The sequence below is a fragment of the Lolium perenne genome, chromosome 6 (genome assembly GCF_019359855.2).
Source record: "Lolium perenne isolate Kyuss_39 chromosome 6, Kyuss_2.0, whole genome shotgun sequence".
NCBI classification, from domain to species: Eukaryota; Viridiplantae; Streptophyta; class Magnoliopsida; order Poales; family Poaceae; genus Lolium; species Lolium perenne.
The window spans coordinates 213,905,566-213,976,391 of NC_067249.2; the positions used below are offsets into that span (position 1 = coordinate 213,905,566).

A 70,826-nucleotide genomic window follows, 5' to 3' on the forward strand; every position below is an offset into this window, starting at 1 on the left:
AGTCTACAGACTACAGTGGTAGTAGCAGCAGCAGGCCAACCGCCACAACCGCCCCAACGAACCCACTGACGGCCGGCCGGGAGTCCGCGGCGGCGCTGCTGTCCGTCTCCCTGCTGCTCGTCGACGGCGACGTCGGCGCGACGCCCTTGAAGTCGGGGTTGGTCCCGTAGAGGCTCTGGATCCCCTGCACGTCGTCCGTCTCCAGCTCCACCTTCCTGGTTCCCGTCCGGATGGTCGGGTACATGATGGAGCCCTGCACCGACGAGTGGCCGAGCCCCAGCAGGTGGCCGATCTCGTGCACCGCCACCGACTCCAGGTCCACCGCGCCCGAGGAGGACGACGCGCTGTCCCCCACCGTCCACGCCTCGGCGGCGTCCAGGTGGAAGCGCCCGTCCGTGGGCGAGAAGGCGTGCGCCAGCGTGCCGAGCGGCCCGTCGAAGCCCTCGCCGTCGCCGTGGTCGCCCGCGTAGAACCCGATGGTGATGTCCGCGTCGGCCCCCGGCGCTGCCTCCGCGAACCGCAGCGTGGTGGCGTCCGACCACCGCGCGAAGGCGCGCGCGAAGACGGCGCTGAGCGTGGCCCGGTCGATGGACGTGGCCGAGGTCGCGGTCAGCGCGTACGTGAGGTCGCGCCGGAACGGCGGCCACATCGGCCCGCCGGGGAAGTAGGTATACAGGTGCCGCCCGTGCGCGGACGAGGAGGAGTTCCTGTCCATGGTGGAGGTGCCGTTGATGACGTCGGCGACCCCGCAGCGCGGGGCGACCATCTGGGTGACCGTGGACGGGTCGAGGGCCCCCGTGGCTTCGAGGCCGAAGTTGCGCTGGTACGTGGCGATGGCCGCCTCCAGGTCGGCGTCGAAGGCGTCGGTGAAGGGCGAGGAGGACGGCGCCGACGGGAGGTACCCGAAGTGGCTGAGGTAGCCCTTGAGCCTCGCCAGCCCGTCCCGCTCGTCGCCCATGTGGCAGCCCGAGAGGTTCTGGAACGCCGACCACGGGTTCGGGAACGGCGGCTCCGGCAATCCGGCCGGGAAGTGTGCTGCTGCCGGCGTGGCAACGATCACCAGCGCCGCCGCCACCATGGCGGCAGCAATAAACAAGGAGAGGGGAGGAGAGGCGTACGCGGCCATTGGTGATGAAGCCCTCGGATCAGAGGAGACGAGGAGGTGAAGCAAGAAAACCAAGCTGCTGTCACGTAAGCTTTAAGACACCTGCTCTGCTTGCTACGTATACTACGAACTCTGACATGAGCACTTCGGTCAGCCGGCGGAACGCGGTGATCACCACGGAGCGGGAAACATCCGCCGCTTGGGCTCCGAAATGTCCAACTTCGTGTCTGCTTTTCCAAAAGTTTCGTCTGGTCAAGTATGTGGTATGTGGTCTTGCGTTTGCAGAATGTTGCTGTCAAGCCGTCAGCCCGTCACACTGTCGACTCGAAAGTCGACATGATATGGCGGCATGGCATTAGAGTTGGAACGCCTTTTGGTCTCGATAAAGCCTCGATGACTAGAACGGAAGAAGCTTCTGTCCGACTTGTTGGCTTCCGGTGAGCTACACGCAAGATCGACATCGATAGAGGATCGGAGGCTGAGGTCATGGCGGCATTGAATAGGAGGATATCGTTTGTTTCTCCTTTCTTCCAACCGCACCGGCCACGACGCAAGGAAGGAGACGACGATCGAGAAGCAAACGGAACAGACGTTGATGTTTTGAATCAGCAACTTTGTCAATCAGAAATCCGTAGCAATACCGGACCTTCTAGTTCTGGTAATCTGCAGGCGGCCTACTGACCTAACATTCCTCCTGCTCAGGTGAGAACCCAAAGCAAACGACGAGGTAGACGAATGGGAACGCAGGCCATTCCTAGGCCAGATGCTCTGCCTGAGTGCTGTCGCGTGACATGAGCAGCTCTCGCACTTTCAAAAGACCCAATTAGAGTTTCTAAAATAATTGACTGGTTCAGGTTCAGCTAAGCCCTGTATAATGTCAAGTGGGAAAAGGAATAATTCCGCCACGCCATATGAAAATGTCACCCAGGATTTTTCGACGCAAACCACCGCTCACTTCATCGCTTTGAAAAACCGTTGCAACGTCCATGAAGCGGATCAGCTTGAAAACATTACGCTGAAAGTGCCTAGATAATGACGGGCCTAGTAGACATTCCTAAACTTCAAAGGCATTGCGGCCAATCATATAGGGGATCGTGTGACCACTTCCTTTGAACGATTGCACCCGTAACTTGCTTCTTTCTTCCTTTCTTTTCTTGTGCAGTTCCATTCACTTTTTTACTTTTTAGACCTTGGCAGGTGGAGGTGATTAATTCAAAAATTGTATGGCATTTATTAAATATACAAGGCAAGACTACCAATGGACACTCATACACTCTAGAAATATCTAAACAATGATACATATACGTATCCACTATAATGAATCAAGGGCAAATGAATGGGTAGACCAATCACCAATGTGAAAATATATGTTTATTTAGACTTATGTTGAAACCCTCCGCGAAATAACTTTTTTCTTAAACACCCAAAATTAATAATGCAAATAATTTAGATTCATGGCGAAGTCCGTTGTAGGAATATTTCTTTTGTTAAATGCTCCAAACTAACTAATGAAAACAATTTTGATTTACGGCAAAACCCTTCGGAAGAACATTATTTTTCTTAAACTCTCCAATATAAATAATGGAAGAAACATTCTCAATGAGACACAATGTTAGCATAGCACTAGAAATGTTAGAGTAGGGTAAATATGAAAATTTTATGATTCAATTGCATCCGAGTATAAACTTTTTCAGAATAACATTTAAGAAAGATATTGGTGGCTTGAAGTTACTTATTGGTCGATGTAGTCAAGTACTCTAAGACCGCATGTTTTAGTGTTGATGGGGGTTTAACACAAGCACTAGCGGATCAACTAAAAGAGGAGAAGCAGTTGAGAGAACTACATGTAAATATAATCTTTGTTCGAAAAGGTGTCCACATATCTTTCTTTTGTGGGGTCTAGTTCATGGTTTTCTTCATCCGAATCATACAAGGTGAAATATAGATATCCTCTATTCTAGGTTTAGGTGTTGAATATTGAAAAAATTGATGACATTTATGCACGTAAATTAGTGTTAATCAAACATATATGTTTATTATATTGGTATGTTGTGAACCTAAAATATTATTACAACCCTTATTGTAGTCCATGCTTTATTGAAATTTTCATGTTAGACCAAAACATTAATTGCTCAAATAAATTTGTATGCACACCCTGAGAGCAAATATATGTGTGTGCACTTTTTGAAGAATATAAAGTAATTTTTTAATTACAAAACAATATTATCATATGAGTAATATCATATTAAATCGTAATTAGGAGTCGAAGTAAACACACCGAAAAGAATTTAAGTGTAGACTGTTCACAACCATCGAATAAGTAATTATGAAACTAGATGGCCGAGTTAAGGTGTTTGAGATCCAGAGTGTCCCAGCTAACTTCTTCTTGTTATATTGGTTTAGATATGAATATAGATGTACATAGGAAACGGAATGAACTACCTATAGTTTATCAACTTTACGAGAAAAAAAAGGTATACTATATGGGTTGGTGAACATAAACACAACCATTTGCATAGAAGATCTAGGCGTGGTGCAGATTCACATTCTATCCATTCCAATAGACGATGATGTAATTTCTATTGCAGCTGTTGGATCCTCAAAGTTTCAGCAATTTACTTACTAGATCTATGCGTAGTGCAGAGCTCACATCCTACCCATTCCAATGAACGATGATAGAATTTTTATTGCAGCTGTTGGTTCCTCAAAGATTCAATAATTTATTCAGTAATAAGAACCTTGTGAGTCAAAGTAATGATATCGACGATGAAAACTAGAGCATCCCAACATAAAAGACGATAATGAAAGTAGAAAAGAATATACTAAGAAGCCTTCCAGTTCAGTCGTGCTTGTTGCCTTTCTCTGCTCTCTGCTGTAGCCCGCTCCAGCCCATGTCCATTCACAAGCTATACATACAAGGATACGTCATAGACAGACGTATCGGTTTCATAGAAGAAGAGGCTAAGGGGCCAAAGTATAGGACGCCACGGGTGCAACACCACACTAACTCGAGAGGGTAGCACACATGGCTAAAGCAACTACTCGCGACATCTTCACTTTTCTACAGGTCCAAGGATGCCTCTAAACAGTCTAGCCGTTCACCATAGCTCCGCATCCTCAGAGATCTTCTAGATCACCACGTTCTTGAAAGGAGCCGCACCTTTGAAGACCACATCATTTCGATGGCGCCAGAGACTCCAGCATATGAGCACCATCACCGTTCATAGGTCCCGATCGCCTCCTGGATCTCCCTCTTCTCCTGCATCCAACTAACGAGAGTAGTATCCGGCTGTGGCATTCAGTGGAGCTTGCTCCACGCATCGGCGGACCTACTATCCCTGTTGCCTGGCGACTGCCCGGGCTTCTCGTTCGATCGGCTCTGCTTTTTTTTTTTTGAGAAAAAATCCATCACCAGACATAGCTATGCCCGGCTTGAACGAGTTAATTCTTGGACAATGCCCCACGTCAACAGTTCTTGGGCCTCAAACTGGGCCAGGAATCCTATATTCCTCCTACTGGGCCATCATTAGGCGTTAGCTCTAACCAACCGATACTGTAGCAGAATAAAAAGAATCAATCCCCAACGCTCCTCCTGTGATTGGAAAGCTTGTCCAGCGACGATTGCATCCTTCTAGCACTGCAACTTGATTTACTATTTCCGCTTTGCAGAATTGTTGTTCGGTGCATGAACTTCTAATTTTAGCACTGCATTTGCTTAATTTAGATGAATTTGGTCTCTACAAATCTACAACTGAAATGAATTAGAAGTGCTTTTACTGAACATAATTTTCTTTGCATTACAGAAACAAGGAGTTTTTTTTTGGTTGACACAAGAAGCTTACCACAATCGCAACCATAACAGCAATAGTGTCTAGTAAGACGAAGGGCGGGCCTATGTGTATTCATGGGTATGCAAGTGAATACCCAAAATATTTGTCAAAAATTTCAAATCATATGATACAGCTATCAGTTATCATTACATTGTATGGAATCCGGTCCACGTTTTGATAGTAATAGATTGTTGTTCTGCAGGCTAGATGTAGATGGCTTGTATAAGCACGTCCTGTGCTCGAATCCTGGTTCCCACACCATTTTTTCCAATTTTGTTTGTACTTTTTTTATTTATTTTGAATATTTGAGCTTTTCTACTACATCGTTGTGTACCGATGAATATTTGCATGTGCTATTATGTTGTTTATGTATCGTGTCCATATTTACATGTGAAAACTTCGATACGATGATCTTTATACTTGCCGATGTATATTCACAAAATTTTGGTCATAGTTTGGCTTGCCCAGGCTTCGAAAAATTTCTAGGTCCGACATGAATGCCTCGTTCCATTTGGGGAACTGAGAGTCATTGGAGTCACCATTAGCGGGGAAGGCCTCCTGCTCAGGCTAGGGCTGCAGCGGCGCTGGCTTGGCTTGCAGCGTCGGAGGCCTGCGACCTTTGCGCCCCAACACTAGGTAGGTGGTGATGAGCCAACGCGGCATTGTGGCGAGTGTGGAGGCGAGTGTGAAGTTAGACACGAGAGGGTGATAAATAGGTGGAGGCAAGCGCGTGCATCTGCGGCGGCGGTATCTGAAGTGTCTCGGCGTGGGGGAATCGACGCTTCCATTAAAAACGGTGACGTACCTCTGAGGGTATTGGAGGTGTCTCAGCGCACTCGCACCAGTCATTGAAGAGGAAACCACCATTTGTGCCGCTTCCATGCCGATGTGGCGCGAGGCAACGGCGCGCCTGTCTAACACCATGTGCGTATGGCCAACACTAGGATGCCGACGGCTTTATTGGGCTCCGAATCCCGCCGGCACATTATTGAACGCGCATGCGTGAACTCAAAATATGACTGACACCTAATTTCTCCCATTGAAGCTATTGCGCTGCCGATGTAGATGCTCTAAATTAAAGTTTGAGGTCAGGTGCAAATCGCCATCAGCTCAAGAAAAATACCATCTCCTGCAGGCAACTAGGCTGGAAGGGTGACACACATTCTTGCTGGCCGTGGACCACTTTGACGTCAATCATTCACGCTCTCTATTGCCCAGTCCATCCGTTTGGCCATAATCAGACAATTTTCACAGGTAAGCAGCGGGGCCCTTCTTGCTGATCCTGGATCGAGACACCCTGCTACAGTTGGCCTCTTGATCGCTGTGTCGCTGCACTGCATCGACATGCTTTTTTTTTTTTTTAGAATTTCTCTGCATTCATATCACGGAAAGATACAAATTTGTTGACCCTTACAAGCACAGAGAAACACAAACACAAAGGACCAAGAACACCTAGAAACACCCTAAGACCACCATAACCCATGAAGATCTCCGGAGCCCTGTGTCATCATCCCATAAACTTGAGAGAAGACCCCTGCAGCAGAAAGAACTACAACCAAGCTCCAGCAGGTCACCATCTTCGACCACGGTGTAATTGCCACCACGCTGCTTCCTCCTTCCTTGACACCAGCGTCGAGAAGGCATGGACACCAATCCAACACGCCTGCAGCAGCCGTCGCCATCTTTGGCTTTGAGTACCGCGAAAAGTGTCCCTTCCGGAAGGAAGGGAACTCGAGTCAACCGATCGGTCCAGCACCGCGGCCGGGCCATCCGCCCGGGCAAACCAGGAACTCCCTCCAGCATCAGTGCCGAGGAAGAAGAAGAACAGCAGCAGCAAATCATACCGACAAGGAGGAAGAAGGGTCTTTCTCCCAACCATCCGCCGATTTTGGCGTCGCCACGTCGAACCGCCTCCTCCCTCGCCACCAAGGCCGGCCGGAAGAAGCTGCAGAACATGACAGCCGCAAGCCACGAGGAGAACACAAACCCTAAAAAGGAAGGCACTGGCGCCATCTCCTTCCTCTCCCTCGCCACCACGGCCGGCCGAGGAGAAGGCAACAGCATCAGCACTCCTCCGACTCCAGAACAGACTCCGCAAACTCCACGGCAGGATCGAAATTCGACCGTGCCCGGAGAATCTACCCTCCCCCGATCCGCAGATCTGAGAGGAAACCAGGTCAGCAGCTCGTCGACGCCGCCACAAGTGGCCTTGCCGAGATGGGGATCGAGCTCCAGCATCCTTATTCCGACGCGACGTCGCCTCCACCATCTCGACGCCGTCCCAGAACACCATGCGAAGACTAGGCCGGGCGCTTCCCGGCGCAGCAGAGGAAGACCCCCCGCCGCCGCCATGCCACCGGGGCTTTGCCCGGCGGCGCCACCGGCGGCGGCGGGAGGAGGGGTGCGGTGGGGGCTAGGGCTGGGTCGTGCGGGTGGTTTCCTGTTTTCACAGGCCAACCTAAGGACGAGGAGATCAATCCAACACCCACTGCATCGACATGCTGTTTGCCAACCTTGTTTGTGTGTGTTGTATTTGGTGTTGGAACATCTGCGAGAGGAAAGCTCAGCTTTTGCTGTCCTTCTTCTGGGGGTAATCGCCCTTTAGAGGACATGGCCGAATATGCCCGTTGCGTGGAGTGTTGAGCATGGTATCAAGCAAGAACGAGCGAGCTTCAGTGTGCGGTTTCTTCCTTTTCCAGCTCGTTAATTTGCGACTCGAAATTCAAGCTGATTTGGAGTGTGACATTATGATATTTACTTGGTAGGAGTACTAAGATTCAGTCAAAGCCAAACGATTTTCTTTTCTTTGTGAGAGAATAAGAGCATCTCCAACCGTGTCCCAAATCCCCCTAAAGGTTTTGGAGCGACCAGACATTATTTTGTCCTAGTCGCGCGTCCCAAAGCCGCCTTCCGCCCGACGCGGCCCAATACGCTGGCCGGCGGCCCGAGGCCGTCCCCACTCCACAGAGCGAGAAACCAGGTGGGGAGTGACGGGCCCGACGCGTCATTGACACACGAACGACGCCCAACCATCGTCTACCTCGCGACGGAATTATTATTGGCGCGCAGCTACGGTGCAGTTGCCTGAAAGGGGGACCGCCGGAGTGGCAACAGCGTCAATCGACGTGTGAACCGCGGATGGAGCACGAACTCCACGGAAGAGCAACCACAACCCTCTTCGCCTAAGGGTCAAAGCAAGCCCTTTAATTCAATTCTTTATTCTTACATTAAAGAATGAATCAAATCTCCCCAAGTAGGATTCAAACCTACGACCAGTCGGTTAACAGCCGACCGCTCTACCACTGAGCTACTGAGGAACAAGGGGGGATTCGACCTCTTAGAGTTCAACTCCCGTTCTCAACCCATGAACAATATGAGTCCGAAGCTTCTTTCGTAACTCCCAGAATTTCTTCGTAGTAGCTCCGTTCCATGCCTCATTTCATAGGGAAGCCAAAAGTGGCTCTATTTCATTCTATTTCACTTCCTAGCACCAATAAGACCTCCTACGTCTGCGCATTCAGATCTCCAACCGGCCGACACCCTTCATCTCTACGACTAAGCAACCTCTTCTTTCTGACCATGAACAACCTCTCTTTGTCATCGGATTCCGATAGCGAGGGGAAGCCGCCAGGACGCCATTGGTGGGAAATAATTGCCATGCCTAGCAGCTCTAGTTCTCCACCGACGGACGACCAGGAGGAGGAGGGGGAGGCCGTTGCCGACGACGGCTAGGAGGAGGAGGAGGGGGAGGCCGTTGCCAAGACGGTCAAGAGGGGGGGGGGGGAAGAGGAAGAGGATGGAGATGGCAGGTGGAGACGGCTGGAGGCGGAGGATGCGGCTGAGGAGGCGGCGCCACAAAGAAGGAGGCAAGGACCCGGGTGAAGGTGAAGGCGGAGGCGCAGCCGACGTGCACCGATGACAACGAAGACACCAAGGACTACTCGTTTGAGGGGGACACAACCTCATTGGACACGTCGAACGTCACTACCTCTTTGGTAGAGGTGACGATCAGGAAGCGCCTCCGTGAGGGTGACGAGAGGAGCCATCAAAGAAGAAGTAGTTTAAAAATTAGTTTGAATATTATTTTTTCACAGTTTTTATGTTTAATTTGTTTCAATATGTTGCGGTACTTTCAAAATCTCGATTGTACCTACAAATTACTTCTCTCTATTGAAATGAAAATGCAAAAAGTAAACAAAAAAAAAAGAGTTATTTTAATGTTTGGGGGCACGTCCGGGGTCCGCGGTTGGATAGGGACGCGCCTAAACACGATACAAAACGAAGACATCCCAAATACCCAATCCGGCGTCCGCGTTTGGGTGCCGATTTAGGGGATTCGATGTTTCCGAAATGTTACAATCGCGGCGGACTGACCATCGAATTCCACAGCAAAATCTTATTGACCGTCTACCTTTCCCAACACCAACCTCTGTCAATTACAGTTGTGCCCCGCCAATCTGGGCCCAACCTGCCATTCGAATCCATCTGCCAAATTGGCGCTCGTGGGCCGTTGGCAACAGTCGAACCTCGAGGGCGGGCGGCCAAGACAGCGACACACTGCGCTCCAAGTCCAACGGGGCAAGGTTTCATTTCAAAAAATATAAAAGGCGAGCTGGCCCACCGCCGGCCGGCCCCACCTGTCGGCCCCTAAATAATTCGTCCTCCTTTGTCCCTCCCTCCCTATCGGCTATCGCCCTCGTTTCGTCGCCATTCCCTTCCCCCCACCGTCGCCACCGCGCCCAAATCAGCTGCGCCCGGAGGTCCCTCGCCAGCCTCCGCCGCGCCGGAGAAGTCCTCGCAGCTGCCCCTCCGGAGCCGTGTCCCGCCGCCGCCGACGGCCGCGGCGGGTGCTCGGCCTGACCGGCGCGCTCCTCCTCGCCGCCGCCATAAGATCTGAGCGAGCTCCTCCTCCTGCTGTTGCTGTATAGGCCCGAGGTTTAGGGTTCCGGCTTGGCGGGTGCTGAGGCGGCGTCCATGGCGGGCCCCAAGTTCGGGTCGTTCAAGTCGGAGAGCAAGGGGGACTCCGCGGCGGCGGCCGGCGCGGCGGCGCAGAGGAGGGACCCGTACGAGGTGCTCGGGGTGGGCCGCAATGCCACCGAGCAGGAGATTAAGAGCGCCTTCCGCCGCATGGCCCTCAAGTAAGTCCAGCTCCCGGATTTTGGGCAGTTCTCTCGCGCTCTTGCTCTGCTTCCTCGGTAGTCAGCTGGTCTGGAGGAGCAATTGCTGTAATTTCTGCGGATATTAGCTCATTTCGCATCAGTTTAGCTCCTAGTACGAGAGTCTGTTAGCTAATTTTGAATGAAACTGTCGCTTCTAGCTACGGCCGGCACACCATTTTCTGGGACCTTTTTGAATTGCGTGTTAGACTCAAACACCAGTCCAGGATGACTTTGTAATTCAGTACTATCTCTCCGGCTCTCCGCTAGCTTGTTTTGCAATAGTTTGATGAAGGGACACAGGCAGCTGTTTGAGTAATTCGCTCGTCCTGCAGGTACCATCCAGACAAGAACGCAGACGACCCTGTGGCCTCAGACAAGTTCCAGGAAGCCACATTCTCCTACAACATCCTGTCAGATCCAGATAAAAGGCGGCAGTATGATTCCTCCGGATTCGAGGTGACCTACACCATGACTTGACTAGTCTGAGTCGCTTGTTTCTCGTGTGAGTGTGTGACTAATGCTTCTGTTGCCACTCAGGCCATCGAAGCAGATAGTCATGAATTGGAGCTGGACCTATCGAGCCTCAACACTGTAAATACAATGTTTGCAGCTCTTTTTAGGTAAATTCTTCAGGATATTTCTGTTTTATTCTACAGTATTTAATCTGTTTATGACGCCATGTAATGATAGTCACGTTTGTGTAGCAAGCTAGGGGTACCAATTAAGACCACAGTTTCGGCAACAGTTTTAGAGGAGGCGTTGAATGGGTCGGTGGAGATTTCTCAGCTTCATCTGGGCAAATCCGTGTGCAAGAAGGTTGGCAACTGCTCCCATTGTCTCTTCTCGTTGCATTTCTTTGGTCGAGCAAGTAATATTTTAGATTTAAATGTTGACAGGTGGAGAAACAGACAGCTCATTTTTATTCAGTCGACATAACAGAGGAAGAAGCCAAACTGGGGTTGGTGTGCAGAGTTCGTTCAACTTCTAAAAGTAAATTCAAGGTCAGTTGTGAACTTGTCATCTGCACCTACCTGTCTTGTTCTTCTCACAACTTAACTACTCCATTATATTTCTTTGGCTGAGAAACTACATCTTCTCTTCATTGTGATGTTGCACTTGGATAAATGAACTATGTATCTGTTCCTTTCTAGTTATCTTTTCACATTCTGAATATCAAGAAATTTGTGATGATACATGCACCATTTCAAGTTTTAACCAAACCGATAACTAGTTGTTTCCCTCGAGATTATCATGGCATTGGATATTTGAAATTGGGAAAAATCAACGGCACCGTATTTTGTGGGTTGCACAAGGTTCAGGAAAGCATAATAAAGCGTCGCTTATGCGCGCTGAAGCGCATTGCGGAGGCCTTCCGCATCGATTGCATAAGCGCTTAAGCAGAGAAAAACGGAAAAAAGAGAAAAAAAAACGCCGCTTATGCACGCTGAAGCGCTAAGCGGAAGGCCACCGCACCAATTACGCTTAACGCTTTCTTGAACCTTGGGGTTGCAATTTAAGTTTAGCAAAATTTCGGGTTTCACATGCATAGGTTCTTATTTCTAACGCATATCCTTTTCCTTTCAGTTGCTCTATTTTGAACCTGAAGAAAACGGTGGGTTAAGCCTTGCTTTACAGGTATGTTTACCCGGCTTGTCATTTTTATAGTCTGAACAGAAATAAATTCCAACAACTCCTCTATTTGCAACTAGTTTGTCACCTGCCAAGCATGAATTCTCAATGCATGATTTGTTTATTACCATCAGCTGTTGATCTTTCCTAATATCTTCTTTCTGAAAAGTGTGTGTCACATAGTCCACAGGACGTTCTAGATCATATGGTGCATTATTCCATGTTTCTCTGTAACATGTATTTTGTTTCGTACGAACCTGTGTTATTAGAATCATCCTTGTGTTAATTGTTCGGTGACTCAACGGTTCCTTTTTTCTTTTAACCTTAAGATTACTCCTAAAAAAACCTTGAGATTGCATTGTAATAGTTGTAGCACATGAAGCCTAGAAGCTTTGCTTTCTTTATACAGTTGGAACTTCCCTCTTCCCTCACGTAGGTAAATTAGAATTGCATTTCGTAAATTCATGTCAATGCCAGATATGTCGCCAGCATCATCTGGGGTTTAGATATGGCCCGTATGTCTCCAGGCCTCCAGGGACCAGGGACATCTGCTATAAACTGCTTTCTGCATAATCTTACCAGGGAGCTGCTTTCTGTAAATGGCCTAAACCTTAACAAAGTATAATTGTGATTCTATCCCCTATCCAGAAGCTTTCTTTAAATTCTGGCACTTCATGCACGTGTTGCATTCTGTGGCCTAACCAGGTCTTCTAGTGTGATGGGATTAGTCACATTTTCATGTCGTGAAATTTGTGTTGCATATACTGTAATGTCTTGAAACTAAACTTCTGTTCATGATTTTTGGTGCGCTAGGTTTTGAGGCTTTTTTGAGCATTATATCGGCTAACATCTATCAGTCTGTTGCAGGAAGATAGTGCAAAGACCGGGAAAGTTACTTCTGCTGGGATGTTCTTTCTTGGCTTTCCTGTGTACCGTTTTGAACATACTAATTCAGTGAGTATACAAGTAGTTCTTGTTGTCTCCTTGTGTTTCTTTGTGTGTTACCTCTTTACAAGTTCCAATTATTTCCAGGCTGCTGCTGCAAAAGATCCTGATAGTGCATTCTTTAAGAGATTGGATGGCTTTCAACCATGTGAAGTTAATGAACTGAAAGAAGGGACCCATTATTTTGCTGTTTATGGTATGCCACTTTATGTTACCTCCAGTAAAATTATTCATGGCAAAGAAGCATTGGCTTAAATAAAGTAATTACTCTATTAGGCGATAATTTCTTCAAAAGTGCAACCTACACCGTAGAGGTTGTATGTGCTGAACCCTTTACCGCTGAGAAGGAGAAGCTACGAAGCGTAGAGGCAAAGATACTTGCAAAACGGTCTGAGCTGTCTAAATTTGAGTCAGAGTATAGGGAGGTATGCCCTCACCTTCTGAATATTCTCTACTAGAATGGCCTGTTAAGTGAAAACACATCATTATTAAGAGCTGAATTTGGCAGGTTTTGGCAAAGTTCACTGAGATGACAAGCAGATATGCTCAAGAAATGCAAACGGTATGTGTAATTGACTAATTTTAGACAATTTATCTGTGCTTCTCACCTTGTTCTGACATCATGTTTTGTTCATAGATCGATGAACTTCTCAACGAAAGGAACGCGATCCATGCATCCTACACCAACAGCCCAACTCTAAAGCGGAGTTCCAGTGGCAGCAAAGAGAGACCATCCTCTAAAGTGTCCAAAAGTGATGATGAACACAGTGCGAAAAAAGAGAAGAAATCGAAGAGTCCGGCGATGGGGGCACCAGTGAGTGATGAAGAGGGCCCTAAAAAGGAAAAGACACCTAAAGAGCGCGTTCGCAGGAAGAAATGGTTCAGCATCCATCACTTGAAAGTTGACAAGAGAAGACCCTGCTGAAAGACGTAATATATTGCCCTACTGTATTATTTTGTTTTGATGACACCACTTGCAGTTATTCACCTGTCTTCCCTGCTGCTGTTGTAGGTACTACAACCTGGTACTCAGAGGATATGGCAACGATCTCGTTTTGACCTCCTGAAGGACACACACTTGCTCTTATCTTTTCTCCTTGTACCGTACGGATCTGTTTCCTGAAAATTCAGGAATCTGGGAAGATTTGGAAATGTTGTAAAGAAAGGTATGCGTAGCATTTTGTTAGGTGATTGCTGGTGCTGCATCCATCCTCTCTGAATTTAGAGGGTTACTGTTGTGTGTATACAGCCTTAAGAACATGTAATGTTAAAGACTACGGCAGAATCCTGTGTTACATTCATTCTTTTTTTTTTTTTTTTTTTGGATGTCAATGCTGATCTGTTGCTTGATGTAATATTCGCCTGGATCTCCCATTTAGGAGAGTTGCATCATTTCTAGCACAGTCTGGGTTTTTGTGATAAAGTTAACAAAGAGATGCATACTCCAGTATTGACTAGTGAATAAATTTTTAGATAGTGAACTTCTGTATGACCATACTCAAGTCCTGAGCTCTGAATTATTATCACATAAGGTTACTGAAGAACAATAATCGCCAACATAAGCCATTTAGTACTTGTGCAATCTGAGGACCAGGAGTTGGGCAATTTTCCATGAATGTATGCTAACAGAATGCAGCAATCGTATGTAACAACGCAGCTAGCAGTTAGCTAGGGCTAAAGGTGGTAAAGACCAGAGCAATGGACACGTTATTTCAGACATGGTGCATGTTTGCTCTGCCTCTCCGGCCTCTTGTTCCTCCTAGGAGCACTCCCGGCCACTCCGTTCCCGCCATTCGCTCCCCTCCACCAGCTCCGAGAAACATCCTCTCCAAGTCCCCCGCCGTCCCCTCTCCCTCGCATTTCTTGGACCGCCGCGCACCTCGCCGGCCCTGACGTCGCCTGCTAAGCTAGAAGGGATAAAATTAACCCAAAGAGCCACACGCGCGCAGGATCCACGCACCAAGCAGCAGCTAGCAGCCATGCGGCGCATGTCCCTCCTCCTCCTGGCCGCGGCCGCCGTCCTCGCCGCCGCGGTGGTGGCAGTTCACGCCGGCCCTCCGCCTCCTGTGAAGCTGTCGCCGGACTTCTACAGCCAGACGTGCCCGCGGGCGGAGCGGATCATCGCGGAGGTGGTCCAGTCGAAGCAGATGGCGAACCCGACCACCGCCGCGGGCGTGCTCCGCGTCTTCTTCCACGACTGCTTCGTCAGCGGCTGCGACGCCTCCGTGCTCATCGCGCCCACGCACTACGCCAAGTCCGAGAAGGACGCGGACATCAACCACTCCCTCCCCGGCGACGCCTTCGACGCCGTGGTGCGTTCCAAGCTGGCGCTGGAGCTGGAGTGCCCCGGCGTGGTCTCCTGCGCCGACATTCTCGCCCTGGCCTCCCGCGTCCTGATCACCATGACCGGCGGCCCCAGGTACCCGGTCCCGCTGGGCCGCAAGGACTCGCTCTCCTCCAACCCCGCCGCCCCGGACGTGGAGCTCCCGCACTCCAACTTCACCGTCGGCCGCATCATCGAGCTCTTCCTCGCCAAGGGGTTCACGGTGCAGGAGATGGTGGCGCTCTCCGGCGCGCACACGCTCGGCTTCTCCCACTGCCAGGAGTTCGCGTCCAGGATCTACAACTACCGCGACAAGGGCGGCAAGCCGGCGCCATTCGACCCCAGCATGAACCCGACCTACGCCAAGGGCCTCCAGGCGGCGTGCCAGAACTACCAGAAGGACCCAACCATCGCCGCCTTCAACGACATCATGACCCCCGGCAAGTTCGACAACATGTACTACGTCAACATCCAGCGCGGCCTCGGCCTGCTCAGCACCGACGAGGACATGTGGTCCGACATGCGCACCAAGCCCTTCGTGCAGCGCTACGCCGCCAACAACGCCGACTTCTTCGACGACTTCTCCAAAGCCATGGAGAAGCTCAGCATGTACGGCGTCAAGACCGGCGCCGACGGCGAGATCAGGCGGCGCTGCGACGCATTCAACAGCGGGCCCATCACCCAGTGATCGTGCTATGATATGAAATGTGTCGCGACGATCACTGCATGGTGGCACTGAGATTCAAGCAACAAAGTTATAGAGGCTGGGTGATATGTCGAGTTTAATTAATTCTTGTTCGATCCAGTAATCCCTCCCTTTAGTTTGTGTGTGCGGTGACAAGAAAAAACAATGACATCTACGCATTATTTATATTTATTTTCTTTCTTTTCATCTATCATATCCTCTAACTCAGGTATGTCCTAAGTATATCCGTTTCATGATCTCATTCCCTACTGTTTCTTTAGGATATGTGTAAACTGTAAAGTCACATTGTTTAATATACAAGAAACTCTAGTGTTTGTTTTTCATTACTACTTTCTCCTATTCATATTAGTTGATGCTAATATATATGTAGCTAGACATATTTTAGTTGTAGATACATCCATTTTAGTACCAATAATATAGATCGGAGAGATTAAGAAAAAGAAATTTAAGTTTTTTTTAAAACACCATATATTAAGTCAGCAGGCCGCCTCATTAAAAACATCTCAGTCCCCTTAAGTACTCTGGTGAGCGGCCTTAAAAGATTTAGTCTTGCCCCCAATGAACCGTTTTTTTTCTTCTCCCCGTGTCCCAAGATTATCACGGTTCACGGCCCAACCTTTATAATGAACTAACATAGGGTCATAGGTAGTAACATAGTACTACATGCAATGTCAACTAAGTATTTTGGTGACATACGAAGTTGTTAATTGAAGAAAAAGGAGGGTTGTGTTAAATAAGGTAAACTTTGAGGATAGCTTCAACCAATAGATATGCAGCAAAAAACAAACAACAACACCACAAGAGGTAAGATACAACAAAGGCAGCAGCTTCTGTCATCTTCGGTAATCAGCAAATTGCTCTTAAACCGCAGATCCAATTAATACCAAATTTGGTAGACAAGCATACACATATGAGTTCCATATTAATAAAAAATTAGCTCAATTGGGCATTGTTTCCTACCCAAATTGTTCATCTCCCAAAATTGCTTTGTGCAGAAACTGCGGCAGTCCGAACTGACTTAACCCCTCTCAAATATGATTCTCCATTGACCCAAATCTCAAACCAGCTAACCAGATCAAAGCACTCAAAGTAAGGAACAAGCTCACCGAGTTTGTAGCCGATCGATCCCAGAACGTTTGAGCCTCTAAACACCACCCTGAAGACAGACCGGTCTGATATCAGAAAACTGAACAAAAATCACCTCTCCTTGTTCCTATCTTCTCACTTGGCTGTGGTGTTCTAGTGTTTTCTCCTTATCTACCTTCCAAGAAGACAACACAACCGTTGGATGTAAACATCAATCAACAATTGGGACGTGTTGAACTTCTTAGGCTGATGTTAGGCTGCCAACGCACCCCCATGTGTAGGAACATGCCCCAACATAAAAGACAATTATCATCATGTTCGGCGATTTGCCATCAAAGAATCATGGAACTTATGCCATCATAGAATCATGATATCTTACTAAAAATCTGCTCATCGTTTCTTTAGGCTCATGAAATACATGAAAAGCATCCTCTTAGCTCCACCTCTCCGTGATTTCACCTCTTTTCTTATGTAAAATGAATCACGGGTTTTCACTTAATCATATTTACATGTACCTAAATAGTACTACCTCCATCCTAAAGCTTAAAACTTATAGTATTATTTTTAGAAAGTCAAACCATGTTAAGTTTGACTAATTTTTTTTACCAAAAATCATTAACATGCAAAATACAAAATCAATATCATTAGATAGATAATGAAATATATTTTCATATGATATCTACAAAATATCATATTTTTTGACAGTTTCTTCTAAAAGTTTGGTAACTTTATTTAGCTTGAATTTTTTAAAAAAATAAGCCTTAAACTTTAGGATTGAGGTAGTACTACAATAATCTGTAAAAAATTAATAAAACAGTACAAAATCAATAACCTAATTAGAACTTTGCCCAACAATAAGATGCAAGAATCAAAACGAAAGCCAAAATCAAAAGAGATTAGCTTGCTATATAGTCACTGTATCCAAATGTATTCCTTCGTGAGGCCTTGTTTGATAATAGTGTTATTCTAGAGATGTGTGGGTATTATATCCCACCAAACCTCATATCTTCACGTATTCCTAAATTATGTTTGCTTCTACTGCATTGGAATAGTTTAGTCCCTACTTTCTCCATCATATTAGTGCATTAATTTCAATATCCAATACACTATCAGATTATCTGTGCCTAGTGAACTGAGAATTAGAGTTTTATAAAAATTTGATAAGATTGAGTAGTACCAAACAAGATCTGAGTAGGAACATGCTGCTCTAAGGCCCTCCACAATGTGGTCGATGCCCATAGTCTGAAAAGGAAGCCACATCTTCAACGATGCTCCGAGAGAATTTTGTGGCACCGGTCTCGGGATCCGACTAGATACAAAATAATGGGACCTATATCATAAACAAGTACACAATGCTGATGTGTAGTGGGAAAGAGAGAGAAGACATTTGCTCTTGAAAGTTGATAGATAGTAATATTGTATTGTCTGAAAGAATTGAGCATCGATGCTTCTAGGTGATTCGATGCCTAGAAGTTTTGGTTTGGGCACCGAGCTCGCAACATGCGGGCACCGTAGATCGGAGCCTGACCGGGCACACATATTTTGCAACGCTACAGAGGGCCTAAGCATCCATGTAGTTGAAGAAAAAGGGATAGATGAATCTTATGGACCATGTAATAGTTTATACAATAATTTAATTTTCGCTCGGGGCGACAACCTAGCTTCGCACAAGCTTCAAAAAGAAAAAACTCAAATGCTTGACCATGTAAAAAAACTAGTGAAGCGGCATCTCCCGGCCGTCCTGCTCCTGGGCAGCTCCCACACGAACTAGGGAGAAACCCTAGCTCCCCCATCCCCCACCCCATCTGCCCTCCCTCCCCTACCACTGGGAAAATCTCGTGTGGTGCTAGTGGCAGCAGGCCTTCCTTTCCCCGACGCAAGAAGATCCGCCGGGATGGCATTCTCCTTGGCGGCGATGTAGATCGACGGAGGTCTGTGTGGCCTGGCCTGGTGGTGGTGGGGGATCTGCATCAGGGGCGGCTTCTCGTTGGTGGAGGCAGTAAGGGTGGTGTGCTCGGGCGGCGATAGTTTGATGCGACGGTGGCCCTTCTCTCAAAGCTGGTCGTGGTGCAGCTATGGACCAGAATGGGCTAGAACAGGACCAGGCTGAAGCTGGTCATGGATGATGGGCCCTGCCCTTGGCCTTGATCTAGGCCTGATGCGGGCTGGGTGGGCCCTGTTGTCCGCATGGTTTTAGGAGCTCCTGTGGGGAGCCCATCCCTCGGCGATGGTGTGGCTGAGGTGTTGGATCCAGGCAAGCGGGCCTAGATCCGGGTGACCGCCTGGTAGCGTCGGTCAGGAAATGCGGATTTGACTTGCTTGACGTGCCGCACTTTCCATGGATCGTTAGCTGGTCTGACCTTTCGTGCGAGATCCATGGGAGTTTTCGTGTTGGTGTCTTACTCGTTGCTCGTGCGAGATCTTGGATGTCAGGGCGGCAGCCCTGGAAGGTGGATTGCATTGGTGTTTCTTCAGCGAGCGACGTGGCGGTGGTGATGGCCTTCCTCTTCGGTCATGGGGATGGTGAGGAGCCGATGGTAGGGAGATCCTTGTGTTGACGGTGCTTCGGCAAAGGCAGCTCCCAGATCGTGTTATGGAGGCCCAACTCAGGGATAGTGGGCAACCCGTAATACCGGGCGTGGTTCGAGGTTTTTTTTTTGGGCGAAAGCTCTGCGCTCCAGCACCATCGGCGACGAGGCATGCGGGTCTCGTAACCTGCCGATGTGGGCACCTTTCCCAAGTGTGGGATCCGGGTGAAAACCTTTGACCATCTAGTCTCGCTGACGGTGACACTTTATGTCCTTACCCTGTTGAGGGCGTCAACGTGGAGCTTCGGTACCCTTTGGCTTGTTCTGGTGTCATCGGTGGCAAGTCTTGTTTCCTTTTGTACTTGTTTTGTTTTATCTTTGATCTACTTTGTAAAAGGATATTCTCATCATATTGTATCGGTTCGGTTGTGTGTGGCTTTATTTATAAAGTGTGGCGAAAATCTGTTTCGAGGAAGCTATGCTACTGTTTACTAGTCTTCATATGTGAGCATGGTCAGCCCTGTTGAGTTATTTTAAGTGAACATGATTCATTTTACCCATTTTATTTTCACAACCCTAGCTAACTACTACCTTATCCTAAAATAAGGCATATAATTTCAATCAAAAGTCAACACTCACTAAATTTGATCAAATATATATAAATGAATAAACACATTATGAATATATATTTTACGCCTTTGCTAATTCTCAGTCAAGCTTAACTCGTAGATTATAGGATTGCTTGGTGATTTTTGCTAGTTATGAGTAGGTTGCAACAAAGATTCGAGGTGATAAAACTCACGTGATCATTTGATTGTTTCGTGATTCACAACAAGAAAAAATAATTGTATAATGGATTAATATGTGGGTTGCAACTGAGATTTGATGATATCAATTAAATATTTCCTCCGATTCGTATTAATTGACTCTAATATGGATGTATCTAGAACTAAAATATGTCTAGATACATCCATATTAAAGTCAATTAATATGAACCGGAGGGAGTATTAAATTATTCACATATCAGACGGAGCCTCCCTATGATAGGTGTACTAATATTGATTTGATATTACACATGCTTAAATTTATCTACAGAATAAATCAAGCTTAGAGGATACTATTTTTCTATAAAATTTATACGTCACTTTTTAGTGGACGGGTACCATTCTTGCAAAAAAAAAAATGTCAGCGTGAATAGATCTGAAATGCTTCCCAGAAAAAGGAGTTTCAAAAGAAAACCCTGTCGATCAGACCCGATCCTCCCAACGAACAACATCGACCTCGGCTCCTTGTCCCACCCCGCGCGAAGCCCCCATGCCCACGCGATCTCCTTGGTCGCCCCGCCCGGCGCCGGGGCCGGTGCGGCTTGTTGCCGTCGCGCTTCTCCTCGGGGCTCTTGCCGGGGGCGCCGCTGCCAGCAGGAGCGATGGGTACGGGCACGCGAGGAGGCAGTATATGAGGAACAAAGTCGTCGAGATGTGAGTACTCCGTCGTCATGAGCTACCCTTTTGTTCGATTTCTTTCTGGTTTAGCTCGAGCTGTCCAAAGAATCGATTTTGCTGCCGTCGTCTGTTATACGGAGAAGAAGATTGTGCTAGTGCTTATGCTCTGTCTGAATAGGATTCGCGTTTAAATGATGCAAGCCCTGTTCAATTTGCTGAGACCAGTGCCCACATCTAGAGCTCACGCCTGTAACTAATGTTTGTGCCCATGCGGTCAATGAATGACTGCGTAATCTATCTAAAGTTGTGTGGAAGCTTGGCATCTGTTTCAGTCTGCTGCTGAGTTCAGAGAATAGTTATCACAGTCAGCAGAGCATCAACGTTGTGATGTCACTGTTTATCTGCGAGATTCTGGTCTCTTCAGTTTCTGAATCAATGCCTCTAGACTAGCGCGTCATCTGCACGTGATAAAACATTCAGAATACTGTTTATTGTGTTTTCACTCACTAGCCCTGCACCTCTTTACATCAAGGCTGATAACATGCTTTCTGTCACCACTATCAATCCTGCTATCCCACATAAGTGTGTAAATGTAATGTTGCCGCCTGATAACCACCATTTAGAATACACAACCTGTATTTCCAATTCTGTTGGCCTGTGGAAATGTTTGGGTTCTACTAATACTGATTCATTTCCATCAATTCCAGGTTTTATCATGCTTATGATAACTACATGGCGTATGCATTCCCTGTATGTTCGTGAGCTATTTTTTTTTCAACAAAATTTGGTTCAGATGACAATCTAATGTTTCGTGCCCTGGTAACTTTTCAGCATGATGAACTGAAGCCTCTTACCAAAGGCTTCACTGACTCCCTCAGTGAGCTTGGCAACCTAAATGTATTAATGTATCGACAAATTTACTGTTTTCATTTGTCACGGAGCTTAAAAATACCATGGCATAATACCATCTATTTGTTCCTTCTTGTAGCTTCAACATTTACCACATGATTATAATGGATCAGCATTGACACTAGTTGAGTCATTATCAAGGTAAAAATTTAAGAAGTTTTAAGTGAACTAACACATTGTTTCTTCAAAGCAGCACTTGTATTTGTAAGATCGATAGGTAATACATCTCTGTTTTGGCTCATGCAGTCTTGTTGTCTTAGGTAACTTCACAGAATTCGAGAGAGGGGTTAGCTGGCTTTCAGAGAACCTAATTTTCGATGTTGACGCTCGAGTTAATCTTTTTGAGGTAATACCATTTGATTTTTATAACATTTACAGCAGAACAATGACATGTTGGCCCAACGATTTTAAGCAATACTCATATTCTCACGCTTTCCCCCTCCCTTTTGCATGCTTTATTTTCTTCCTTTCCAGTGCAACATAAGACTTCTTGGGGGGCTTATTTCTGCTCATATTCTTGCAAAGGACTACAACAGTCAGCTTAAAGGTGGAGTATATCAGGACCAGTTACTACATCTTGCTGAAAATTTGGGCAGCCGGTTTCTGCCAGCATTTGAGACACCTACTGGATTGCCGTATGCATGGATCAATCTTAAGGTTCATTCACAAACTTTTGACCTTTCTGATTCCAAGAGTTGTAAACCTCTGGAAGCGTATATGTTTCCCGACAGTCTTATATATATTTATGTGAGGTTGTAAGGCCACTGGAAATAATGTCATCTAGATTAGTGGTGTGAATCCAGGGTTGCTTTCAAATTTAAACAGATCCAACTGAAAAGGAACTTGGCTCTAAAAACTCAAATGGAACTTCTGGAGGAGGTTGCCAAACTGTCTAAAAGCATATCATAAGCTCTACTATCTGCAGAAAAGACTTTTTCATTGTGTGCAATGTTTACAACATTTAAGTTAGGATAGCCAGCACACTTCCTCCTACAAGATACAGTAGAAGCCCTAGCATGGAACAAAAAGTGCCAAGTCTCAGCTTGTGTATATTACAATCCTGCTAATCATGACGTTGAGCTTGTATTTTGTTGATATATCTTTTCTGATACTGTGACTGCTTTTGCCAGCATGGAGTGATGGAGAATGAAACGACTGAAACAAGCACATCAGGGTGTGGTGAGTGGCACAGTATTCCTGTGTAACTCATTTATGTTGGTATTTTGAGCTTAGTTGAGATATAAAAACTTTTGCAGGTTCCCTTATCCTTGAAATGGGTGCATTGTCACGTTTGACCGGTGATTCAAGATATGAAGCTGCAGCTCTCCGGGCTCTTCGTAAGCTATGGAGCATGAGAAGCTCATTAAATCTTGTAGGCTCAACGCTTGATGTTTTGTCTGGCAAGTGGATTGAATATTCGTCAGGCATTGGTGCTGGTACTACTCCTTATGCTAGCAATATGATTTACCGACCATGTTCTTGTGTAATGTGTCCATGTGTGAGTTAGCATGTAGGATTTTTAGTATCATTGTTGCTTTAACAAGTTAATCTTTTGATATTTCATTCAATTTTCCCTAATTAAACACCACATTTGTTTAACTCATATTGCTATCTCTTACAACATGTTTGCAGGAGTTGATTCATTTTACGAGTATTTGATCAAGGCATACATTCTTTTTGGAAGTGACGAGTACTGGGATATGTTTCACTCAGCTTACCTAGCGGTGCAGAAGTATTTCCGACATGGCCCATGGTGCGCCCTTTATTGATGACATCATTATTGAAATTATTCCACTTCATCCGAGTTACTTCTCATGCTTGTACTTAATAACCATCCGGCTTGACAGGTATCATGAGGCTGATATCAGGACCGGAGAAGCAACACACTGGCAACTCACTAGCCTACAGGCCTTCTGGCCTGGTGTTCAGGTTTGCTTTACTCCTTACATGGTTGATTTACCACACTATTATGGAACTTATATTCCTCTAGTATTTTCTTACTGCTATCATCATCACCAGACACTATTAGGTGATGTTGCTGCAGCAAATCTGTCACATCGTGAATTTTACAATGTATGGCAAAGGTTTGGTGTGCTTCCTGAAAGGTATTTATACCTAAAAACTATTATGTAACTGTCTCAAATAAAGCAAGAATGTATACACAAGAATGCGAGCAAAACTTGCTTTGAGATTTTCACCATTTTTATGTATGCTTTATAATTTGCAGGTATCTGTTAGACTACGGAATTTTGCATCCTACAGAGAAGTATTATCCTTTACGTCCAGAGTTTGCTGAGTCTACATTTTATCTTTATCAAGCAACTAAAGGTATGATCTGCAACAACCCGCAAAAGTCTACAACTATCACATAATGACACTTATACATCTGATGATTCCATTTCACATGATCTCTAAATAGTTTTGTTCTTTTGATATTAGTGAAACTTTTTTAAGGTATTTCATATTTTCTAAAAACTTAGGAAATCTATGGGGCGTAGTAGAGTAGAAATATATAATTCCTGTAATAGTTATCGAGACTATCTGCTACTATAGATACACTACTGTCACTGGCTGGGGGTGGATTGGATCTGAGGTTGTAGTCGTGGGATGTCTGTGGCCGTGGGCGGTACTCAGGTCGACTAAGGTGCAGGGCCCTTGCGCCTATACGTGCGACCCCACATGACAACTACACTATGTTTGCTTACTCTGTTCCCAGATAGCTTACATGTACAATCTTGTAGATCCTTGGTACCTAGAAGTGGGCGAAGCTATTGTTGGATCACTCAATTACTATACTAAAGTGGAAGGAGGTTTTGCTAGTATCAGAGATGTTTCAACAATGAAACTTGAAGATCATCAGCACAGCTTCTTTCTTTCGGAAACGTAAGCTGTTATTATTCATATTGTTTCTTTAGAGTAGTTTCCTGCAACACTGCTCATATAAATCTATAAATTTTATTGTTGTGCACATGACAGTTGATAACTCTTTCTACAGGTGCAAATATCTTTTTCTACTTTATGACGATTCATTCTTGAGAAATAAAAATTACATATTTACAACAGAGGGCCACCCCCTTCCGGTAAGGAGCACGTGGCATGAGAAATTTCCTAGATCTGATATTCCCACCAATTGGACATTTGTTAAGGTGATCTCTCTTTGTGACTAAAATTCCACATCACCTTACATTGAAAGCAAGTTAGGACACCATATGATGTCCTAGTTCCTACTATTAGGAGCATCTTGATCTTACTTTCTTCACTGTCATTTGTAATGACATTGAAAACCTCTGCAGAATGACAACCAACCGATTCGCGCAAGTGCACTGTCATCTAAAGTCTGTCCAGAGACAATTTTCCGACAAAACGCCGGCTCCCCGTGGGAGAGTGCGTGCCACGTACCAGATGTGTTCCCTACCCACAGATGCAGGGCTGACGATGACTGCGGGATAGAGTCAGTAACATGCAAGAGGAGAACTTGCAGTATGGCTGGCTACTGCGGCCTGTGGCTGGCAGTTTACTAGTCAATGTTGTTGCAGAGATACATACTATTCGTGCATAGGATGATCAATATAAGATCAACACCTTGAAAATAGAATGTTACCGGATGGCTTCGGCCTAACTTTGTACACCATGATAGCATCATAGGAAATTCGAGGCACCTGAATTGTCCAAGCTCACATGTATCAAATATTGATTTATGAGTGGTTGATCTAATTTTAGCACAGGTGTACATTAAAAAAAGTACTACATCTGTTCCAATGAATAAGGCTTTTTTTTAAGTGAAACTATGTAAACTTTAACATGTTTTTAGATAAATTTATTTACCTGTACACTACAAAATCAATGTCATTAGATCCATCATGAAATATATATTCATATGATATCTATATAATATTAGTCATTCATATTTTTTTAAGCTTCACTTTTCAGGATATGAGTCTTATTTATTGGAATGAAGGAAGTACTAACGACGTGGTCTATTCTGTTTTATCTCTGCATACCAACAACAATTAAGTAGCTGGATGGTCCGGAGTTAAGATACTCCAGTTCATTGCGACTTCCGAATCCAGAGCTACTCTCTGCCCCAAAATATAATTTAAGATATTAGTACAGTTAATGCAGATTACGGGATGGATGGAGTATCATGTAATTCCATGCCATTCCAAGTTACCTGTTTTGTTGATCTAAATGCCTCATCTACGCATTCACTTCCGTCGATCTTCCGAAAGAGGTCATAAAGAATACTTGTGAGTGGGTGTGATAAATTAACCGGTTGAAATGAAAGATACATTTACTAAGGTCTGATAAAATCTTTGGGGCTCTTTGCAACCATCTAATTTTTGCTTGGTAGGTCCTGCAAAATAGATTTTAGACGGCACACCAACTTCAGTGTAGCATATTAGGAAATTTGTGTTATTTGATCTCATAGTTTACCTCAGGAGCATGGACACCAGCAAGCTTAGCAAACGCCCAACAGTTGATGCAACACGTTGATACCATTTGAGGTACTGTCACACATTCAAGTAGCACACAACACTCTCTAGTGCGACCTTTGTACACCTTTGTATAATCATTGCCAAGCGAATGGACAATGCTTCCATCCCAGCACGCAATCGATGCTCCCAAGCATCAGAGGAAATTCTCTTGCTTCGTTTTGTGTCAGGATTCAAGTATGTCTCCTTCATTTGCTACTCTCAAATAAATTGGTCCAAACACTGCTACCATTGTGCGACAAAACCTGTACACACTCTCGTGGACTCAAATATGCCTAGATTGTCATATTTTATATTTTGGAGGAACTTCATATATAAGACACCTCAAGGTTATCATGCATTTCTGAACTGATGACAAACCAACCAAACCGGTGTCGTCTTTCTTGCACATGAAGTAGTCATCATACTCACTCACATCATTCACAATCCGCATGAACAATTCCTTGTTCCTCCTAAAGCGCCAACGAAAGTCCTTGGGCGTATGTGTTTCGTTTGCAAAACAGTCAGTCTAAGCATAAAAGCACCATGATAGCCGAAGGAGAGGGGGGGGGGGCAATGTAGGAGGAGGGGGTATCAATGTACTGTGGATGTGGCGGCTAGGTTTTCTTTCGTTATTGTGGGACTCTTCCTCCAGTGTAAGAGTATCGTTCTTTTAGTTCAAACTCAGCATCCATCAAAACGCTCAGCATCAACGCATGGTTACATGTCTTTACCCCGGTGTACTACGTGGCCAAAACGAGTTACACTTGGTTATGACACCGCTAGGAAATATATGAATACAGTCCACGAGATTCATAAATCCAGTAACACTACCGGAGAAGTAAGCAGAGTTTGTAAATCCAGCAACGGTAGAATGCATAGCTTAAACTTCAAATCATGACTGGGATGACTAAGTTTAGTGTTGCAGTGTCATAGCAACTGGCGAGCACCATTAGCACATATGAGAGCTGGTTAGTCACACAACCTTTGTAAACCTGTCACCCAACATATGTTTACTACAAAATAGATCCAGTAGAAAGACCATTGCAAAAGCTACCCAAATCGGGCACCAAGTCTAGAAGTTCCTAGAAAATTGATACCAAGAATCTACTCAATTGGGAGATGCAGATGCAAAGGCTGGCCTACTAAATTGGGCACCGAGTCAAATTGACCAGTAGTACTTCACTGCGACTGGCCACCACTGCCACCACGCTTCCGTCCCCGTGGTGGTGCGCGGCCACCACTGCGGCCGCTGGAAGGTGGTGGAGGAGAGATGCGGCCAAATTTCTCTTGTCTGGTCTGCATCTTTTTTGCTAAGTTGACCACCCGACCCTTAGCACCAGTCTCTGCTACAGCACCAGGATTCTGTTGTTCGGAAGATGCACCCACTTGAGCTGGGTTAGAAGGGGAAGGTTCACGTGCAGGGGATCTGCTTGGTGAGGCGTCTACTCCAGCTGATTGTGATAGAGGGCTTTGGTCTGGTTCAACCGCAGCACGATCAGCAGTTGCCTCACCTTCTCCAGTCTCCTCTGACATATCTGCATCAACATGCAGGGGACTACTATCCGACTGTTGTTCGGATTCCTCCGGCAACTCCCCCTCTTCCCTCTCATCTTCACCGTCGGTGGTTGTAGCAATCTGTCCCTCTTCCTTCCCGCCTTCGAGTTTCTGGTCTTCATCAAATAATTCCACTACAGCCTCAGACTTGACGGGCACATCTTCCACGTCAGTTGCATTGTTGTCAACATCAACTTCAGTATCCTGGCTTTTAATGTCCACTGATGCACCTGTCTGTTCTTCCATGTCATCATTAGGACTCACATCATCATCCCTCGTCTCCTCAACCTCTTCAATTCGAATGGACGTCTGATCCATGTCCATCTCTTCTGTAAGCTGTTGCCCATCTTGGTTGTCCACAGACACCACAGGAGCCTGAGCCGTTACATCTTCAGGAGCCGATTGGTCATTTTTCATCTCACTGGTACCTTGTGAAAATTCCTCCTTATGTTTCTTTGATGGAGGATTGGCATCACTAGCCTCTCCCTGTGAAGCATCATCTCTCACCTGCGATGACGATATGAGACGTTTACGACTAGAAGGCAATACAGACACACCACCAGAAGTTTCACGCTCCAGTGATGATCCTCCTTTCTCCTGACCTAGTGTAGAACCTCGCTCCATTGGCATGCTACCTTTCTCCTTAACTGCTGCAGAACCTAGTGCCACGCCACCTTTGTCCTGTAATGTGGAACCTTCGACAATTGGTGTATCACTATCAGCCTGAGGCTCTTCAACCCGTTGTTCAAGAGGGGGTCGAACAAGCGGCCTTCTTAGTTTACGTTGTTCAGTACTTGGTCTGGTCAAAGTAGAAACTGATTTCTCCTCCATCACTTTAAGCTGAGTAGGAGGCCTTGGTGGAGTTGCTACCTGCCGACCTGAGGAAAAAGAAGACTAGTTAACTCCCATACTGATTAAAGGATGGGTAAGAAAGGAGAAACATCCTGATTGCAAAATACATTACGGTGAAGAACAAGCTCAATATCATAACACATTCAGAAAACTGTTTGATATGCACAAGCATGCATCAGTCCAGTTGGGGTGTACATATCAGCTCACTTTAGTTGCATGTCAAGTTTTTGTGATAACTAGTGTCCTTTTTTAAGGTTATTTCCCATCTACTCCAAACCTTGCACACCAAACCTATTAAATGATAGTTAGTAGACATGATTACTTGTGGCAATGTTTCAACTAAAAAATATTACACCATCGACAGAAATGGATTGAAAAGTACCTGCTGTAGTTGTATCAACAGTGGAAGTTTCAGTAAGTGGTGTCTGACTCGTTGAACCATCTTCGAACGGGTTAGGTGATTCCTCCCATTGCTTAGCAGCAAGGAAATATGAACGGATTTGCTGCTCCACAGCAGACCCAGACGGGATTTGAGATGACTGCCCAGAATAATGCTGTAGAAAATGCACACGAAATTATGATGAGAAAGTTACTTGAAGGAAAATGTGTTAGGTCTGTAATAAGAGCCAGGGGCCCACAATCAAAGTATACATATACTGGAAATTCCACAACCAACAGCAACTAAGGAAATGGGAAATCGCATAAACTGTACCTCAATCGCCTCCTTCACAGCTTGCCTGTGCTTCTCTATTAATTCCTCCATTTGTTTCTTCTCCTGTGACCAATATTTGTTAAAAAGGTGAATGGATAGCACATGTAACATAAACACGATATGAAGCCTTTTGGCAAGAACATAAAACACAAAACAGAATAAGCCTTGGAAAACATAAACCCCCTATGCTGCTGCACTATTTGCATTCTGCTAATCTTGAGTGTGGGACTGTTCCAGTCCACAACTTGAAGCTTTGATCACTATCATGTAGGTAGAAGTACAAATTGACTGCAAAAATAATGCCATCTGATTTGTCTTGTATTTTCAGCTACCGTATAATGATTAAAATGCCATCTGATTTGTCTTGTATTTTCAGTTATTTTCAGCTACTCTGCAAAGTAAGCCTTTTTACAAAGCTAATATAGCTCTCTAAAAAGGCCTACATTTTGGAACGAAGGTAACAGGAAAGAACTAACAACCTGAGCACAGAGAAGTATTAGATACAAAAGAGACAGTGTGGGCCAATGGATAGATCGTTCAAGCATATAGAGGGACAAAATAAATGCTCCGGGAGCAAATATGAATCCAAAGAAATCAAGTACTCCCCTGGCCTGATTTAATTGTCGCAGCCCATACATTCAAATGTGCTAAATCCAATTAAAATCCACGTCAATTTAATGGAGCCAGAGGGAGTAACGCTTTTATTGCCCACAATTAATCTTCCATTATAAAAAGTACACTACATACTCAAGATGTTTTTCTCGCTTAGGCCCCTCCAACAGAAATGCGTTGCATGCACTTAGGCTGGTCATAGTGGGGAGTAACTTGAGTCTTAGACTAGTAACATATGCCATGTTACTAGTCTAAGTTATTACCTTCATAGTGGATAGTAACTTATATGTGGTGTCATGCATTGTGTCATTAGTATGTTGTAGACTCATTTTGCATTGGGGTGTGTGATGTTATGGTAAGAGCATGTCTAACAGGCCCCGTATAACCCGCTCACCCCGTAAAATTCCGGCGGGATACGGGGCCGGAGCGAGTTTGGGCGTCTAGCAGGCCCCGTATCCGGGCCGCCCCGTTTCGGCGGAATACGGGGCCCAGGAAATCGGCCCCGTCGCCCCGTACTTATAGTGGGCGCAGGTGCGGGAGTCCATGCAACCCTAGCTCCGCCGTGCGCCGCCGCCTCCTCCTCCTGCTCCGGCGAGCAATTAGTCGCTCCCCCGCGCCGCATTCCACCCCAGATCCTGCATGGACTCCCGCCGCTGCAGTAGCGCCCCGCCGGCGAGCGGATCGAAGCGATCCCGCTCGCCGGACACCGTGGAGGAAGCGTGGCGGCGGCAATGCAAGAGATCCGCCGCCGGCAGCCGTCGCGCGGCCTGCAAGTACGACGGCGCCGCGTGCGTCCCGGAAAAGCTCATCGACTTCGTGCGAGGCGGGCGCTGGTACATCGAGGATCCGCCGATGAAGCCGATGAGCGGGCCCAAGTTCGACGAGTGGCGCGCCGACTGGGAGCGCCGCCGCTGGGCGAAGGAGGCTGGAGCAGCGGGAGCACCAGCGCTAGAGGAGCTCCGCTCGCCGGCGATGACGAGGAGGCCCCCGACTTGTTGAAGGAGCTACGGCAGTTCCTCAAGGACGACGCCAAGAGGAAGAGGGCGGAGGAGGAAGAGGTGGCGGCGGCCATCGCCGCCGCGAAGGAGGCGGAGTTGCGGGAGGCGGAGGCGGAGGCAGACTCGTACCTAGTCGACCTCCCCGAGTAGGATCGCGCATTCTGGATGTAGAATCGTTGATCCGTATGTATGATCCGTAGTATGATCAATGAAATCGAACTTCCCGGGGTTTTTATTTTTGAAAATACGGGGCGAAATACGGGTTCTGCTAGACGGAATGGCTCTTCCGTTGCCAACTTTTCGATACGGGGCGAAAAAGCAGCGAGATACGGGGCAGAAATATAAGGGGCCTGCTAGACATGCTCTAACATAGCTAGTTACCACCTCACTCTCTTTCTTCATTTATTGGCATGCCACGTCACCAAAACATCTTGAGATGTGTGATGTTACTAGCTATGTTACTCCCATTATGAGTAGTCTTAGAGATTTGCATTGCTGGAATTTCGCTAGGACGTCTTAGATGCCGCCCCAAGCAAAGGCTGCACACCATAACCAGAGCACTGGAGAAGCGAATGGGAAAGACAGCAAAGTGCAAGAAAAAGTTTCACCCCTCGAGCAGGAAACTGGGGAATAGATAGGTCCAGAGGGGCCACACAGTATCATATTTTTGTATGAAATTTTCTAGGTGCACAAGATGCAACATAATCCAAATACATGAATTTTTTCACATTTTTTGAGAACTTAGATTTGCAGCATGCAACATGGGGTCCAGGCTCAACTAGTTGTGATTGTAGTTTCTCTACTGTTAACAGAATGCTTTAAGCAGCCAATGCAGCTGAAGCTACATTCATAAAAGATACTACCTCTCTTCCTAAAAGACTGTGGGTATTCAAATTGAAGTTCTGAAGGTACCTCTCTTCCTAAAAGATACTATCTCTCTTCCTAAATATAAGACACTGTGGGAATTCAAATTGAAGTTCCAAAACGTCTTATATTTAGGAACAGAGGAAGAGTATTATTCAACACAACACAGAAGCAATGGAAGCACTGTATAAGCTTTGTAGACTTCGTTCTCAACGGAAAAGACATCAAAAAAAATTCTAAAAGGATAAGAGAGTAATTTGGAACTGCACATGATTCCTTTCTGGACATTTATACTTGTGGAGTATTTCCTGCTCTACATTACAGTAACAGAGCCTACTGATCTTTTTATTTTAATCCCTTCTATTCATCTCTCCTACTTTTTCAGATAAAAATGGGAATAGTATTAGGAGTAATATAAGTCAGGATCATGTGTCAACTACTAAAACTAAAATTAAAATAGTCATTTGCAACGTTCCAGGAAACTCCTAAAACCAAAATAACAGTAAAAAATCCCCTGGAGGCTACACCACACAAAGGACTGACATCCATTTATCATGTGTCAACTACCAGGCATTACAAAATGGGCAAATATATCATTAAATACAGTGGAGAGAGAATGCACCTTTGTTAGCTTTGCAAGGCTGTCAACATATGCCTTCTGATTCTTTTTTCTGAACGCCTTTTCTTTCTTGTTCTCCTCTCTCTCCCTCTCGTACATTCTTTCCAGTGTCTATTAGATGTGTTTGTGTTAGCAGCATGAAGATTTTAATGTCATTTAATCACAAAGTGCTAACCTGTATCCTGGACTCCTTTTCTTTTACAACCTGATCAGTTGCAGTTTCCGAAATAGTTTTCTGACCTGCTAAAGTATATCAGATTTACAACTAGAAAAATAACATATGTTAGAGCACAAGCAGGGATGGTGTCAAATTACTAGATTTAAGATCTTCAATCTGCTTCAAAAGGCTATCCTCCTTCTCTTTTGCTGACACTTCAAGCTTTTTCTGCGAGATTAATAAGGTACCGTAACACATGAAAATGCATGGTCATGAACATACCTTGCAAAAGTAAAAACAGGTCCAAATTCTTACCTTCATGGAGCCGTAGAGCTTCTTCTGTCTGTCAATTTCAGATCTCAAACTAGCCTATGGAAAGAAATGGTTTATTAATTATAGCCAAGCATAAAATGTACAATACTCATATTACAAGATTACCCAATACAGACCTCAATGTCAGTCAGCTTCCTTTCCCTGGCTCCGAATTCAGACTGACAGCCAGCAAGCTTCTCCTCCAAATTTTTTATGACAACTTCCCTCTCAGAAAGAATATTTTTTGCACGCTCAAGTTCAATTGAATTCCCTCTCAAGGTCAACTGGTAGGTACAAGAAAAACTCAGCCTTAAATTTATGACAGTAGTCTAAGAAGTATTACCGTACTTTTTTTTTAACTGGAGTGAGAGCATATGAGAAGGAACCAACAAGTACATACAGTTTGGTTCCAAAGCAAGACTGCCTCCAGAGAGGAACGTGTAAGTAAATCTAACTGGATATTTGCAGCAAATGAGAAGGCACTAAAAAGTGCATTCAGTTTGTTTCCAATTAACTTTTACCCTCTCACAAAATAGGATAGATATAGTATTATGTGAATGGAGCTAATGGTCTTATTTATGTTATATGCTTGAATATGGTAGGTCTTGGCTGGTAGGACAACTGGGAAGGCACCCCAAGGTAAATGTAAAGAGCCATTTTTCAGTGAAAATAGTACAAGCTAATACTTGAGGAGGAAATATCAAGGGGCCATTTTTCTAATGAAACAAGTACAAAGTTATATATCTCAGAACTATGGAAAAACAATGTGAGATGACAAAACCTTCATGGTCTCGTATGTGTTCAAATCGACGCCTCTACTATTTTCAACCAACTGCAAAAGACATCAAAAGTTGAGAACATAACAACTATAAACATCTGATAGAACAATCATAATGCAAAGTTTGTATTTTTGTATCATAATGTTAGGGCTTGGGGAAAACATTAACAAAATATATACTACACCAACTGAATGAACAGAAGACGACATATAACATAAATAAGACCATCAGCTCCATTTAGGGGTGTCAAGGAGCTGAACTCAAGCGAACACCAACAGGCTCGGCTTGAGCTCGCCTCGCAAACCTACAGCTAGGCTCGAGCTCGGTTCGTCAAGTGCTCGCGAGATTAAACGAGCCTCATCTGGTATCACATGCAAACGCTGTGCCAACAGATCTTCCCACTAGCTTCTCTTATACACGATGCTCCAGCTGAAATTCTCCACTGCAAGAGGTGGTACTAAAGAGTTAATCATTTCTACAGCGCCCTGGTGATAAACTGTGCGCTATACCAGGCTGCAAAGAGGTTTCACGGGCTGGGCCAGAAGTTGGCTTTTGGATCGTAGTTTGGCATTTTTTTCTCGGAAGATGGGCTTGTGGGCTGTGGCTGGTAGACGTAGCACTCTATTTACTGTCACGCATTTATCCTGAACTTCACATGGGCTTTGACTTGTTTCTCTTCGGTCAAAGGAATAACTGCGCTATACCAGGCTGCATGTTTCATCGATCTATGCAGAACAGTTCGAGCTCGCCCAAGCTTGACAACAACTCGAGCCGAGCTTTTAACAAGTCGAACGCGAACTGTTTGTCGAGCTCGAATATTTTTGGCAGGCCCTCCATTCACAGTAGTCCTACCAGCCAAGACCTAGCACATTCTTTGTCACCCAGCATGCCACTAAGAATTCAACCTCCCCTTTATAACACCACCCAAGAAACTGAAAACACAAACAACAGCACTGCTCTATACACATGCACCACGAAGGAACATGTAGTTGGTCTGGCTCAGCGACACAGCTTTCTTTTTACTAGTTGAAAGCTGTTTTTTTGCCTAAGATAATAAAAATATATTAAGCGAAAACATGTCACCGCCATTGAGATGGCATACTCTCCCTGCAATCAGATCCAACACCATACTCCGCACTCAGCGCTATTGTGCTCAGCCAACACCAACCCTACACCTAGTGAGCTTCATTGGTGACTAGGAGTACATCTTAATCTGTACTACAGTACTACTTTTATTGGAACATAGTTTTTGTATCTTAGATTTAAGGTAGGTTGACACGGGGTTGATAGAGCTGAATGAATCACCATCACCAACCCAACTATTTATAGTATAAAAGATTTATTAGCAAAACTAGTAAAATCATTATATCATGACACTACACATACGGGCCTACTCATTCTCTTGGACAGATACATTGATTTGAATGCTAATTTTACTTGCACAAATGGAAATGGTAGTAAAATGACCATAGATGCCTCAGATTAGCTTCTACTACCTCCGTTTCAAGGAATAAGGCGCACACGTATTTTAAGACGAACTTTGACCATAAAAATTGAGCAACAAAATCTTGATTATATTATATGTTATTAGTATCATTGGATTCGTATTGAAAAGAACTTTTTTATAACACTAATTTCATATAAAAAATCTTTATATATTTAAAGTAATTATTGGTCAAACAAAAAGCAGGTAAAACGAGGGCGCCTTATTCCTTGAAACGGAGGTAGTATCTATTAAAAACAAAAATACATCTGAAAATGTGTTAGAAAAATGACCATAGATACCTCTGAAATCCTTTGGTTTAGATTTGCTATTTCAATGTTCTGCATTGCTAGTTCTTTTCTACATATTTCAGCGTCTGCCTCTTTCTCCAGTAAAACTTTCTCCAACCTTTCAGCCTCGATTTTAGCCTTGTGAACCTCCTCACGAAATTTCTGTAGAGAAAATCAATAGTTGATGATTTAAGCCCAAACATGTGCCATTCAAAAGAGTAGACACTGTAGTCGTTTCAAGATTTAGCTGACCTGGCATTCTTCAAAATTGTGTCTATTCTCCTCTCTAAGCTGAATGTTGCTCTCACGAAGCAAATTAATTTCTCTCACCTAAGCAAATACATTTCAAAAAAAAAAAGGAAATGAGATACAGAAACATGGCACCTGGAGGAAATGTGCAAAAGTGCTGAATATTCATAAGATTAAAAAAAGGGGGCACCTGGAGCTGCAGGGACTTGAACTCTTCATCCTTGAACATTGATGATCTTGCACTATCAGCTTGACTGCGAAGTAGTTCATGTGCCTCCTTGCTGGACTTCAATGCACTTTCCAGCTATATAAACATCAGAATAAATACAGTTGATTAGAAAGCACAATAAACTTCGACACCTCGGCTGAAGGGTAGAGGGAGTATGCTAGGTTTGATGCATTCACACACAATCTGCCAATAATGTATCAGAAATCAAGTACAAAAAGGGGCAGTTCTCACTTCAAAATAGATAAACAAATCACACCACATATAATGTCTCAGCGGGTAACCTTATCTGAAATCATGTCTAAATATTAGTTCCCACTTCATGCAAACAAACAGCTAAACCGTGGCCCTTTGCTTGAAGAAAGTGCACATTAAACCTTACACACACTTCCGAACCACCTAGAACAAATTAAGCTCAATTATCACATATTTCAGTCGGGGGAAGAAATAAGATGGCAACACACAACCTACTGTAAGGACAGAACCACATGCAATGACCGCACATCCTGTAGTGGGATAATAGGTGCCAATTAGGCAAATAAGACAAGTAAGTTGATGCCAGGGGTCAGTGCCATCTGGATGTCTTCATGATGAGCTGAGTATCGCAATACCAAATTGGTAGGACACTTGCACTACTAGCAAAACTTAAGGAATTGACAATTGGCAATCCCAATCACCACGCACTCAGTGCCCACTATATCCATTATAGTTTAGAAAGCACTTTGACTAACAGAGTGTGGGAGCAAGCATATCTTACTTCTATCTGAAGCCGTGATTTCTCCTGCTTTAGCAACGATATTTCTGTTTCTGCCTGGAATAGATGGGAGAATAAATATTACCCCCACAAGGAGCAAGGAATCGCACAACAAAAATAATGAAAAACAAAATGTGTACTTACAATTTCCTTTGATCTGCGCAAGTAGCTGACGACACTGTGCAAATCATCCTCTCCATGTGAGTCAGTACGTTGCGATGAAAGCCCAGCGATACCCCGTTCTTGCTCAGCTAAGCGCACATGCAAAGCTTCTAGTCGATTGTGCAGAATTCTGTTCTGCTCTCCCAATAAAAAAAATCGTGAGATAAAGTACCACTCAAAGTAGTCGCAAAGAATAACAAGCAGACATTACGCCAACAGATTGGCACCACATACGTTGTCAACTGACTAGCACCACTAACCATTTCAATCAATAGTTTTTCTTGAGCATTAACAGTAGGGAAAATCATTTTATAAATATGTACAAAGTTCAGAGAAATTACAAATAGGAGTCCATATTTACAAAGAATTCATAATAGGTTTAACCATTCCAACCAAGAGTTTGAATTAGATATTTAGACAAACATCTTTCGAACAATATCATGACATTAAAATACTCCCTCCGATCCATATTAGTTCCTACTAATATAGATGTATCTAGACATATTTTAGTTCTATGTACATCCATACAAAAGGCAACTAATATGAATCTGAGGGAGTACTAAAATTTCAGAAGAGCTATCAGGGTTCATTTTTAGGACGGAGGGAGTACTAAAATTTCAGAAGAGCTATCAGGGTTCATTTTCTTAAGGACTTGAAATAAAGGAGCAGATCAAGAATAAGTTAGTTTCTAAATATTCAGAGTAACACTTTTCAGCAATAAATAGCTAGAATTCATATTATTTAAATGAATTAAAGTACGTCATGAATTTCTATGGAGTCATCTTTGACACATCACAGTTTGCCAACATCAACAATAGAGCCATCATTATCAGTGAGGGGACAGGTTAACAGACACTTACTAAATTCAAACAGTATTACTGAATAAATTTTATCCGTGCTTAAGCACCAGATAACAATCTATAAAGAATGAACATCAAAATACACTTCTAAACCTCCATAAGTTCAACACCGTTGGTGTAGGTAACTCAATAATATGGTCAGGAAACTGATAATTAACTAGCTTTAAATTTTACTTCAATGAATCAATTCATAGAAGTTAAGACCACCAAGAACTATCATGAACATGCTTGAATACGGTTATACATAATCAAAATGTACAAAACACCAATAGCATCCAACTAGCAACACTACACCAAGAATACCTAGACACAGAATCAACCAAATATTATTTTAACTTTGAGAGCAAAATGCCTAGACTAAGAACAAGCAGGATTTGAACAGAAGAAAAACATGCTACAAAAAAATGCTTAAGTATTCCCTCGTCCATAAAAGGATGTCGGAGATTTGTCTAAATTCAGATGTATCTATACACTAAAGTGTGTCTAGATACATCTAAACAAACTTGCAACATGCTTTTGTGGACAGAGGTAGTAGTAAATAATAATATGGCAACACGGGAAAGCTAAAAACCTGGTCATTTAGCTCGTTATACTTTTTAAGGGCATCGTCCTTTTCTTTTGCCAATTCTATCTTTTCTTGTTCACCGAATGTTCTTAATGCATCCTGAAAAAATGATGGCATGAATTTTTAGTTTCAGAACAAGTACTGAACACATCAAAGATATTACACATATGCCATGAAAGATATCATATAATCTACTAATGTGACAGAGGAAACTGATACTGGGACATTAATATGGAGTTATGGACAAATGGATCAGATTCAATTATTCCTCACAATCTTTTTGGTCTATTACTCAAATGAACACATTGCTATCGGGGCACAAGCTTGTTCTAACAAGACACAGAGCAGAAAGGGCTCAGAAGTTAAACGGTCAAAACTAGATGACATTCATAAACGGTTTGCTAATACAATATATAAACTATTGTTGGCCCAGTAGACCTGAAGGAGTACAGTATTATTAGGAAAGAGAACGGTGTGTTTCAAGATAGCAGTCAGGTCTTTCAAATGAACTACCTAGACACGGAATCAAGTATTAGGAGCATAAGAAAATCAATCCTACAAGAACAAATACATATGGCCCAAAGTTTTGACCAATATGTTGATAAGCACTCGAAACTAGTCTGTGCACCATCAGTTGCCACAACGTTTATGCCTGAAGTGCTCGATGAGGCAGATTTTCATGGCAACCCACAGTCAGTTTGATGTTCGGGCTTTTGGCTAAAACAAGATACAGCAGGATCTGCATTACTGTGGGATGCTACAACTGGTCAAAAGACATTAACCATAATGAAGTTAAATTCACCACAAAGGCACAAACCAATCAACCCTTTTGACATGAGTGTTCAAAGAATTGAGCACCATAATTTACATTTTCAGCCTTTTGTGCATCTGCTGTTTGCCGAAGAATTGCAATTTCCTGCTGCAGCGAAGATAGTTGCTTAGAAGTATTTGTCAGTTCCTGTATCGTTTCAGATTGCAGGATAACCTACAGAAGAAGGATGAAAGCATATGTGATACCATAAATGGAAACAAGTAAGGTTCGTTACAAGCACTTAAGAAAAGTAAGAAGGGTGCTAAATCATACTTGATCACCTACGCACAAGCTTGTGATCTGAAGTTCAGTAGCAAACATGCCAAAATTGTGGCATGCATTTGTTTGAAGTTGGATAATAAACATGCCAACGAAATTGACAAAACTAATGCACAAACATTATTCGTATTAATATATATATCAAGCAGGCAACGAATGGAGATAGCATTATGAAACAAAATGTATTCCAACAAAGTTCACCATTCTGTAGAAACACCTAGGATAGGTTTTTAGAGTTTCTTATAAGAACATGAGTGAATTAAGTAATGATTAAACCTTAGGTCTAATATTGCAGAACCTAAAGACCCTCGTGATACAATTATTTTCGGCCAATTAACACTAGAAAAGTCTCCTTTGAAGATATGTTAAGAATGACAGGGGCCTGTGGCTCCAGCATCAATCACCACCTCCATGTGCAGCAAGAGGTGCAAAAGGACACTTAGTATATTTCTCTAGGTTTACTAATGTTCCATTTAGCTATTCTTAAACTAGGTCTACTAAGAAAAAAAGGAAAAAGGCTAATACCTGTCTCTCATAATTGTCTTGAGCGCTGCGCCAACGCTTACACTGCTCATCAAGAGCACTCTTCGATGAAGCCAATTCAATTTCCAAATTCTCAATTCGTTCTCTGTTAGAGAAAAGGAAAAGGTAGTATGAACAAATAATAGAAAGAAGTGTCCCCATGCCTATTTATACGGTGAAAAAATGCTTACACTTTCTGGGTAACTTCATTTCTAAGAATCACAATCTCATTCATGAGAGTATTGAACTCCTTCTCTTTAGCTTCAATTGCACTGGCAGCTTCTTCACACTTCATTACATATCTCTTCTCTATTTCAGACAACTGACTCCTTAACTTAGCAATCTCATCTTCCAAGCTTCTTTTGGCAATCTCAGACTATAATAAATAAAAGAAGTTCATACGCACATTCAGTGAAGGAACATAAGAACTATCATGCTTTTAGTACCTCCGTTTTGTAATCCTGGTATGCAGATTCCATTTGCTTCAATGCAGCTTCATTTGAGCTTGAAATTTCTTTGTACTGTACAGGAATGTAATTGTATTACTTCATATAGATCAGGAAATGAATGGATTACTCAATAAGAGAACTTCAGAAGAAAAAAATATTGCAGTAGAAATTGCACGATGAGGGGGGAACCTGAAGCATATAGCTTTTATTTGCTTGTGCTTCCTCCTTGTATTTTTCTAACTCCTCTTTCAGCCGGAACAGCTCATCATTCACCTACAAGAATGATGAAACAAGTACTAAACTGAACAAAACGCAGAATATTTGGAATAATCAACATATTGAACCAAGGCTGCATAAAGGTGGAGGGTATAATAATTTCTGGCATAATTTCCAGATGCCCACATTCAGTGGTACCCCCAGGCATTTTTCTTGTTTTGAAGAAAAATTAACATATACCCCCTCTGTTCACTAATAATATATGACGTTTTAGCAAGCTAATTTAGCTTGCCAAAATGTCTTACATTAGTGAACAGTGGAAGTAAGCATTGAAGAAAAACAAACATATACTCCCTCCATTCACTATTAGCTAGCTAATTTAGCCTGCTAAAATGTCTTACATTAGTGAACAGTGAAAGTAGAATTGCATTCTGGTAGAAAATATGAACATAGATACAATGGCAGAGAAAACTAACACACCTCAGTTGCTGATGAGTTGTCATGACCACCATCCCTAAATATGATCTAACAGAATAACAGCAGAATCAGAAGAGGGCACACCATGTAACTTAATATGTAGACAAAACCCCAAAGACAAGGAAAATTGTGCAGAATAGTGCATGTTTTAAGTAGAATCAGTAAGATAAACAACAATATGGAAACTGATTCCTGACGTACTACCTCCAGTCCATATTAGTTGTCGCAAATTCAGATGTATCTATGCACAAATTCGGAGGGAGTAGTTTTTTAGCAGGCAGGGAATTCCGTCTCACACTGGCATTTATGGGAATTCTACCATGCTGAAACCTAACCTAAACTGGGGACAGTCATCGTGCTTTTATGAGAAGAAAATTATCATAAGACGACACTTAAACTTACAATGGCAATGCATCCAAAAAGCATTGCTTCACAATTTCAGAGGCAACTACTACAAGTACATGTTAGGAACAATTGCAATTTGGTCACTATTACATAACAAAAAAATTAACTATCTGGGCTATGACGATTTACTGAAGATAAATCCAGAAACCAACAGAGTTATGCATACCAGAATATAAAATAATCATTCTTGCGCATGGGGCATTTTTAGGGGAACTGTATAGTAGTGACCGAATGGACATACATTACTAAAAATGCAAGGTGTCTCAACTTTATCAAGATACGGATGTATCTAAAGTTTAACAGGAATCCAGGCGCCTACACAAACTGTAAACAGGTGACACATGTTAACCAACCAGTTGTCAAAGCATCAGTTGCTCCATGGTTGACTCTAGCTTTTTAATCATTATAATTGCTATGCTAATAACAGCAGCTGCCCTCTGTTTTTACTGGGCAAAACAAATCAAAATATGCACTCGCCGATGTTCCGTAACCCAAACATGGCAGCTTTTTAAATAAGAACTTTCCAATACACAGCATGTGAATTGATCTGAAATTTTAACGTCACACTTTTGGACTTTATTTTATTTACCGTTTTAGATTTGAGCTTCGCCTCCAAATCGGAACACTTCGCCTACAGAATGTACCAAGTCAAAACAGTCAGATAATGCCCCGTTACAAACTTGGTATAAATTTATTTGAACGGACCTCTGCAACAGCAGCCCTCGATGCAGCATCACTAGAAGCTTTCCATGAGCTCTGCACCTCCTTTCTCATATCCTCTACCTGCTTCATACAGCCGTCAAAAGCACTTTTCTTATCAAGTGTCAGGACTCGAATATGATCACGTTGCTCTTGGAGCTCCTTTTTTAGTTCAGCCCAGTCTCTCTACAAAAAAAATCAGATTTATAGTAATCAGGATAGAATGAACAAATAAGGTGATATCTTCCTATGAGAAACAGATGGCCCAAAAAACAAAAGGCATGCCAGATGTCTTTTGTTTCTGTTAACAATATGTTGACGTAAGTAGTACAGCATCATTGCTGCTAAAATAGAGCATTACCTCAAGTCGTTTGATGTACTCTTGTTGATTTCTCTTTTCCATAGACCTTGCATTCTACATGATTCACAGATTAATGAAGAGCCATTCAAAATTAAAACATTTTCATGATTCGTCTGAACAGAACATACCTCTTGAACCTCGTCAGTAGTATGAATTGTGTCAATAGTGGCCTACAATGCAGCATATCTCAGAAAAAAGTGAAAGAAAAATTCAAGAAAATGCGACCAAATATGCCAAATTACAACATTATCTAAAATTACGCCAATACTTACAGAGAACACATAACCTATTCACATTTATTAAGATTTCAAATGAACGCAAATAGCTAAAATAACTTGGTCTTTCACACAAAATAAATCATTCAAAATTATACTACCAAACAGTGCAAAAAGCCACATCTAGTTGTCCATATATCAGACAAGAAAATACTAGGATAAACAAACACAGGGATAAAAGATGATTGTATGAAAACAGAATTGAACATTTAATGCACATACACAAGATGGTTGTAAGAAAATAAATTTGCGTGTAATAGCAGAACAGGTAATGTTTGTAAGAGAACTAAATCACATTTTTTAGCAACACAATCATCCATAGTTGCAAAACATCAAAAGCCATGAGAACAAGATTTCAAAGTAGCGAATGTGGCAGCAAGAAAAAAACCTGCAGACGGTGCACTCTCTCGGTTAAATTGTGGACCTCATCCAAAGATCTTCTCTCTGACTTGACTAAAATCTCCTTTTCATGCTTTAAAGTAGACACCTAAAAGTTGGGAAGTTATGTCAGGATTCAAGATCTTAGAACTGTTTAAGGGATGTAATAAAACCCAACACACCTCCATTAAAAGCTTCCTTGAGTTCTCCTCTAAAGCTTGCATAGAATCTGTACTTTCACGGAGTCTTTTTTCATAATCAACTACTAAGTGCATCAATTCCGCGTTTCTGAGTGAAACAGAATTAGCTTCCTTCCTCTGTATTTGTAAGTATGAACCAAATTAGGATGAGCGTACAACAAGGAGGTATCATATTCCAAGGAACTGAGGCTTCATGATGCCATGTCAGTGAGAAAAGAATATTAAGAGAATAGCAGCACACACAGAACCTGATGATCAATCTCTGCCATGTACCCATTAAGACGATCACGAGCAAACTCAGCTTCAAGCACTGCCTTATCACGCTCAGACCGCAAAGACCCAAGCTCAGTCCTAAATGAATAATAACCACTATTCATCAGATATTTTGATTTCCAGGTAACCAACAGAGCATCACATATTTTGATTTCCAAGTAACCAAAAGAAGCGCTGAGAAATGCATCATATCGGAACTTAAAAGATATCTGATCTGGTGCGATTTCCGACCACATCTTTACTTATACAGATCCAACTTCGACATAAGTGTTCATTACATATTGCGACTTGCGAGCTGCAGTTTCTGCATAGTTCTTAGATGACAACTCTTTGGACCATTTATATCTTTCTTTCTCATGAAAATAACAAAGAACCAGTTACAAAAGTAAATCGAAATATCAAAAAAATTATGATACCCAAAAGGAAATTATGATTCCTGTGCTACAGTCCTACAGACACCAACAACCAAAGAGCATATTATGAACTTCCTAATCATTGATCTTGTTGTCCACCAGTGATAGAAAAACAAAATAAATAGTATAAGGTAAAGATTTTAACAATGATTTTTTTACACAGCAAATAAGATATGAGAGCAGAGAAAAACAACCTCAACTTAGTCAACTCTTCATCAAGTTTTCTGGCCCGCTCGGAGACTTGTTCATATGTTTTTCTCGAGACCTCCTGGGCAAGATTGAGTGGAATTCAATGAGAACAACCATTAGAACTGCAGGGTAATTACATATGCTATGTAACTTGTTCAGAATATTACCTGTGATCCTTCAAATAGAACCATCAGGTCCTTCCTGCCATCGTCTAGACAATGAAAACAAAATCATGACATCTAGTTAATACGTTACTAGCACCTCCACCAAGGGCATCACCACAGCAACACATACCATCCAAGCAAGACGTAAATATAACCTAAACCTGGACTGAAATCAACATGAGACTTGAGAGTGAACCTTGAAGATTATTGGATATGTGTTCAACAGTAGAACGAGTCTTCTGCTGTTCTTCACACAACTTCCTATACATCGCCACCTAAAGAATCAACTACATTAGGGTTGATGTTACATGCAGTTTGTAAGTGACATGTTGAAGAACAGAAATATTTCATGTCAGAAGATTTTCAAGGTCGTGGCAACAAGATTATGCAAGACGCACAGATCTATGAAGAGATTCAATCATTATTGCTTGTTCTTCAGATTTCTTCATAACTTTTTCAACTCTGGATGCAGCAGCATCCGTGATTCTCTTCAGCTCAACTTGAAAGCTCTCCTAAAAAGGACAAAAATGAGCATATGTTTGATGTTGCCAATGGAAAAGAAACCAGAACAGCCCAGTACTTACGGATGAAAGATAAATAAGACAAAGATAAAGTAAGACATCACCATACCCTGAGTTCCATGTCCTTTTTGTCAAGATCAGAAGAAAGCAGGTGAACTTTATTTCGAAGCTCAACATTTTGCTGGACAAGCCCATTAATATCATTAAATGTCATCTGCCACAGATTATCAGATGGTTACAGCAGATAGAACATGTGAAACTATAGTAAAATAGAAGATCTGTAACAAGGAGAATGAGGATTACATGCTCATGACCATTGCCTTCATCATTAGACACGCCATCCCTTATGGTCATAGAAAAGGCACCATGACCTACATTTGAAAGACTAGAACCACAACGAAGCTGTATGTCTTGACATTCCTTTAAAAGAACAGCGACCTACAAAAAAATCAGATGACAAATCATACAATTAACAGATCATATTTTCAAATATAAATGCCATAAATATTGATACCAACTGTGACAACAAACCATACATTTCCAAAAAGAAACTTGATAGAATCAGAGTATCAGACCAGGCTTGTCCAAATTAGATAAATATTCTACTAAGCGAGTCCATCTGAATCCAAATAATTTTACTTTCAGTCAAACAGAAACTGTGCAACTCCAGCCACATCACTGGAATGTTCGTGGTTGACCACGCACGCCTCCAAGACAAAAAGAAAGGATTTTGACTCCAGTCATCCTCAATAATTGTAGTCCATCTGGCTGTGAGCAGAACAGCAGAATGTTCCAATGGGAGAGAGAAAGGACCTCGTGTCAGTGATGCCATAGGGGCCTAACTGTGAAAGCAGGCTGCTTTGAACTATTGGTTCCGTTTACCGCCATGGGCAGCTAGGGTGCAAGTGTCGAGTGTGTTGTACAATCTATGAGAAAAATCATTGCAAAACTCTAGTATCTAGTGTGCTTCTCTTATCTTGTAATAAAAAGATGTGCAAACACTAAAACAAGATAGGTATCCGGCGTAAACCACCTTCTTGGTGATAACATATGATGAGTGTATGTGTACAAATGATTATATTCAAACGAATCAGATTTAAACCAACTGGAGGATTGATGGAGATCAGGGCTGCCAACAACTCAAGACTCTCCCATGCTACCCATCAGCATTGCACTCAACAATCAATGAAATGTTCAGAGTGAGATGCTATCACAAATTATGGAGTCTCGACTACATATTATTCTACTACTACCTCTGTCCATAAATAGATGCCAAAAAAGTGTCTAAATTTGAATGTATCTAACCACAATTTATTGTATAGATACATCCGAATTTGGACAAATTTTTGGCATCTATTTATGGACGGAGGGAGTACATTTTCTCAATTCCGGTAAGTGAAACGGATAAAACAAAGAGGAAACCTAGTGGTAAAAGACTCACTTGTTTTGTAAGGTCGCTTATTTCCTTGTCTGCGATAGTATGATCGCGTTCCCATCTTTTTAACTCCGACTGGAAGACACATTGATGTTAATTAAAGCTTATTGTAAGAAATTTAAGAAGTCGTAATGTCTGCATACCTTTAGGTTCCTTATGGTATTTTCAAAATTGTCATGCTCCAACAATGCCTGCTGTAATTTGTGATCCATTAGAGCATAAGCTTCCACCATCCTCTCATGCTCAGCTGAGTTAAGGGAAAAGAGTTAGCTAAAAAGCAGGGGTGGGCCCAGAAAAATCATGACCGGGGGCATATCATTCGAGTGGGGGCACTTCTTTGAGTTTGCAGAATTCAAGTAATTTTCTTTCAAAATATGTACTAATACTAAGAGAAATCCAAAATTTGAGAGGAGCCTAGGCCCCACTCAGCTGTACTTGGGTCGCCCATGCTAAATAAACAGTTCAAACGTTTGAGCATGCAACACAGTACAAACGTTCTTACAATGCTGTTACATCATTAATCAATACATGTTTAACCAATGTGTTAAAGGGCTAAGAGAGTTCACCAGAAAAATTACCTCGTTCATCTAAGATAAGCTCAGCCTTCTCTTCAATTTCATGCAAGACCTGTTGTGCAGAAGTAAAAAAAAAGATAATTCAGTAATGCTTTAATAAAATAACAGAGGAAAGAAAAATTATGACCACATGTAAATGCACCAGAAATTTGGTTTGTTTTCGTTTTATGTTCTGGAAATGCTATTTTTTAGTCAAAACCACCAAAGAATATGACCACATGTGTCAAGATAAGTTCAAATAATCAAAAAAAAGGCTTGCAGTTTTTCCATGTTCCTGTACATGTTTTTTTATCTGATCCCTGTACAGGAATGAATATGCTTTACTCCAGGATGCAGAAGTGGGATATGTGGCATTGACTTTCATTCTAGACTCTGGGGCTCTTTTTCCTTCTTAATAAATCCAGATTTGATTATCCCACTTCCACATCCCATCGTTTAGTGCTAGGAGTAAATATGGTACTATGATAATGACTGCATGTGTTGTGTATTTTATACATTTCACAAATAAATTTCATGCCATCCAGTACAAATCCTATAAGAAAAGAGAAAAGGAGAGAAATGTTGAAAGAGAAGAAACAGAGAAATTTCTTGTCATCCCTCACAGATGCTGTTTTAGATTGTATGGTCACTCAAACTTCTAAAACATTGACTACCAACATGAATAATAGGACAGTTTTTTCTGCAGCACGATTGGTCCAAATTACCTCCCTTTCTAGATAACATGTGTGTGAAATAATAGAGTTACCAAAAGAAAGTAAATAAACAACGCCCATCATTTGACATACTTCTGAGACAGTTATGACTTGCACAGTAAATATATTGCTGTGATGGTTGCATATAGACCAATTACCAGTTACAGTGGAGAGAAACCATGATAGATTATATACATGATTAAAACTCAAAGATAGTGACAAGAACAATAATGTACCCTTTCCAGGACTGCTTCTGCATGTCTCCTTCCCCACCTCTCATGACGTAAAGCATCAGTAGCTTCTTGATATTTCTCATATATCTTAGCAAGCTGATAAAATGCGACATGTTAACAGGCAATACTTGAAATATGAAAAACCATGCAATGTTGCACAAAAGACAATAAGTACAGATGAGATAACACATACACTCCACCCATCGCGGAGAAGAGAAGCAGCTAATGCAGTTCCAGAAACACCACTGGGTACTCTTGGAACTATCATTAGGTCATTCTGATTTACAGCATTAGGTGTCCTGCAGAACAGAAAACAAAGTGGAATCAAAAAGTGACAAATCGAAAAATGAATGATTGTTTGAAGTTGATGTATGAACTGATAGAGTTAGCATATGTGCATTGTTTGCACTGGATATGCCCCACAGATGATATCACAATTGGAGTTGAGAGGACAAAATGGTATAATCAAATGGCTTTAACAAAAAAGAGAAGACTGATATTTCAGTTACAATTGATGCGTGAACACGAAAGAGAAGAAACTCTCAGTGTCTAACAGGTACACTATCAGAAAGAGACCAGTGAGTTTAGAAATCATACATTTCTTTCATTTGTGTGTCTGATAAATCAGCAAGGTCTTCTGCAATGCTGGTCAACGGAACGAGGCTCAATTCACCAGACTTTCTTGCATTTTCTAGATCAAATTCACACTTCTCGATCTTCTGCTTTAATTCGGCAACCTCCTACTTGGAAAAGAAAGGGAGATGACGTCCAACACTTGGTTGCGTGTCACACATAGAATCTACAAATTAGGTATCAAAAAAGAATCTGCAAATATACCTTTTCAAGATCAATCTTAGCTAAGGTCTCCTTCTCAAGCTTTTCCTTGTAGTCATCTTCTACTTGGGTCAGATGTGTCTGTTTGCAGAAAGATTGACGAGCTAAGAATTCCCTATCCATAAATGGGACATAAAAATACATGGATGAAAAATAAGCAAAGGCGTTACCTCCAATGCTTTGATAACACCTTCAAGTTCCCCCGCTTTCTTTGACCATTCATCAGAACTTTCTTTGTGAAGGTCAGCAAGTTTCATGACCTTTTTTCAGGATTTTAACCAAATGACTATTAGATATGAACAGTTGTAATTAAATAGGGTAAAGTAACAGACAGAACAGCGGAAGGGATTATTAGATATGAACAGTTGTAATAAAATAGGGTAAAGTAATAGACAGAACAGCGGAAGGGATCTTTGCAAGAACTTCTAGAATGAGCTAATATTATCAAAGTGCATAGCACATGTCCTGCCAACACCATAGTTAGCGAAGTCAGCGATTCGCCGCCCAGCAGACCATGGCCCTGGCATCCCCTCCCCCTCACTATGTAAAGAATTGAGCTCCATAACCATGTTATCTGCTCAGTGGATCTAGAATCAGAGGGGGGGGGGGCGCGCTGAATTCTTTGTGGGGACCTCGTCAGTGCCAGACATGCTGAGCACCATCAGAGACTTCCAATCGCTCAAGGCTGAGCCTAAGAACCACCATCAAATATGAGACTTCCAATTGGTCAAAACTGGCACATGCTTCGACTCTAGTTTCACTTACTCATTTGCTTTATCGCTGTAGCCTGCTCTCAGGCTGGCAAATAACTACTCCCTCCGTTCCATAATGTAAACCATTTTAGCAAACTATTAACGGCTTACATTATGTAACAGAGTGATATTTCCTATCTATCAACAGATCAAAATGCAATGCCCATTGCTTGTTCTCAAGAAAAATACAGAAAAAACATGTTTGTACACAATCTTCAGAGCAGTGATTGGCTTACACAATTATATGAAGCGAATTCCTAAATCGAGTAATCACTAAACATACAGCTAAATACTTCTAACCCTGATACTGTGTTCCACATACCTAACTGAAATTACTATCCAGCATTGTAAGAGCTATATAAATTCGAAATGCTTCAAACACTAGAGCAGTTAATAGAATGCCTTTCTTTATGTTATGGTAATACAAAATTGTATTATACAAGTAGCAAAATGGGACAAAAGACAAAATGGAGTGGAAGAAGGGGGCATACAGTTGAGAGCTCAGTGCCAAGGCGCTGTTCATTAGCAGCTGAAGCATCCTTTGCAGAGAACAGCTCCTTCATTCATCAAAAGATGAAACGGCAAAAGTTAGACGATGGATGAGAGAAATAGCACAACCCATCAGTCAGGATTTTACCTTTTCCATATAGGATACTCTTTGCTCTAATTCGGAAACCCGCTCTTTACTTCGCCTCAAGGAACTTGTAGATTCAGAATTCTCTCTTTCAAGCTGAAACCCAAATTTCAGGTTGATGCTTTCTTTCCCATCTTTGTCATGTCAAGAACTAATTAAAGAAACTAACCTCTGCAATCTTTGCTGACAACCTAGACTCCTCATCCATATTTGCTTTCCTTAGATCAGCTAAATTTTTAACTTTTGCTGTCAGTTCCTCATCAAGCCAGAGATTATGCTTTTCAAGAATCTCCTTCTCCTGATAAGGGAAGTGGAACAAAATAAGAAACAACAATGTACCATGGGAACATACACAATGGCTTAAACATTACATAGTATTGCTAAACCAATGATGAAAACTAGGGTGGTGAGTTAGACAAGAGATTAGAGAAAATGGAAAAAAAGGCTGACAAGAACCTTGAACATGCAAGGTATTCAACATTACCTAAACCTTTGGATATGCATACCTGTGCAATGCGATCACATGTAGACTGACAGTGAGTTAGCTTAGCTTCAGCCTCTTGTATCCTAGCCTCTTTACTAGCAGAAGCATCAGCCTGGTTTAGCTGAAAAGAGGATAAAATCAGCACATCCGGTTAGTTTATGACACAGTAAAAATAGTAACGCCTTTCAACGATAGGGGGCACAAAACTCCAATACGTGTCTCCTACATAGACCATTCAAAAAAATAATACTTCCCATAGGTACAAAAATAATATAATTGTAAGGTTATAGACATATCCACATAGCTGACAAAAAAAGGGCGACACTTAGAAGGTCAACAAGCATCTAAATTATGCATTAAGTACAGTATTATTTAACATATTGGGCAGAAAAATAAACAGCACCAGTCAAAATTGCTCAACGGACAAATTACAGATCAATTATTCAAGAAAAGGAGTGACTCTTGAATATGACAGCCCTTGAATAGCAGAAAAAAAGTCAGATGAGATGCTATAACAGAAAAGCACATGGAGTCACGACTTAGATCCAAACACTGGAAAGAGTAATCCTTTTAGTATGTCTATTATTATGATGAAACAAAATTAAATGTACATGCCATAATGATCCATTATATACTATTTCCCTTTTACTATGGAAGCATTATATCAGTTCAAACAAGACAACGACTAGAAGACACAAACCATTAAGACAAAACAATGTTCTATAAAAAAAGCTAGAGCCATTACAAGATATAAGAGAATCCTCTTAAGAAGTAATCCCTCCGGTCTGATTAAATCGATGCGTAAACCTGAAGAGAGATGAGTATGGACTGCGTTGCACCCGCGTCGATCAAAACGGACCGGAGGTAGTATTAGATAAGTATTACTCCGTACAAAGATCATCACTGTCTTAAAAACTAGCGGGGGTATGAAATAATGTGTATGATATCAAGTCAAACACACCCAAGACATAGATATGTATAAATACAAGCAAATCAAGTCAAAATTAAATTTAGATAAAAAAACATATATCGTGATCAGTTGGTGGGAAATTTCACAAGCCTAAGGTGACATGACAAGAAATATGAGGAGTTCAAATTATTAACGCTCTGAAATAAGGAGGAAAAGTAACTAACAAATATAATAATAAATGCAGCCATTCAATCAACAACAACACCATCAAAGCCTTCTTCCCAAGCAAGTTGGGGTGGGCAAAATGCAGCCATTCAATCGAAAAACAACTGCTGGTCAAAACCAGAAAATCCATCCCTATTATGCATGTGCACTGCATTCCACGGTGCTAAGCAAACCAAACCAAACCAAACCAAACCAAATCGCCCACCTCTGGCAAACTTCTGATCTACCAGCCTACTGTTAAATTCGATAACTAAACCCTAAACCAGCAGCCAGTAATAGCAACATGTGGTGCTGAAAAATACGTGCAAATACTAGATCAGATTGTACCAAGCAACAAGTTGTTAAGGTGATAATGTATACTCAGAACTCGCTGTACAACCAGCTTCCCGGTTGCTGCGTATTACTACTGGAAGTGAGAGGTCATTAAGGGAGCTCACAATCTTATCGTAGTAGCTCTTGATAACGCCATCCTTCTCCCGTATCTCTATGTCCCTCTGCTCGATCAACTCCAGCGACTGGCACTTGGACTTGTGCAGCTCCGAGATCTCCACTTTGAGGCGCTCAACCTCGCCATCCTTGGCAATCTGAGCCATCGGGAACACGGAAGTGATCAGCGCAGGAAGCTTAAAAAAACACTGTCATCAGTCGACCCGGAAAATAAAATCTAGGGTTCGTACCAATTGGATGCGGAGCTGGTGTATCTCGGCGTGGGAGGATGCGAGATCGGCGTCGCGGCGCTCGGAGGCGGCGGCGCGCTCGGCCGCCTCGGCCTGGTAGCGCTCGACCTCGGCGGAGAGCGCGGTGAAGCGCTGCTCGAGGAGGGCGCAGGTCTGCTCGGCCGCGATGGCGGCCGCGTCGGCCTCGGCGCGGACGGTGTCGACCTGGTTGCGGAGCTCGCGGATGGCGGCGTCGGCCCGCTCGGCGACCGCGGCCACGTCCCCGCCGAGGAGCCGGAGCTCCTCGTCGGACATGAAGAGCGGCATCGCCGCGCGAGGCGGGGTGGAGCGGGAGGACCCCTAGGCCCCGCCGGGTTCGGGGCGGCCTCCGGGAGGTGCTAGGGTTTTGCGGGGGAGGGGAATGGTGGTGGCGGAAGCGGAAGCGAAGGAAGGGAGGCCGAGTGGAATTGGAGAATGGCGAAACGGCGGAAGCGGAGGCGGCGATATAGATGGAGGGGAGGACTGCCTGGGAGCCTGGTGACCGACCTCAGGCGTGTCGGGCCTGCATTCGCGGACTGGGCTGGAAACAGGCTGTAGATTACTGGCCTGCATTCGCGGTGTTTGCGGTATTGAGACTACACTTCAGCCTGTAACCCATTCACCACACGCAGTATTGGGCTGGAAAGGCCCGTGATTTCTATCAGGTGCCTTTGATTTGCATTTCAGTAGCTCTCGTCGACCGTGTGTGAAGAAGTTCGTTTCAGTACAAGTCAGTGCCGTGAATCAATCCACGTATGAGGAAAAGAAAGATGGACACACCTTGCCATCCAAATATGGCAATGTAATCAGCACTCTCATTAAAGAGCCGACAAGAGAGAATCTAGGTCTCCATGTCAAGTGCGGCCGCCTTAAGACTAGTCACAATGGGAAGCACTGGCGGAGGGTCTTGGAGACCATCCCGGGCTGTGGCCCGGTCTTCCAGCAGTAAAAAACCTGGTTATTCAGCCCATAAAAGTTGAGAAATATTGGCCAACATGAGACATACTGCTTATTCGGCCTAGGCTAACACTTTAAGCTGAGCAATTAGCCCCTCCTAGTTTAGCTGGCACCCTCCGCCACTGATGGGAAGTATCATACACTAGTATCATGCTCATGATACTAGTTTATGATACTAACCCCACAATACATAGTATCATAAGATAGTATCATAGTATCATCATATTTAATGTTTTGTAGAATCTCAATGCAAATGTGTGTACATGATGCGTTTGCCATTAAGTTTTCTAGTTTTACGTGCTATGATACGGTATCATATTATGATATCATTCTCATCTCTCACCTCATTAATTGATGTGCCACATCAGATTTTTGCCAACATGGCATGCATGATACTACTTATGATACTCCCATTGTGGCTAGTCTAACGATGAGAAAGTCGAGGTCACAAAGACTTTTATGCTGTGTTTAGATGTACAGAATTGGGTGCTAGAATTGAATTAGAAAGGAATACCAAAGCCAAGATGGAAAGGAAATGACTCCAATTCTAATTCTCTTGTTTGGGTGTGCATGTAATTTGTTGTTAGAATCAAGGGAGGCACCCAATTCCAATTCATGTTTGGATGCACCAACCGTGAAATTGGATGTTTCATCGAGTTTCAATTCATATTTTACACTGAAATAAAGTAAAGTTTCAACATAGCTTACATATGGCATGACATCACAACTGTGAAATTGCCATCTTTAGCGCTCTTATAACAGATCGGAGAGCCAGAGACATGGTCAGCAAAGAACACACCACGGTACCTATCATTGTGCCTCTTCTAATCCCTTCCATCAGCATAATTAGCACAATATTTACAACAGAGGTAGAACATCTAATGCATCCTATGGCAAGATTTACTCTTTCATGTTGCTATAAAACTACTGCGAAATTTACTAAAACCTGAGGTTTACTGTTACTATGAAAAAGATTTACAGGACAGTACACAGTTGAGGTATGGTAGCAGCAAAACATGAACTGCACACGATTTTCCATCCCGTCTCTGTTACTCAAGTCACCGGCGTCAAGTCCTGGTAGCCGGTAGCCTTTCGCCGGCATGGAGCACCGCATTGAAAACCCTCGCAGGCTCAGGTCGTCTCGCCCCTCCATCGTGTCTTCTAGTTCAGGAAGAACAAGAGGAGGAGGGCAGTTGGCCACCGGCGCTGCAGGTCCGGGACGCATGCGTGGCCAGAGGGGAGGACTTGGCGACGCTGCTGGATTAGGATCCCGTGCTCGGGGGAAACCACGTGCGTTCGTGGTAGAGGGAAAACCGGTGGTTGTAGAAGGGAGGTGGAAGGTAGACGGAGCGGTTTGAGATGGGGGAGGTGGCCGACAATGCTGGACAAAGGAGACCGAGGGGGATCTAGAGGTTGACCGCGAGCTTGAGGAGGGGAGGGAGAAGGGCGAGGGGCCGAAACGGTACTGGGTCTCCAATTCAGCGCGATACGGAGTTGAGGACCTCCATATTGATCGATGGCTAAATTGGCTTGCGCGTGGGCGGGCGTGGAATTTGGCCAGTTTCCGGGCCAAACATGGGAATTCGGGCCATCAATTCCAATTCCCTAATTTCATGCCCAATTCATTGCATCCAAACACAACGTTAATGTATTCCTCGACCAAAACATTGGTGTCCGGTTCATGTCCTCGGGGATTGCTTATTCTCTCCAAATCATGCCTTTTCAGCTTGCCTATGTTTGCAAAGGGTTCTTTCTGCTTCCGGATGGTATCCATGCTAAATTTGATTGCCGTAGAAAGGTTTTACTAGGAGGGCTTGGGTCCAAAGCGGAAATATCACATGATTAACTGGCCAACGGTGTGTAGACCTAAGGAGTGTGGAGGGTTGGGTATCCTGATGCATGTAATGCATACATGAATTTTATCTTTTATCATATTGAATTCCCACGTATTTGCAACATATATGATAATAATACCATGTTTTACACTGATTTATTGGGATTTACCAATGACCCCCTTTATTTGGTTTAAAAAGAAACCGAACGGTCACATTCCCCCTCTCTCTCTCTCCCAACCAGCTACAGTACCTGAGTGCTCCCTCCGCGTCGCCGGGCCAAACCGAGGCCGCTCCAGCCGGGGCGGCCGGCCGGAGTTGGCTGAGGGGAGGCGCTGGACTAGTCTCTATAGATAGGAGTAGTGTGTTCGGCGATCTGCATGTAGTTTGGAGTAGTGCTCTGGGTTCTTTCAGCTAGATCACGAGCGGCTGGAGGTGTGGTTTCACTTGTGTTCTGCTCCGGCGGTGGGAGCGGGCGGGGGTGGCTTCTGCCTCGGTGATCTTCGTGAATAAGGCATGCACCCTCTTGATCTGGGACGTTATTGTGTTGTCTCTTCTCCTCCTGGCTGGCCGTGGGGGTGAGGGGGAAGAGAAGGACAACTCGGTGACAACGGATTCTAGAGGTGTGCGGGGATGCGTTGTAGTCCTGGGGCTATGTCGCGGCCCTGGATGGGCACCTAGGGAGGCCATCCTTCTTCTTCCAAGGTGGAAGTGGGCGGATGATACTTCTGTGGTGAATCCCCTCAATAAGTGGCGCCTCTGTCGTCCTCTGCCTGCTCTCGATGTCTTCTCCCTACTCTTGGTCGGTCGTGGCGGCGAGGGAGAGTGGGGCTGCAACTTCGATTCTGCGAGTGATGGGCGATGGAGATGGGAAAATTGTCCTGGAGTGTATCCTCCTTGAGCGCAACACATGGTGGCTGCTCACGCCACCATGATCTCCGGCCAAGAAGGTGGCCCAAAGTCAACCTCCAATTTGGAGGCCCTCTCGATCCGCCGTTGGGGCTCGACGCCTCCACAAGGCCAAGTGGTTCGTCCCCGGCCTTATGGAGGTAGCCAACGAGTGGATCTCGTCGTCGGTCGGGAGTTCTCGAGCAAGCTGATCCTGGAGCTTGGAGGAAACGCCTTGAGCTCGCCGGCGTCTGGTGGCGGCGAAGCCCCTATCCTTGATTGCTTTGTTACTTTTCTTGTTGGGGTGTTTTCTGTAAAAAACAAGGCCTTATCTTCAAATTTTAGGTTTCATAGGGCAATAGACGACATAGGGCTTTTTTGTAACTTGTACCTGCCACGTGCTATGGAATGAAAGCTCCACCGGGGTCTCGACCCCTCCTCTGTTAAAAAAAAGGTTTAAAACTAGCAGGAAAACTTTGTTTTGTGTATTTTTCACTTTGAGAGATCCATACAGAGTCAGATTGATCTGAGATTTTTGGAGCATCATTTTTTCATCGGGAGAAGCACTCTGGGACCTGGAAGCACACCTGGATGGGCTTGAATCCCAAAAGAGCCCAGGTGACGCGCCCACACTTCTAGGGCACGCTACCTGACCTCTTTCGGCCGTCGATCGTCCAAATCACGTGATCTTTTCGCCCACCGACGTATTTTGACCTAAAATCACTATTATATGGCCCCGAAGAGTTATCAGGAGGATAGCGCCACATAAAGACAGGAAAATGAAAACGGAGGTTGCAACAGAGAAGATTGGAGGGGGGAATTCCGTTGGGATCACCGCCGAAGGGATCTCCACCTTCTCCAATGTCTTCATCATCATCACCATGATCAAGGGAGAGTAGTCCACCTCTGGACTACGGGTTTATGGCAGTATCTTGATATATTTCTATCATGTTCTTCATAGTTCTTAGTTCCATATGAGCTGCTTCACATGATTATGGCCATATTTACAATACGTATGTGGTAGATCCTTATTCTATGATATTGTGCTATGAGATCGGATCGCATTATATGTAAGATGTATTGATAGATGCATATTATATACCTCGTTCTTAAGTATTTGTTCTGATCCAACATCTATACAAGAGCGTGTGTGGAGCGATGTGTATATTAGATGAAGTATCGTGGTTTCAATGATTGTATAGTGACAACAAATTCATGATCTATTATGGCTTTGACTTTTTGTTTTGCTCCCTCGCAAGAGATAAAGTGAATGCATGTGTTATGTTCATCACGTGACAAAAGTGATGATCTTGTTTGGTCAAGGTAGCATATTTGATACTCAAACATCATGTCAAAGTACTTATGGATATACTCTCTTAATTCTTAATACAAGACTCCATGGAGTTTTTTCCTTTCTTGTGGAGTATAAGAGAGATGTGTTGCATCATCTCTATGTTAGGACGTGATGCCCATATAAATGTGTATCTTACTCATGTTATTATTCTGCATCTTCATATCTCATTGATGAATTACTATTTATCCACTACAACTTGAAAGATAGAATAGTCAAGTGAACACATGAACCCTGGTCCACATTTTTATGATAAGAAACATATTTATATTGCTTTTACCTTGTTTTCCATTTGCTGCACTATTTAATCCGAAAATACAAAAATATTTTCTTTTCTTATTTGCATCTGATACGCGTGAAGCACACGTCCGTTGGGAGCCCAAGAGGAAGGTGTGATGCGTACAGCAGCAAGTTTTCCCTCAGTAAGAAACCAAGGTTATCGAACCAGTAGGAGTCAAGGAACACGTGAAGGTTGTTGGTGGCGGAGTGTAGTGCGGCGCAACACCAGGGATTCCGGCCAACGTGGAACCTGCACAACACAATCAAAGTACTTTGCTCCAACGTAACAGTGAGGTTATCAATCTCACCGGCTTGCTGTAACAAAGGATTAAATGTATAGTGTGGAAGATGATGTTTGCGAAGAACAGTAAGAACAATGTTTGCAGTAGATTGTATTCGATGTAAAAGAATGGACCGGGGTCCACAGTTCACTAGTGGTGTCTCTCCAATAAGAAATAGCATGTTGGGTGAACAAATTACAGTTGGGCAATTGACAAATAACGAGGGCATAACAATGCACATACATATCATGATGAGTAGTGTGAAATTCAATTGGGCATTACGACAAAGTACATAGACCGCTATCCAGCATGCATCTATGCCTAAAAAGTCCACCTTCAGGTTAGCATCCGCACCCCTTCCAGTATTAAGTTGCAAACAACAGACAATTTGCATTAAGTATGGCGCGTAATGTAATCAACACAAATATCGTTAGACAAAGCATTGATGTTTTATCCCTAGTGGCAACAGCACATCCACAACCTTAGAACTTTCTATCACTATCCCAGATTAAATGGAGGCATGAACTGCGGTGACCCAGCGTACCACTGCATGGTGTAGTACACAAGTCGTTGAAATAACAGAAGTGAAACACCGTTCCACTCACATTACATCCCTCAGAGTGGTACAACAGAAACATATGCGAGTCCAAGGTATGTCTATAGAAGGATACACAAACTGCTTACATAAGATCAACACAGCCTCCTACTTTACAGTGAGGTAAAACTTCAAATAAAGCTCCAGAAGAACGACTCGTAATCTATCTTATTGCTAACTCAAGTTCAAGAGCTACTTGGCTTGCTATAGAAATCTTGCTACTTAGGTGCTAGGATTAGGGGAAAGGTTCCCTTCTATTACTAGTCTAGGTTTCCACTCTAGCTGATGCAGAAGTTGACTCCATTGACTTTATTGACTGGATTCTTCGTCTTGTTGCAGTTGACTCCTTCGTCTTCGAGTTCCACGGTAGTTTCTCCTTCGGTGCCTTGATCTAAGAAGGGGGTTCAAATGGGAGGGAATGAGTACGAGCGTACTCAGCAAGTTCATATTAGGAAATAGGTGTATCATGCACTAGCTACAGCCATAGACCAGAAAGTCATAGGCCAATGCAAGTTTTCATAAACATTTCTTCAAAAGGTTTATTTTATTCAGAAAACTATGCCCGTCAGTCTTCACAGGTTGACCAGAACTTCATGGAGTTCCTTTCCTGCCGCGTTCGCAGCTCCTTCCGAACAAGGGAGTGACAAATCCAATTCAGTATCCTCTGCAGAGGTGCGTTACTTTTCCCACAAGAGACCTTATCCTTGTTGCCAACCAGGTGCAAGCTTTCCCGTCCACACTTCCTTTGGTGTGAGGCCAGGTGTAAGATCCAAGCCCACACCGCCTTCTCCGCGACTGCAAACCCACCCTTTTGTCCGACCGTACACCCCCAGTAGACTTCTTCCGATGATACGGCTTTACTCACGGTGTACTCCGGACAATCCATCATAGACCGTAGAGCTAACATCACTAATGGATGGGGATTTAAAAGGCTATCCCAACCTACGGCAGTGCCTCCAACACCCCGCAGCTCTACCAGTCCGTTGGCGTGCAGAAGGGAAAAGATACAGTTGGCTTCCCCAGAGCCATTATAGATCTTATGGTCAACGCGATATGTACGGCGCTAGAATCATTGGACGGCATTGGTACTTAATCCTAGATTAATAAAAACCCGTGCAATGGAACCTCCACCATATCAACACATACCATGGTTCCATTGCCCACCACATAGTCATATTCATAATTGTAAAATAATACTTTGCTTTTCAATGCATGAGTGATAAGTATAGTACTTTGCATATAGTTTGATAAACATAATCAAATGACATGAGCAAGCGATGAACTTGCCTTTCTTGACTGCAAGATTATGCAGGCAAAAGCTTCGATGCGTGAGAACTCCAAATTCTGAAATACCATCATTGTCTGGTAAGGACAATGTTTAAAGAACTGGCAAAGATGCTATAATGCATAGTATGAGATGCAATCGTCCCGAGCGTAACCTAACTTCGATGATTTAGGATGTATGAGTTGTAAAGATTTCTTTAGGGTTGGTTGCACTTTTAGAATGGTTCTCAAACAAGGTTCTTATTAGGGTTTGGTTATATTAGCATCATAACCAAGTGATATAAGACATCATAACAATCATACACACAAATAATAGTGATGGAATACTATGTAAAGAACAGTTGTAAATTTTAAGTTCTACAGTTCATGGTTGATGATTACTTATACTATACTTCAAAAGAATAACTTTTGAAGAACATGTTGTTTAAGAAATATTTAGTATTTTAAATAAGAACTATGGTTTCTATGGTTTGATTAACATTTGTACTTCAAAAGAATAACTTTTGAAGAACAGATTAAATAAGAATATGAACTACTATACATAGGAGCTATGGCTTTTTAGGGTTTACTATTGGATTCATTTAGTTTCACTAATAGGAACTAGTTGGATTCTTAAATAGAATGGTTTCTATATAGCAAGTATTGGTAGGGTTATCACCATGGTTTCTTCTAAGCATCATATCAAAGGATGGTTATCAAGATGGTTCTATAAATTAGCTATTAGGGTTTACTATGGTTTCACAACTACTTAACTAAGTAATCTCTAATGGTTGCCCAGCTAAGTGGTTTATCATTTCCTAAGTAGAGTTTAGTTGAATAGGAGTATGTGATGTGTATTACTACACAAGGTTGGTGCTAGGGTTCATCATTATGGTTCTACTAGGGTTGTCTAATTGAGGTTGATCTTAATGGTCTGGTATGGTGATCAATGGTGCTAACATATTAACAAGTTAGGGTTTATACCTATGTGACATTAGTGGATCATATAGGTTTTAATTAAGAATAGGAACATGAAATGATAGTCTCATGTGACTTGGTTTTATGCTAGTGGATCATAACTTGTATTTATTATTCACACAATATGGTTCTCTATGTAAGGTGACATTCACATGATTACATGTGATAAGCAACTAGGGTTTTGGGGTTAAAGCATTTTCAAATGATCACATAAAATAATGGAATCCAGATTCTAACTTATATTAAAACTAGGGTTTCTAAGCTACGGTATAACTCCTAAAATGATAATTGGCAATATAGGTGTGGTTACTAATTACTTTGAAACAACATTAGTAATGGTTTGACATTTTATTAATTTTTCACAAGATTTAATAATTAGAGTGACTCCTATTTAGGTTTAATTAAGAATCAGGGTTTAATAATTGTTATTAGGTTTTAGAATAATTAACTTGTTAACTAAAGATGTTTAAGTAAAGCATTGTTGAGCTACCAAAATAATATTAGCTTTTAATATTTTCTTGAGTTATTACTATTTAAAGAAAATGAAAAATAGTAATATGCAAATTAGGGTTTATGAATTATCACTAATATTTAAGTTAATGCAACTATGATAAAGAAAATTAATCTTAACATTTTTCTTAGTTACTGAATAGTTAAAATTTAATTTTGGAACTTAATTATTTATTGAATTCAATTTGCATTTAAAACAATTAGAAAGTCATAATTAATAAAGATAAAAATAAGTGAATTTTTATTTTGACACACATTTTTGTTTTATATTTTATTTGAATAGAGTTTATTTTTGTGAGCATTTTGATATATTATTCATAATTTTCTGAGTTGAAATGAATTTTATATGATTTTGCAAAGTTTCAACTATTTACTGGAATTTGAAATTAAACCTAAATACTAATCGTACCGGTTCACTGCCTAACTACAGACACTGACGGGTGGGGTCATTGACTGGGTCAGTTGCCACGATGGCAACGACCAGTCAACTACTGCTCGAGGCCCCACCGCCACGCTGGCATTGCCGGCGTTTAAACGCCGGCGACCAGTACACGGTGGCGCCGCCGATTCAGTGACCCCCAGGATGCGCGAATAGGATTTTCCGACCCTCCTCGACCCGCTAAAGCTGCTGGTGGTCATGGATTTGCGAGAGGATCACCGGAGCTACGCCGGCGACCATGTCCTGCGGCGGTGCTCTCCGGCGAACGATCGATTGAGAGCTATAGATGGTTCCAGGAAGCAAAGGTAGGTCCCCTCGATGCGCAAGCTTACCGTGAATACGTTGGTGTGGTCGGCGACGACGATGGCCGCCGGAGTTGAACTCAATCTCGCCATTGCCGACGATGTACTGAGAAAGGGAACGATCAAATTCGCCCTGCATCTTGCTCCCCTTGACGATTGCTTGCACCCAGAGGCTCCTCTCGACGAGGCGCTTCCAACGAGCCACTGCACGGAGCTTGGGGTGGTCTCCTCCGTCGAACTCGTCCACGACGCCGGCGACAGTGAAGACAAGATAGTGGGGAATAGAGGGCCACTGAGAGGAATTGGATACGCGTAGAGGAACAAGGAGATCACGGTGATGCTACGGAGGTATTTATAGAGCCAGAGGAGGTCAGCATGGTCATTTCTACTCCGGCGATGGCTCAGATGTGGCGGCAATGTCGGCGAGGTTCTGAGCGTCGATCTTGATGCCGTTTGGATAGGACGGACGCGAGAAGAGTTAGGCGTGACTCTGAGATGATCTGCGGCGTCCAGGTCAAGCTTATCGCCGACGAGGTCGTGGCCTACTGTCGCCAACGCGCTGTCGACGCCGGGGAAGAAGAAGAAAGGGGTTTTCTATCTTCGCACGATTTTTAAAGACACCGAATCGGTATCTAGCTTGGGCTGGGCTGGTGCTGGGCTTCGATGTGGGCTGCTGCGGTCCAGGTAAGCCAAGTAAGCCTCTTTTCTTTTTTCTCCTTTTCTTCTTTTCTATTTATGTTTTCAATTTGTTATTTGAATCTGATTTAAACTCTGTTTTGTTTTACAGGTTATAAAATATTTGAATTTCCATATCACTTGATAATAGTGGTTACTGCATTGTTTTATTTTTAAACAAACATTTAATCTTTGATTAGATTTGTGTTTTAGTGAGGTGCATTTTAAAATAGATATGGCTTAAGTGTTTGTCTCAATATCTTTATTTAGAAACCAAACCTATTTTGAATGATTTGAAATTTATAACTAGTGCTTGGTACATGTCATTAGGTTTTGTTAACAATATTGATTGTTCCCATATGCTTTAATTATAACTAAAGTTTAGAATAAATGGTAATGAGGATGGATTGTATCATGATTGTATGTGAAGAATTATTCCTAAGGTTTTAAGAAGATGGTTAAGAAAGTTCTATAATCACTAATCTGGTTTTAGTAAACTTTAGCTTGAACTAATTAAGATGGATCCTATGTTTATAATTAGCAATGCATTTGCTAATGATGGTTTAATTTTATAGAACACTACTTTATTTGGTCTACTAGGATGGAAAGGTAGGGTTTAATATTTTATGTGTAGTGATTCCTAGGTGAAAGGTTTAGGGTTTTGGTGATGCTTCACTAATTGAAGTATAAAATAGGCATGAGACATGGTAGGGTTCTATTTATAATCCAAAGTAGTACTTGGATTGGAATTGAAAATGTGGTTTAGGGTTTTAGTGGTGATCACCCAAGTGATATACAACTAGTATTAGGATATGGGCATAGGCTTTGATTATGTTTTATTGGGTAGCTAGGGTTACTCCTCCATACAAGGCATGAGGATTGGTTTGGGGTTAACTACTAGTGATATACTTATTATTTTATGTGGTAGATGAGATCTATTAATCATATGGGTTTAACTTATCATCTATATCTACAAGGTATAATCATGCATTAGACAAGATCCACTCATTCCTCATTAATCCCTCTTTAATATTCCTCCCATCACTCTAATCCTAGATTCTTAGGGTTTATAATTAATACCAAGTTGTGATGATTATGGAATTGGTTTCCTAAGGTATTGCTATTGGAATAAGGTTCTCACCTCCAAGATCAAATGTTGTCTTAAACAACTAAGATTAGTACTACTCTAGAATTCTTGTATGAACCTAGTTATGATTAGTATTATAACTTCTCTCACTTCTCAATGTATTGGAATATCCTAAGGTCCTACTCAAGAGATGATGATATGATCCTCTAAATATATGGTTTGCCTAGGAATTCTACCTTGGTATCTTCTGTAGCTTGTTCTTCAGGAAATCTGATAAACCTGCATCTTGTGGTATGCCTCCACCTCCTAGCTTCTTCATCTTGATCCTAGCTAATTCACATGGAGTGGCTCTATGTGTTTGTTCCCATGTATCATGGTACTTGATGAGCAAATGGATGAAGGGTGTGGCTCTATTTATAGGCTTGGGCAAGCTCTAGTATCATGACACATAGGTGGTGACTCTTGTGTTGGTTAGATGAGTAAGGTGCTTGGTTGTCATGCCCTCATCCATAGCAATCCTTTGAGCATGAGGTGGCAAAGCTTGGAAAGCAAGTCATGTAGATATTTTCATCCCATGTGGCATGATGATTATCCTCTCATATGATTTATCTTTGGATAGCCAAGTGGCATTTGGTACTAAATATCTTGTGGATGGTTTCATTATTGTTGATGAGTCACTATATCACATTTGATTGGATTTATATTATAATATTGGTCAAAAGGTCAAGGTTGAAGGTTATTCCTAAATTTTGGATAGTTGGGTTTGATTTCACCAAGGCATGATCATATGAGTTTCAAAATACTCATGGATAGTTTTATTCAAATAGTTTGTACTATAATTCGTAATGTAAATGGATTTAGTTTTATGATATTCCATATACTTAATAAGTTATGATTTAAATAAGAATGTGTGGCTTTTATGCACTTTAGACCTTGTGGTTTTCCTTATTTATAAGTGAATTAAATTACACACAAAAGTAGTTGCTAACTTTTGAGTATTAATAAGTTAGGGTTTGATTCTTAAAGGATGTGTTGTTGTAAATCTAATTCCATTTGATCTAATCCATAGATCAAATCATCTCTACCCAAAACAAGGTTTTAGAAAAGATCATAGTGAAGAGTTTATAGCGCTTGACTTGATGATCTACTTCAATTCCAGCAAGTCAAGTGAAACTTCAGTTACTGTGGTAAGTTTTATTTGAAAGCGCGAAAATTCTCCGGATTTTCTATGCATGAATGCAATGCACACTTTGGTGTTCTCTCATTTTATAGCCTCTAAACCTGGGATATTACAGCCTCTCCCCCTTAAACTGAACTTCGTCCCGAAGTTCGAACGCTCTCATGTTTCGGAACGTGAAACTGACTTGAACAGATCACAATCCTTTCAAACTCCATGGTGATCTCATTAGATATATTTGGATATATCCCTTGTCCAGATCCTTCCTGGAGTCTTCTGATGTCTAGCACTGATACTTTATTTAATTCTATGATTTCTTCCAACACTCTAATCTTATAGTCTTGCTCTCCAAATGTCATTGGATTAGGACATCTTATTGGGATAATGGATTTTACAAATGATTCAGGTAGTAGCTTCTTATTTGGATACCCAAAGATTGGTTCTGCCAGCTATGGTGTAATATGGCACTACGGTGTACCAGCTGTGGTGCCCAAACCTTAATTCTAAAAGATTTATTTAAGGTAGGGTATTGTTTTCCCTTACTACCATAACGAAAGTAATGGTACTTAGTAAGGTATTTACAATAGGCATGGTCCTGGTGGTTTATTCCTACGAATGGATTAGACTCATTTAGTCCATCCAATCATGGCCTCTAGTTTATGCTAGTTATCCTCCTTTTGGTTTCTTTAGGTTCCATGAAAGGAATCTTTCTAATAGGCTTATGTTTTGGTATGGTCAAACTCCTTCGGTCTTAAGCCATCTTAAGCTTTGATTGTCCTCCGACATCTTCTTCAACCAACTTCATTATCTTAGACTTACTTAAGTTCTATTGGTTTCGAGTAATTATAATTACCCACCCAAGTTAAGGTCTAACCCTTACTTCCTCGAGATATGAACCTCGGCTTCCGGTCTGACATCCTCCAGAGAGTACTTTTGTATGGGTACTTCCCAACAACCTTATGAAAATAAGATTGTACTTCCTCCCAGATCAGACCTTTTTCTTCGTCTATCATACTCCAAGTCATATTTTAATACTTCTCCTTCAGCCTTCCTCTCCCCCTTGGAGCTTACTAATGATCTCTTCTCATAATCATTAAACTCCAAGGTTAAGTAATTGGTCTATGTCGGGTTTAGAGTTTGTACTTTTCTAGAGTCTCACGAAGAATTCTTTGTGGTGTATCCACACAATTGTGGATATCCGTTGTTAATCCCCCAATTAAATGGTTACTAGTTATGGAATACCAGCTGTGGAATCCCTCTTTCCTTTAGAGTGAAAGAAAGATTAAGCTGTGGACTATTTGTTACCATCTGCAGACTATCTAACACGAGATGTGGCTTACTTGATAACAGCTGCGGCTATATGTGGTTCTAGTCAACACCTACCTGTTGGAGATATGCCCTAGAGGCAATAATAAAGTGGTTATTATTTATATCTTTATGTTTATGATAAATGTTTATATGTCATGCTATAATTGTATTAACCGAAACATTAGTACATGTGTGATATGTAGACAAACAAAGAGTCCCTAGTATGCCTCTTAACTAGCTTGTTGATTAATGGATGATTAGTTTCATAATCATAAACATTGGATGTTATTAATAACAAGGTTATGTCATTGTTTGAATGATGTAATGGACACACCCAATTAAGCGTAGCATAAGATCTCGTCATTAAGTTATTTGCTATAAGCTTTCGATACATAGTTACCTAGTCCTTATGACCATGAGATCATGTAAATCACTTATGCCGGAAAGGTACTTTGATTACACCAAACGCCACTGCGTAAATGGGTGGTTATAAAGGTGGGATTAAGTATCCGGAAAGTATGAGTTGAAGCATATGGATCAACAGTGGGATTTGTCCATCCCGATGACGGATAGATATACTCTAGGCCCTCTCGGTGGAATGTCGTCTAATGTCTTGCAAGCATATGAATAAGTTCATAAGAGACCACATACCACAGTACGAGTAAAGAGTACTTGTTAGGAGACGAGGTTGAACAAGGTATAGAGTGATACCGAAGATCAAACCTCGGACAAGTAAAATATCGCGTGACAAAGGGAATTGGTATCGTATGTGAATGGTTCATTCGATCACTAAAGTCATCATTGAATATGTGGGAGCCATTATGGATCTCCAGATCCCGCTATTGGTTATTGGTCGGAGTAAGTACTCAACCATGTCCGCATAGTTCATGAACCGTAGGGTGACACACTTAAAGTTGGATGCTGAAATGGTAGTACTTGAATATGGAATGGAGTTCGAATATTTGTTCGGAGTCCCGGATGAGATCCCGGACATCACGAGGAGTTCCGGAATGGTCCGGAGAATAAGATTCATATATAGGATGTCATTTTATGTGAATTAAAATGATCCGGAAGGTTCTACGGAAGGTTCTAGAAGGTTCTATAAAAGTCCGGAAGAAATAAGGATGGAAGGTAGAGTCCCAGAGGGACTCCACCCACCTTGGCCGGCCAACCTAAGGGAGGAGGAGTCCCAAGTGGACTCCCCACCATGGTGGCCGGCCACCCCACCAAGGAAAGGGGGGAGTCCCACTCCCCCTAGGTTTGGACACTTGGAAGGTTTTGTTGGGGTCTTATTCGGACTCTTTGACCTAAACCTTGGGGCCTCCACCTATATAAAGAGGGGGAGAGAGGGGCTGGCCGGCCACTCAAGCCACCACCATGGCCGCACCCCTCAAGGGTGCCCTAGCCGGCGCCCCTCTCCCCAAACCCTAGCGGTCTCTCTCCTCCACCATATCCCGCACGCTTAAGCGAAGCTCCGCCGGATTTCTCCACCACCACCGACACCACGCCGTCGTGTCAGCCGGATTCAAGAGGAGCTACTACTTCCGCTGCCCGCCGGAACGGGGAGGTGGACGTCGTCTTCATCAACAACCGAACGTGTGACCGAGCACGGAGGTGCCGCCTGCTCGTGGCGCCTAACCGATCGTGATCAAGATCTTCTACGCGCTTTTGCAAGCGGCAAGTGAACGTCTACCGCAGCAACAAGAGCCTCATCTTGTAGGTTTTGGAATCTCTTCAAGGGTGAGACTCGATACCCCCTCGTTGCTACCGTCTTCTAGATTGCATCTTGGCTTGGATTGCGTGTTTGCGGTAGGAAAATTTTTGTTTTCTATGCAAAGTTATCCTACAGTGGTATCAGAGCCGTGTCTATGCATAGATGGTTGCACGAGTAGAACACAATGGTTTTGTGGGCGTTGATGCTCTTGTTATCTTTAGTTTGAGTACTTTGCATCTTGGTGGCATAGTGGGATGAAGCGGCCCGGACTAACTTTACATGACCGCGTTCATGAGACTTGTTCCTCGTTCAACATGCAACTTGTATTGCATAAGAGGCTTTGCGGGTGTCTGTCTCTCCTACTATAGTGAAGATTCAACTTACTCTTCTATTGACAACACTAGTATCACCGTTGTGGTTCATGTTCGTAGGTAGATTAGATCTTACTCGAAAACCCTAAACCACGTAAAATATGCAAACCAAATTAGAGACGTCTAACTTGTTTTTGCAGGGTTTGGTGATGTGATATGGCCATAATGTGATGATGAATATGTATGAGATGATCATTATTGTATTGTGGCAACCGGCAGGAGCCTTATGGTTGTCTTTAATTTTCATGTTGAGTAGTATTTCAAAGTAGTTGTAATAATTGCTACATGAGGTGAACAACCATGAAGCCGGCGCCATGAACCTTGACGCTATGCCGACGATGATGGAGATCATGCCCGTTGATGATGGAGATCATGTCCGTGCTTTAGAGATGAAGATCGAAGGCGCAAAGACAAAAGGGCCATATCATATCACATATGAACTGCATGTGATGTTAATCCTTTTATGCATCTTATTTTGCTTAGATCGCGACGGTAGCATTATAAGATGATCCCTCACATTAATATCAAGATAATAAAGTGTTCTCCCCTCGTATGCACCGTTGTAACAGTTCGTCGTTTCGAAGCATCTCGTGATGATCGGATGTGATAGATTCAACGATTCACATACAACGGGTGTAAGCCATGTTGCACACGCGGAATACTTGGGTTTGCTTGACGAGCCTAGCATGTACAGACATGACCTCGGGACAACGGAAACCGAAAGGTTGAACACGAGTCATATGGATGATATGATCAACATGTTGATGTTCACCATTGAAGCTACATCATCTCACGTGATGATCGGTTTTGGTGTAGTGGATTTGGATCGTGTACCACTTTACAACTATGAGGGATGTTGTATTAAGTGGGAGTTCATTAGTAATTAGATTAAAACATGAACTAATTATCATAAACATAGTTTGAGTAGTATTTTGAATTAATTTTGTATTATTGGCATCCGTTTACTACTATGCGCTAGTCTTGTAATTGAGATAGAAATACTGTTAAAATCTGACAAGAAACTTTACGGTTTGATACCGTATTGTTAAAGAATCAAGAATTAATTAAGTACTATTGCAAAATTTTAGTAAACCTCACATTGTTGATTCGAAGAGTTATGGTTTCAATTAGTACCTAAAGTTATCTTGTCTCCGTAAAACTTGAAGTTCAAATTTGTTTGAAAAGTAAGGAGCTGAAAATTTAGTTTTCAGAAATAATCAAGGTATGAGATATATGTGATATCTAAGACCTTATTGCAAGATGATAGAATATAATTTGGTGAGACTACATAAACTCATAAGTTTTATGGGAATGTACGAAGGTTGAAGACGCAAGGCGTCACAATCCTCCAACTATTGGGGCACTAATGATATTCGCATATCCATGAATTTATCATCCTTAGTATGCACCGTTGCTAAGACTCGTCGTTTCGAAGCATCACGTGATGATCGGGTGTTATAGATTCTACGTGTGCTTACAACGGATGCAAGCCAGATTTGCACATGCAAATACTAAGGTTGAACTTTATGAGCCTAGCATGTACTGACATGGTCTCAAAAAGGTTGTCATGAATTGATGGATAAAATTATGAGTGAAATTGTTCATCATAGTTACTAATAAGTGAAATCTAGAACACTTGTCATATGATGATCAACTTCAAAGTAAGAACCTCAAGGTTATTGGTATTTGACCAACAAACCTAGAAGTTATTGATGTTGAAGTGTTTTTCTGAATGATGAGGAAAGCTAAAAGAGAAACTGCAAAAGATATTTTGGCAGAAAGAAAGAAAAGACTAGAAAGTCTAGCTCAGGTGTATATAAATGATATACATGTTATGGTTGTATTCCTAGTTAAGTCACACAATGAAATTCTTGGGTATTAGTACTATATTGGTTGGTATGAAGTGTCATACAAAACAACGCAATACAAGAATACAATGGCCTAAGTGACTGACAAGGAATATGATAAGAATGCACGCCTGGAACAAAATAAAGTGTTATTATGTTCGTCGTTAGCATTCTATCTAGCCCTTAGAATTTATAATAAAGAACTTAATAATTGTTATTTTGCTCTGGTCAAATGAAAACAATGAGTTGTTTAAATTATGACATTACTCCATGTAAAATGGATAAGTTATTATAAATTTTAATGGTGAAACACACATACATAACACTGACGCTAAAAATGCTATAAGGCAAATGATTTGAATTCCACTTATTTGTGGAACCGCAATTTAGGTCATGTTAGAAAGGATCGCATGAAGGAACTCCATGCAAATGGATTTTTGGAGTCATTCGATTTGTTGAATCATTTGGCACTTGCAAAATCTTTTCTAAAAGGTAATGACTGAAATACCGTTCATAGGCCGAAGAGTTGAACGGGCAACTAACTTAGTGAAAACATACATAATGATATATGTGGTTCACTAGGCATAGTTGTGTGCGGAAGATTCTTCTACTTCATGAAAACTTTCAAACAATGAATTGAGTATATATGTAGATATATTCAATAAGGAAAAATTTGAAACATTTGA

At 42.6% G+C, this 70,826-nt stretch overlaps 5 protein-coding genes and 1 non-coding gene across 8 annotated transcripts in view; 3 read left to right on the top strand and 3 right to left on the bottom strand.

Annotated features, from left to right (window-relative positions):
* Positions 1–1,382, bottom strand: part of LOC127306052 (metalloendoproteinase 3-MMP) — a 1,586-nt gene extending 204 nt beyond the window's left edge. The window contains exon 1 of the mRNA XM_051336656.2: positions 1–1,382. This exon is cut by the window's left edge and continues 204 nt beyond it. Coding sequence (XP_051192616.1) covers positions 11–1,126 — 1,116 coding nt within the window. The 5' untranslated portion in view covers positions 1,127–1,382 and the 3' untranslated portion in view covers positions 1–10.
* A 6,798-nt stretch (positions 1,383–8,180) lies between these two features.
* On the bottom strand, positions 8,181–8,252 carry TRNAN-GUU (transfer RNA asparagine (anticodon GUU)). The gene has a single exon. It is a non-coding gene; the product is annotated as a tRNA-Asn (tRNA).
* Positions 8,253–9,613: 1,361 nt separating this feature from the next.
* LOC127306053 (chaperone protein dnaJ 16) lies at positions 9,614–13,969 on the top strand. The gene is made up of 12 exons (XM_051336657.2): positions 9,614–10,073; positions 10,427–10,550; positions 10,632–10,714; positions 10,799–10,910; positions 10,991–11,095; positions 11,679–11,729; positions 12,591–12,677; positions 12,756–12,864; positions 12,945–13,093; positions 13,177–13,230; positions 13,306–13,598; positions 13,681–13,969. The coding sequence occupies exons 1-11, from the start codon at positions 9,910–9,912 to the stop codon at positions 13,591–13,593; spliced, it is 1,326 nt and encodes a 441-aa protein (XP_051192617.1). The 5' UTR covers positions 9,614–9,909; the 3' UTR covers positions 13,594–13,598; positions 13,681–13,969.
* A 545-nt stretch (positions 13,970–14,514) lies between these two features.
* LOC127306054 (peroxidase 31) lies at positions 14,515–16,020 on the top strand. The gene has a single exon (XM_051336658.2). The coding sequence runs from the start codon at positions 14,648–14,650 to the stop codon at positions 15,677–15,679; it is 1,032 nt and encodes a 343-aa protein (XP_051192618.1). The 5' UTR covers positions 14,515–14,647; the 3' UTR covers positions 15,680–16,020.
* Positions 16,021–20,531: 4,511 nt separating this feature from the next.
* LOC127306057 (alpha-mannosidase I MNS5) lies at positions 20,532–25,381 on the top strand. Its single transcript, XM_051336662.2, has 15 exons — positions 20,532–20,789; positions 21,461–21,503; positions 21,585–21,650; positions 21,742–21,803; positions 21,909–22,008; positions 22,137–22,319; positions 22,793–22,841; positions 22,919–23,098; positions 23,295–23,415; positions 23,510–23,591; positions 23,682–23,767; positions 23,890–23,990; positions 24,404–24,545; positions 24,658–24,808; positions 24,956–25,381. The coding sequence occupies exons 1-15, from the start codon at positions 20,626–20,628 to the stop codon at positions 25,181–25,183; spliced, it is 1,758 nt and encodes a 585-aa protein (XP_051192622.1). The 5' UTR covers positions 20,532–20,625; the 3' UTR covers positions 25,184–25,381.
* A 1,636-nt stretch (positions 25,382–27,017) lies between these two features.
* On the bottom strand, positions 27,018–52,721 carry LOC127306055 (nuclear-pore anchor). Of its 3 annotated transcripts, none has more exons than XM_051336659.2 (48): positions 52,269–52,721; positions 52,029–52,175; positions 50,479–50,577; positions 50,142–50,270; positions 49,976–50,068; positions 49,830–49,895; positions 48,757–48,846; positions 48,590–48,667; positions 48,350–48,492; positions 47,946–48,051; positions 47,756–47,848; positions 46,831–46,879; positions 46,396–46,499; positions 46,259–46,327; positions 45,121–45,255; positions 44,927–45,031; positions 44,695–44,808; positions 44,493–44,571; positions 44,300–44,343; positions 44,138–44,211; positions 43,506–43,608; positions 43,240–43,374; positions 43,068–43,166; positions 42,533–42,574; positions 42,405–42,458; positions 42,050–42,229; positions 41,934–41,975; positions 40,943–40,987; positions 40,436–40,519; positions 40,244–40,318; positions 39,989–40,173; positions 39,801–39,903; positions 39,054–39,170; positions 38,192–38,284; positions 36,743–36,895; positions 36,602–36,655; positions 35,809–35,922; positions 35,622–35,699; positions 35,382–35,531; positions 33,599–33,649; positions 32,955–33,101; positions 32,821–32,874; positions 32,664–32,733; positions 32,524–32,591; positions 32,352–32,459; positions 29,256–29,318; positions 28,926–29,097; positions 27,018–28,569 (listed from the first exon to the last, which is right to left on the bottom strand). In XM_051336659.2, exons 1-48 carry the CDS (start codon positions 52,572–52,574, stop codon positions 27,317–27,319), a joined length of 6,015 nt encoding a protein of 2,004 aa, XP_051192619.1. In that variant the 5' UTR covers positions 52,575–52,721; the 3' UTR covers positions 27,018–27,316. The 3 variants fall into 3 exon arrangements, with proteins under 3 accessions (XP_051192619.1, XP_051192620.1, XP_051192621.1); XM_051336660.2 differs by having other exon boundaries at positions 32,524–32,588; positions 52,269–52,720; XM_051336661.2 differs by lacking the exon at positions 33,599–33,649.
* Positions 52,722–70,826: the final 18,105 nt, after the last annotated feature.

Coding starts and splice junctions, on each gene's coding strand:
- LOC127306053 (XM_051336657.2), top strand. CDS start 9,910: ATGGCGGGCCCCAAGTTCGGGTCGTTCAAGTCGGAGAGCAAGGGGGAC. Junction 11,096..11,678: donor CTTCTAAAAGTAAATTCAAG/GTCAGTTGTGAA, acceptor TTTTCCTTTCAG/TTGCTCTATTTTGAACCTGA. Junction 13,094..13,176: donor TTGAGTCAGAGTATAGGGAG/GTATGCCCTCAC, acceptor TGAATTTGGCAG/GTTTTGGCAAAGTTCACTGA.
- LOC127306054 (XM_051336658.2), top strand. CDS start 14,648: ATGCGGCGCATGTCCCTCCTCCTCCTGGCCGCGGCCGCCGTCCTCGCC.
- LOC127306057 (XM_051336662.2), top strand. CDS start 20,626: ATGCCCACGCGATCTCCTTGGTCGCCCCGCCCGGCGCCGGGGCCGGTG. Junction 20,790..21,460: donor AGGAACAAAGTCGTCGAGAT/GTGAGTACTCCG, acceptor CATCAATTCCAG/GTTTTATCATGCTTATGATA. Junction 24,546..24,657: donor AGCTTCTTTCTTTCGGAAAC/GTAAGCTGTTAT, acceptor CTCTTTCTACAG/GTGCAAATATCTTTTTCTAC.
- LOC127306055 (XM_051336659.2), bottom strand. CDS start 52,574: ATGCCGCTCTTCATGTCCGACGAGGAGCTCCGGCTCCTCGGCGGGGAC. Junction 38,285..39,053: donor ATGCACAAAAGGCTGAAAAT/GTAAATTATGGT, acceptor TCATTTTTTCAG/GATGCATTAAGAACATTCGG. Junction 36,896..38,191: donor ATAACGAGCTAAATGACCAG/GTTTTTAGCTTT, acceptor TTGGGAGAGCAG/AACAGAATTCTGCACAATCG.